At 57.8% G+C, this 69832-nt stretch overlaps 1 protein-coding gene across 1 annotated transcript; it reads left to right on the forward strand.

Annotated features, from left to right (window-relative positions):
* Window positions 1–19351: 19351 nt before the first annotated feature.
* ADAMTSL4 (ADAMTS like 4) lies at window positions 19352–60379 on the forward strand. The gene is made up of 17 exons (XM_065420423.1): window positions 19352–19539; window positions 25103–25193; window positions 29789–30594; window positions 31517–32855; window positions 34536–34638; window positions 48788–48924; window positions 50241–50445; window positions 52337–52515; window positions 52820–52925; window positions 53342–53575; window positions 54466–54595; window positions 55004–55208; window positions 55557–55730; window positions 56702–56875; window positions 58617–58796; window positions 59538–59682; window positions 60240–60379. The coding sequence occupies exons 1-17, from the start codon at window positions 19352–19354 to the stop codon at window positions 60377–60379; spliced, it is 4536 nt and encodes a 1511-aa protein (XP_065276495.1).
* Window positions 60380–69832: the final 9453 nt, after the last annotated feature.

Here is a 69832-nt window from a genome sequence, read left to right on the forward strand (position 1 = left end):
GCTGAGGGATTTTGTCCCTTCGCGAGGCCGATCCCCTTCCACATGCTCAGTCAAAAGCAGCCAAGTTTCCACTCTAGCTCAGCCCTACCTGGGGAATTCGGCTGGGCAAGAACGCACGGTCCAGCCTCTCGGGCGTGAGCTGCAGCCCTCGTAACTGCAACCCCCACAGGATGGGGCTGGGCTGGTGTTTGGAGGGGAGCCTGCCAGGTGCAGCTGGAAGTGTTTGTGTGACGCTCCCCAGGGATGAACCATCTCTCCAGTCTGGTGCTGGGTTTGGGGGCTGGCTATGGCTAGAGACATAAAACCCAATCTCATGGCAGGTTTTATGGTGCTTTCCTCCAGAGAGGATTTCTCTGTGCCACTCCAAGTTGGGGGTCTAGTTATTATCGCTCCTCTTATCCTAGCCATGTACGGCCAGGCCTGCTAGAGCCAAGGGGAAGACCGGCTTTCTGTTTAAAGAGCAACTCTTCTAAGTGCTCTAAAATCCACACGGTTGCTTGGATTTCCTTGAATTTCAGTGTGCCTCATGGGGGCACTGGCAAGGGTAGTGAGCCAAATTGGGGCTAATTTGAGCCAGGGGTTCCCGAGATACTGTTGTTGCTTTACAGCACCCAGAAGAGAGCTGGGTACTTCCCAGAACAGCATGGTCTGATGTTAGGAGTTGAGGTGATCGGTGGGAAGAGAGTGTGTGTGTGTGGGGGGGGGTGACGAAGGATGAGGGATTCTAGCAAGAGGCTCCCAGGGACACTCGGTGTCTGCCTGTGGCCATCTTGTTGCCTCCAATGGGCTTTTTAGGGGTAAGAGTTATTTGTGTGATGGTAGCTGCCCCAAAGACAGACAAGGCTAGGCCAGGCTGCCTCCCTAACTATGAAGCTAGACATGTCCTTTAGCGAGGAGCGCAGGGGCCTGCGAGTCCGGACGCCTGGGTTCCCTTCCGATCTGTGCCGCTGAGTCCCTATACCAGCTTGGGCAAAAATAGGGGGACCAGACGTCCTGATATGAGGGGCTATACACCCCCCTCCCCTGAGAAAAAAAGTGTCCTATTTTTCACACTTGCTATGTGGTCATCCTGGGCAAAAGTCCCTTCCCTTCTCCATGCCTCAGTTTCCCCCTATAACGTCAAGGGGGGGGCAGGATAATCACCCCACCTGGGGGGAGGGGATTGTGATTGCCTTTGAATTTCCAGCCCCTGGGGTGTAGGGGTCAGAGGGTGGTTAGGCGGAATGTATGAATCACAGCTGGCAATTGGGGGGGGGGGGAGCAGGGCTACAGAGCAGCAGCAGATGGGGGGAAGGGGGTCTTTTGGCTCGGCTCGGCTCGGTTTTCTCTTCGGTCCTTTTTCAGGCCGGGCGCTGGGAACCTCTCGCCGGCAGTAACTTCGTGCAAGGAGGTAGGAGGCCGGGGAGCAAGCCCCCGGGCGCGGGGGAGGGGTGCGTGGCCGCAGGCTGCGAGGGGAAGCGGGCTGGGGGGGCGGGGCGGCCGGGGATGCATGTGGAAGGAGGCGGAGAAGGGGCAGGAGGAGGCAGGGCTGGTCGGGCGGCTGCTGCTGCGATCCGCGCCCGGGGGGCTGCACCCGGGGACCGGCTGGAACTGACCAGCCCCCGGACCGGTCCGGCAGCCAGGCAGCGGCGGAGAGAGGACCACAAGGAGCCGGGGCAGCGATCGGCGGGGTGACCCGGCCCCGGTGCACCCACCCGCGGCGGCTTGGGGGCGGGGGGGCCGCCCGGCAGCAAGAAAGTTACAGCCAAGTCCGGAGCGGCCGCTGGACCCCTCTGTCCGCATTGCACGGGGAGGTGGGCGCAGAGCAGAAGCGGGGTGAGGGGCTTGCAACCTCCCCGGGATCACCAGGACTGGACTGGGGGCATCCGGAGACCTGGAAAAGCGAGTTTTCTGCCTTGGAAAAGGAACCCAGCTGTTCGATCCCAAACAAAACATCTGGCGTTACCAGCTACTCAGTGGATTTCCCTCCCAAAATATTAAATCCATCTCCTGTTTCTTTCTATCCCTCCATCCCCCCTTTTCTAGATCTATCTATCCCCATACACCTCCTCTATCTATCTATCCCCATACTCCCCCTCTATCTAATCTCTGCCCCCCCCCCCCATTTCTTCAGGAGCATATTTCTTTCTCAAAACAAACCCCAGAGCCAAAGGGTTAAACGTCCAATCTGCAGCCCCCTCGCCCCAACCCCTGGATGGGACTCGGGAGCGCTTCAGGAAGAAGGTAAGTGACGCGGCTTGATTATTCTCTGTAGATAAGTGGATTGCCCCTGCCTGTTTCTCACTGGAATTGGGTCAGTTTCACTGTAGTTTGAAACCTGTTGCCTGAGTGTGCTGCTGGCTAATTCTCACACCTGTTGGGGTTTTGAGACTATCTTTTAGCTGCTACTCCCCAGAAAATGCCAGAAACGAGTGTGTGTGTGTGTGTGTGTGTGTGTGTGTGTGTGTGTGTTAAAATGGGTCTTGTTGTACCACCCTTGGTTGCAAATGAATCTTTCATCTGCTAGTAATATTTCGCCTTGCACTGATGTCCGCCTGAAAGAACCACTGTGCGGATTGTTGTAAAAGCAATGGGGTGGGGCGGGTGTTCATAATATTTCAGACACCAGAGGCTTAACAAAAAGTCAATCCGGCTTTTTAAAGTTCCCCTTTTTTCTGCCCATCGTGGGTGTGGCATCGTTACCACGGTGTGTGTATTTGTGTGCGCTGGGGTGTGTTGAAAGCAGTGGCTGGAACGTGCAAATGGGAGCCAGGGGCTATGTTTTCGCAAGCCACACACACACAAAAAGTGCCCCATCAAGTTTGCTTTTACTTTTATTGCAGAGACAAAGCTTTGCCCCCTCCCTGCCTGGGAAATAGCTCGAAACATTTTTTATGGAATGTGCAAGTGAGAAATTCTCCCCCCCCCCCAACGGTTTTCTCCTTCCCAGTTGTGGTTCTCACACTTGAAGGCTTTAGACCTGATGCAAACCCCCCCCCCCACCACACACACTGCCCTATTGATTTGGGGCCTCTCTGTGCAGTAGGAAACAGCAAAACGCCATTCTACTGTTTCACTTTGGCATCCAAAAATACTTCAGATTCTTTCATTTCAAAGAGCTCAGGGAAGGGGGCAGGGAGGGGAATGTTTACAAACAAGGACAGGTTACAGAGGGGAAGTGAAAGGTACATGCAGAGCTCTGGCCTTTAGCCATTTCTGGGCCCAGCACAGATCTACCCTGTGGGTTCAGGTATTTACCGGGCTGTGTTTTCCAAGATACTCCAGTGAGGAATCCGAGCAGTGGAATCCACTGGCAGCTCTGCTGTTGTCACTAAAAGGGAAAAGGATTGTGTTGAGAGAAATGCAAAAGGACCCTGCGTCGCATAAAGAAACCTAAAGGGTGCTGTTGTTTTTTTTTAACCCTGATCTATAGCCACGTTTGGCTGGCACTACCCTCCCGAGATATACTCAAAGAGTAAAACCTATGACATCTCTCCCATTCAGTCCTCAATGCCAGCCTGGGTGGTCCTAGGTGCAAGCGTGGGATGTGGGTCATTTCTCTGTGATAGATAGATAGATATTATTATGGGACACATTGCTTCAATCTCAGCCCAATTTGGTGCCAGCCCGTCGCACCCAGCCCATGGCTCTGTTCCCCAAAAGACCCTAAAAACCACCTCTTGGTGCGTATCACCCATTGCAGCTGCTGCTGGGGTGACTGGAACCTCAGTCCTTCCGGGACTACGCGGGCTGGACTCCGTTGTCGTTCACACGGCACAGCTTAATCCCCGAGGGAAAATGTTAGCGGGCCGTAATCCTCTGGGAGGTGGCAGGCGGTGGTGCTACAGCAGAACCCACCTGCTGTCAACTCCCAGCAAAATTCCCTTTATAGAGCCATGTGTCGAATAAAGTCCCAGATTGTTTCACTACATTGCAATGTGCTGATTGGGAAGCTCCCGTGTGGAGTGGAGTTGCTTGGTGGAAAAAAAAAATGACTTCACTATAAATGTGTTTGTGTGCGTTCTCTCTGGCGCATATGCACTGTAATAGTGGCTAGAACAAGGCAGACTGTGGGCCAAATCTGGACCTCCAGGCACTTTTGACCACTCCAGACCCCACAATCTTTTTATTTGCTTATTATTATCATTATTGTTGTTGGCTTTTTTATTATTTTCACTGGAGTCTGGACCTTGGCTATATCTTGACCAAGAAATTTGGAATTTGACCAAAAAAAAAAAATAATTGACTACCCCTGGGATAGACTGTCAGGGATCCTGCATTCTAGAGCTCGCTTTGAAAGAGTGTTTGTATAATCATCAGATCAGGGACCGGGAGTCATGACACCTGGGTTCGTTTCCTGGTTCTTCCATTGCGTGCCCTTGTTCAAGTCATTTGCCTGCTCTTCAGTATTGCCAATGACAAGTGTTTGAAAATTATGAGTCATCTCTCCACCCCCCCTTGCTGCAAAAAAAAAAAAAAATCCATGAGATTGGTTTAGAAATGATGAGATTGCTAAAGAAAAGAATAAATGTTGTGGGATTTCTGTAAGGCCTCGGGATTCTGAGACGTTGATGTTCACAACTTGAAGCTTTTTTCATAACCATGAGGGCTAGTAATGTACTTTTTAAAAAAAAACCCAAACAACCAGGAAGCTGAGATTCTGATGTATTCACGTGACTCCAGCAGCTGGGGCTGCAAGAAAAGCGCCAAATAGCTCAAGACTCTCAGTTAAATTAGGAGAGCTGACATCACTGGTTTTGTGCCTCTATTTTCCCAAGGGGAGAATATTCCTTGCTTTTATAGAGTAGTTGTGAAGTACTACTGATTAGGGTCTCACGGGCTCCCATGGGAAGTTTGCCTGAGTGGGGAGTACAGATCCCGGCTGGCTGTGAAAGGTTTTGACCTCCTCCGATGTAAGGCAATCTATAAGAGCAAAGTATTATTTCACAAGGATATGGGGATGTATTATATGCCTCCTCTAAGTGTACATTTGAGTGGCAATGCCAGCATTAACCCCTGCCCACCCATTAACCCTAAATCCTGCCCCCGAGCCCTCAAATCCTCTGTCCAAGTCAGTTTAGAACCAGCACGGAGTCCATATCCATCCTGAATCTCCTGGAGTCTAAGGTCGGTAGCAGCCCCAGAAGCTTTGAGTGGTCCCCAAAATAATGTGCAGTGGAACTTGCTAATTGCGGACTGGAACGGAACAAACTCTGTTTATAGTGGAAGAGAATGGAAAGCCAAAGCTATTTCAGTGCCCTGCAATGTTCAGATTGCAATCCACACCCGTGACAGGGCAGGGTGTGTGTGTGTGTGTGTGATGACTTTGCTGTAGTATAAAATCCCTCCTAATTGATGGTTACATGCACCTGCATTATTCTGTGTATTCTGGAGCGCCACCCTTTGTGCTGGGTGCCGTCCCGACACATAAGAGATGGTGCCCAAGACGTTATTAGAGGAGAAGCAAATAGCATTTCCCTGCGTATTTATTCCTTTGATTGGAGTAAATGCGCTGCTAGCCTAAATATCACATTTAGAAGCTTCCTTTTCACACCTCTATCCGTGGGAATCAAAGAAAGTCGAGACGAAAGAACCATATGGGCTCATGCCCAACACCGGATTTTTCCCTATGCACCCCAGCGATGCTCTGGTAGCTTTGCATTGCAGGAGCCCCCGCCCCTGCTAACAAGCTGGCTTGTCTCTCTACAAAAGTGTATTCTGCCAGTGTAGTTAAAGCGGTACAAGCCTCCCCTAGTTATACCGGTATAAAGGTGCTTACAGGAAGGGGCAATAACCTATCCCAGCATAAGGCACAAAAACTAGGTGTGGACCAGACTGTTCAGTCAAACGCCCCCTTGAGAAGGGATCTTGCATGTATCACGTGTCTATAACACACAACTGAATGAGGGTACGTCTACACTACAGAAAAAACCCAGTCAATTGACTGGGGTTCACAGGGCTAAAAATAGCAATGTAGGTGTTCCCGCTGAGGCTGGAGTTGGGGCTGTGAAACCCAGAAAGGGGGGGAGTGGGTTGACCCAGGCTCTTAGACTCGCTGATGTGGCTTTTGTTTTGCACTGTGGATGTACCCTTAAAACAGAGCCGCTTGACTTTAAGACCAAGAGAAATCCTGCTGACATCCAGTTTGTGAGGGAAAACCTGGAACATTTGGTAGAAATTTTTTCATGTTTGTTTCATGGGGGGATAAAAATCCCCATGGCCCACTCAGCTCTGTTAGTGACGTTTCTGCCCCGGATGTTGATTTGCACCAGTTGGCATCACGTTCTTCCTGAACGGCCCTTGTCCCCCTGTGGATGGAAGCCGATTCGCTACTGCGTGCTTGGTACATGTAGTTACAGGTGCTTTCAGCAGCAGTGCGTGATCCTGGCTGTGGGCCTGCACCCAGATCTGATTGCAGGACCGGGGTTGGCTGATCTCTGCTGTAATGCAGATGGTGAGATTGTTAAGATGAAAAGGTAGATTCTACCAAGAACTCAGGGCCAGATTTCCAGGGGATCGGCACCCACGACTGGGGCTAGATTCTCCACAGCACTCAGCGCCCATGGTGAGATTTTGCAAAGATCTTGGCAACCCGCCCCCCACGCTGAGCTCATCTGAAACTCTTGGGCTTCAGGAAGACGCAATCCTTTCTTGTGTTCCAAAACGTGAGCAGCGCTTGGCCGCTGGTGCTGAGCAGCCTTGTAAAGCAGATGTCAAACCGAAGGAGGGCGGAGGGCAGGGACTTTTAATGGGACTGAACTAAGCGGAGCAGTTTGGCTTGGAGAGGGAGTGTTCTCTTGATGTTGGCTCTTCATTTCCTCTTGTCTCCGGGTCTCTGCTTTATTTCCCGGCGCCTTGTCTCCTTTTCCAGCGCATCTCCAAGAAAAGAGGACGTCATAGTATTAAGGAACATATGTGAGCGTAATGAATTGGAACAGCCCCGGGTCTCCAGGGAGGCGTTGTGGCAATCCGGAGGCTCTGGGGCCTAGTCCTAGACCTGACACTTAACGTAGGCCCTTAGACAGGTTATTCAGACGCAGCTCAATGGATGGACGGGAAATCAGTGGCCGTCAGGAGCCGAAATCCCTTTGAAGAGCTGAAGAGCTGGGCCTTAGAACCTGAGATACTTACGCTTGTCCTCAAGTCTATCCCCGTTCGGCTAAGCCTGTGTTTAAGCGCTTGGATAAATGGTACTCGGGTGCTTTGCTGAATCAGGGTCAAAGTAACTAGTGATTTGGGGGGGCCCAACTTGCGACAGCCGATGGGGTGCTGGAGGGGCCCAGTTCCCGTTGATTCTGATTGGTGTGGTGGGTGCTCAGTGCCTCTGAGGCACTAAAAATCCAAGGCCCCCTCTGGAAATTTGGCTTTGAACTTCTGTGATCTGTTAGCACCAGCTGGGGAAAATGCCTCCCTGAGTCATTGGGGAAGAGTGGAGGATGGGCTATAAAGCTCAGGCTGCAAAATTGGATTCCCTTAACCCCTCAAAGTCCGAGGGCGTTTGATCAGGCCCCATATATGTGATGGGATGGGCCAGACAAAATGAGTTGGGACTGGGTTTTGGTCCCAAGCTACACCCCCTTTTCATCACTCTCCCATCTAATTGGTCAGCTCTATGCTGCCTATACCCCACCAGGTACAGGGGGCCGATGGAGAGAGGAGGTGGAGCCATAATGCAAAGTGCTCCAGCAGTCCTTGGCTGGTGTAAAGATCCTTAGGGGGCGTGTGGCTCAGAGCAACCCTTAGGCTGCTCTAAGTTATGACATGGGCTGGCCCAGCCCTGAGTCAGGCTAAAGATCAGGGGAGGAGGGGGATGGCTTAGAGCCACTCTCTTCCCCTCTTAGGGCCCCCCCGCTCTTTGCAAAGATCACGGATCTACATTTTATTGTGATGACCTGGCTTTTGTTTAAGGACCAAACCACTGCTCTTGTCCAGCGATTAGTTACTAGGGAACATGAAACAGCTTGTCCAGTGAGAAAGGGGCAGAAGGGCCATAATGCGGTGTGGGAAATGTCTCCAGGCAAACAGTCCTGTTTTGAGCTGGCTAGTTATAATGGAGGGTTTTCCTCTCCCTTTTTCTTTATTACCGTCAGGACAATTTGCATGAAAATGGGGTGTTTGCTGCTCTCTGGGGCTCCCCTTCTCCCTCCTGACATCATGTTTCTCGTTTCTGGTGTCATCGTTGCAGCATTGCCGACTCTTGACATTTTATCGTGATAGTTGGTGTGGGTTTTTTTGTAAAGCTCCAGCTCCTGGAGTCCTGTGACAGAACAAGAATCTCACCTTCAGTTTAAAAGAAAAAGAAGGTTTCTAGCCCTCACAGTGGCAGATAAAAGCTCGTGTCCTGAGTGTGTCCTGAAGGCTCAAACTCCAGAAAGCAAATAAAAAGAACTCAAAATGCATTATTATTTTAAAATCTTATTATTTTTAAGCCAATCTGATGATTTTTGGGGGGGCCTGATGAGTGATTTTAGGATGCTTGCAGTTGGCAGTCCTGTAGTTGACTGCCACAGAGATGACTGTGATGTTATAACTTCAGGTAGGGAGTTTATAAGCATTGGAGCCAAATTCCTGAGTTCTCATGCAAAAGTTCTCGAGTCCCTTAATAATAGAGAGCAATAAAAGGAGTGAAGGCAGGATCTTTTCCATACAGAGTGTTCCTGAAAGTTTTTTCCACTAGGCATCAGCTGTCTTGGCATCCAGCATTGGTTTTATTCATTGTTTTTTGTGTGTTATTAAAATGGCTTGCTAGACAGTTAGCTCACAGCATCCAACTTTATCTGCAAATCACCTCCTGTTTTCTGTGCGAAAACATCTGTCTTAGCTTTCTGCTTTCCCCGGACACTTAATTCCTCTAGCATATTTTCCCCCCTCCCCTTCCCCACCTCCCTGCTGCAAAGGACTGGTGGCTCATATGAGGTTATCAGGAACTTTGCGCTATTGAATCTGAACAAAACCGAGCAGGGCTGTTTCTTTAACAATGGGGGTTTGGATTCAGTTCATAACTCAGATCTGGGACCCACCCAGAAAAACTCTTCCAAGCCCTGGTGTGTTTTGGAATCTGGATTTCATGGCTGGCTCTCTCACTATAACAAACCAAATGCAAAATCCCACATCTCAAATTTTGGGGCGTGTGAAATGCACGTTCAGATCGGGTTCCAATTTTTCCAGCTTTCTAGTTGAAAGAGGAAGCATCTGGTAGTTTAGATCACCAATTTAGGATCAGGTGGGATTTTCAAAGGGTCTGGAATAGGAAATATCATGATCTCAAAAATTCTGTTCTGTTTCCTATGCCACGCCCATCACCGTGGCACCTGGTCCCTTTGCAGTAGTGCAGTAAGGGATGGGACTAGCATCTGTCACACTTTTTCTTTAATTTTTCTGTGGGACCAGAGACCCAAACACAATAAACTTGCCCTGACCTATGAGAACCAGAAAGTGAAACAGACTAAAAACATGAAGTGAAATTGACCAGTCTGGTTTTACAGTCAAAAGTGAAAAAAATGTTAAGTACCTCAATAGCATCAGGGATGAAAGCCCAGTTGGACACAGAGATTGCTAAGTCCTGGTCTTTTGACTCCTGTTTATTCTTGTGGCGAGTGACGGAGCAAATACAGACGCTCCCATTGTCATTCCTATACAGCCCCTTTTTAATACCATGTCCACATTTTTAACAAGTTCTGGTGAAAGTTTCACAGCCGGCATTCCAGGACCGGCTAGCTGACAAGCGCAGCTATGGGGGTTTCTCGTAGCTTGAAGGACAGTTCAGATAGGGGGAGAGTCACTGGACGGTCTGAGAAGAGCGAGGTTCTCATCCCAGCTCTGACAAGGATTCCCTGGGTGAGTCACTGCACCGCTCCATGCCTCAGTTTCCCCTTCTGTGCGATGGGGAGGATAATGCTGTCCTTGCTCCCGGAGGCCTTGGGGAGGGTTAATTAGTTCATCTCTGAAAAGTGCTGTAAGCGCTAAGCATTGAGAGCTAAGAAGTGGCTAAACAGGGCATAGGAGGAGAGGCAGGCATGATATCTTTCCCTGCCTTACCCTTAAATCCAGGGCCAGATCAGAGGGCCTATGGGTGACCCTGTTGGATGGTATCTCAGGTGAAACATCACTTACAACCTGATCCAATTCCCAACAACCTTCACTTTTCCGACTGGCCTCGGCAGGCCTGCCAAGCACCCCTGCCCTCCGCTCCCCCCCGCCCCTTAAGGCATTAGGCAGCTGGGAACAGACATTATCATGTCTTCAAGCCCAGAGATCTGGTTCCAAAGTGATTAGCGCTAATCGCTTTCCTCACAGAGGAAAACCCGCTGCGTGAAGTCTCCCGGCTTCTTTCCGCCCTTTGCATAATTTCCTCTGAAACCTTGACGAGGGATCGTCACCCTCTTGATGGTGATGGCTGCTGGATTGACGGTGTTGGAGAGCTCTGTATCTCCAAAGGACAGGTGTAGGCCTGATCTCCAGTGTGGCTCAGTCCTACCCCAGAGAGAATCATAGAATATCAAGGTTGGAAGGGACCTCAGGAGGTCATCTAGTCCAACCCCCTGGTCAAAGCAGGGCCAATCCCCAGACAGAGTTTTGCCCCAAATGGCCCCCTCAAGGATTGAACTCACAACCCTGGGTTTAGTAGGGGATGGCGATGCACACTGTAGTGAGGGATCGATCTCACCACGCCACACCCTGATCCTATGGATATTTGCAAGGTTAGGCCGGGCTGAGAAGGAAAGACCCGGGTCGGGATTACAGGCAGGCTGGGGAGATGCTTCCTGAGGCTAAACACATCCTGCTCCTCTTCCACAGCAGCGCCTGCTCAGGTGACGTGATAGACACGGACCTTTGAAGTCCAGGGTTCTGGAATGGCTCGCGCCGGGCTTGGGAGTTCCTGGCAGAGGCTGGGCTGATCAGAGAGCTGGCAGGGTGAGTGATGAATAATTTGCAATGCCAGGGAGTTAGTCCTGCCAGCCTTGGCACAACCATCAGTCAGCGAGGCCTGATTCTCAAGCAGCGTACAGGGAGGTCGTGTGGCTTAGTGGCCAGATCAGGTCGGGTTCGGGACACTTCAGGTCTATTCCCTCTCACTAGTGATGTGGGAAGTGGATCGGCGGGATAAGAGCCTGGGCACAGTGACTGCAGAGAGAGGCAATGGATGCTGCTAGACCTTAGTGCTGAGATCTGGGGGTCCCTCGGGGTGGGGCGGTGGCGTGTTGACCTGCTTTATTCCAGGCTGCTTTATTCCAGGCTGTTTGACAGTGCTCCAGGCATTAGAAGCATTAGCTCCGTTACGGGCTCTTTGCATGGCAGAGACGCATCTTGGCTGAGCGGTTGTCCTGCTGCCTGGCCGTGGCTTGTTGAATGCTCCCACGCCCCAGAGAGATGGTGCTATTTCTAATCGCCCGCTTGGTCACGACCGATTTGGGAAGCTAAAGGGGAATGCAGCGGGCGCGGCGTATTTAGATCCCACTCGGCCATCTGAGCGAGTGCCACATAACGAGGAGCTGGAGACATCCCAACTAGATAAAAATACCAGAGCATGGATTAGGGGCTGGTTGGCCAACGGCGGACAGAGCCAAAATCTCACATCTAGCATGACTACCTTAAAGTTAACAGAGCCTAATTCTCACTAAGGCCCACTGTAGCAGTGTAAAAAGAGGCAGTGTGACCTAGTGGGTAGACATGTGGTTCGATTTCCGCCTTGGCCACCGGCCTGCTGGGTGACCATGGCTCTGTGCCTCAGTTTTCCCATCTGTAAAACGGGGATCATCGTCGCCACCTCCCTTGTAAAGCGCTTTGAAATCTACTAATGGAAAGTGCTAATTAAGAGCCAGGGGTTAAGTGTAACTGTAATTCACGCCTACTTTAAGGCCCTCTTGCTCTGCTAGAGTGTTGTAAATGAGAATCCGGCTTTGTCTTCACTACAGGAAGCTGTGGTTTATCTCAAGATAGGATCTCAGTATAAAATCCTAGTGGACAGGGCAGGAATGGTTTTACCTTGATGGAGCTAATCAGGCTCAATAATATACTCCCCATCTGGAGTTTACCTGGGCTAGCTACATGCAGGTAAAAACTCCTGTGCCTTGTCTCTGCTAACATTGTACACTGAGCCAGCCCGCCAGCCCTGTGTCATGAGTTTTTTTAAATATTCCCAGCCCAAATCGGGACGAGAAATCGAAATCTCAGCAATGTTCACAAACGGAAAACGTTTTCGGTTTGAGTCGATTGAAACGTTTCATTTCAATTTGGACCCTTTTTAACCTTTCTTTAGTATAAATTAAGTTCAATTTCGAACCGCCCAACCGCAAATTTTTGTTCCGAGAGCAGCAAAATGGGAGATTTTGAAACTTTTCCCCAAGGTTTTTTCATGTCGGGAAATTGGTGGAAACGGGCCCCTTCCCGACAGGTTCGGTTTTGGTGAATCAACGTTTTTTAGCAAAAAATCGTTTTGTGGTGAAATTCCCGGCCGGCTCAATATAAAAATGCACCTTGTTTTTGTAGTGAGACGGCCAGAGGCCCAGGGGAGCTGGTCTGATTTTACCCAAGAGTAACTGACCGCAGCATCTGAGCCGGCAATGTGTAGTGTCAACCCCACGATTGGGGCGTTGATTTACATGGATGACTTTTTAAATAGGGAGTTGAATGTAAATAGAAATGTGACCATGGGGTTTATTTTAAATAGCAACAAAAACATTTGTGGTTGTAATGGAAACAGTTGCACTCCCCCCCACCCCCCGCCCCTAGTCATTTTGGGAACCTAAACATAACAGCACAAGACCCAGGAAGAGAAATTGTCTAATGGGGCTGGATTCTGAATTCCCTTGCACCCTTGGGTGCCAGAGATGGGAAGCCAAAGGACCATTGTCTTCCTACTTCTGAGAACCTGAACTCAGCAGGGGCACAATGGAGGAGGGGAGCAGGTCCCCCACAGCCAGGTGGCCCCCCAGCAAAACCTCTTCGCTTGGCCACATAGGGGTGGCTGGGCCAAATTTATGTGGCATTGTGACCTCATGCACCAGGTCGCAACGCCATTCACTCAGATTTGGCCTGGCCCTGCCTCCACCATAACAAAGGGGCGGCCGAAGCAAACTTGTCCCCCCCTCCCCACTTTTTCAGTCCTTCCAGCACTGACCCCCCCCCCCCAAAAAACAGAAAAAGAACCACACGCAGGACAAAAAGCCAGTCTCTGCCCCACCCGGGCTAAGGAGTGTTTTGAAGGGGTTTAGAAGGAGGTCATTTTGTGGTTGTTGACAGGGAGCTTCCCCCATCGGGGTGAGGAGCAGCGGGGGGGAAGCACAAAGGTGCTCATTTGCCCACGCATCACATGGGCGACAGAAGCTGGGATCATGGGTCGACATCTCGATGGCGCAGGAGAGATGCTAGGGAGGGAGGAGCCGGGCCGGGCCCTGAAAGTGAAGGCAAGTAGCCGACGTTTGATGCGATGGAGAAGAGGGAGCCAGTGGAGGGATGCAGAGAGGGGCCAAGCGACGGGCCAGGAAAACCATCTTTGCAACAGCCTCGTGAATGTCTCTGAGCGAGGCCAGACGGCATCTGTCCGGGCCAGAGAGGAGAAGGTGGCAGCAATTGAGATGCAAGCTAAGAGCCTGCCTGGTCTGGTCCTTGTCGGGGCAGGCACTGTCTCTTGCTCTGTTCACGCAGTGCTCAGCGCGATGGGTGTCTAGGTGCCACCATCCGACCACAACCGGCGGATGTCTGCAGTGCCAGTCCCAGGATCTGAGCGAGACGAGGTGGGTGAGGTGATCTCTTCGTTTGGATCCAGCTTCTGCTGGTGAAAGAGACAAAACTTTCGTCTTCTTCAACCTGAACGCCTCTCTCTCTCACCAGCAGATGTTGGTTCAAGAAAGCCTAGGTTCTCAACTTTTTTCTCTCTGAGGCCCCCCCAAGATACTATTAAAAACTCCACTGCCCATCTCTGCCACAACAACTGTGCTTAAATGCCAGGGCCAGCGTTAGGAGGTAGGAAGCAGGGCAACTGCCCAGTGCCCCACGCCACAGGGGCCCCCACAAAGCTAAGTTGCTCAGGCTTCAGTTTCAGGCCTGGGTCGCAGGGCTCAGGGCCCCGGGCTTCAGCCCCAGACAGTGGGCCTTCAGCTTTCTGCCCTGGGCCCCAGCGAGTCGAATGCTGGCCCTGCTTGGCAGCCCCCTTGAAACCTACTCCCGGCCCCCCAGGGGGCCCCGCACCCCTGGTTGAGAACCACTGCAATAAAGGATATTACCTTCCCCACCTTGTCTCTCTCAACACTCACTAGAGGGAGGAGTACGTTCACCTGCAGTCCAGGGCCTGACCCCACCCTCCTGCGCCCAAGTCCCGTGGATGACAGCGGCGTTACACCAGCGCCGCTGAGATCAGGATCGGGCCCCAAGTCTGCATCCAGTGCTGATGAATGCACAACCGCTCAGCCAGAGGACAGGCGCAGAGGGACAGCGCCCTGGATGCAATACACCCGAGACCTAGGGGGTTGGTAGCGAATGCATTGTGGGGACCGATTCTGATTTCCCCGACCCAGGACGAAATCCATAGGGACCCTATTGGCTTCAGTGATGCTACCGTGTGAACAGAGCAGAGCTTATCGGGAAGTGCTCCAGGGACTGCCTCGGAGACGGATGGGTGCAGAGAGGGGTCACATGTAAGGGCGGGGTAGTCCCAGTGCCAGCCCATCTGGAGCACCTCAGCCCAAGGTGCGGGAAGACGATTTCAAGACTGGGCGGTGAAACGTAACAGGAGGGATGGAAGGGGTTAAACTCCTAGTCCTGAGAGCGCTGGAGTCTCAGGGGAAGTGATCAAAGCTTATAAATACCTCCAAGGGAGCCATTTCAAGGAAGGATGGAATTAGCCTGGGTAAGGAGCAATGGCCCCAAGCGGAGGAAGGAACAGTTTGGTCTTTGCAGAGGGAATTCTTTATCGGGATAGTTGAACAGCGTGCAGCCGTCCTCCCCCACAGCCTGGGGACGGGACCTCGGCCCTGCAGGGGCAGGGAACTCCGGGGGCGTGCCAGCTGCCGTTCCGCCTGGGGAGTGTCACAGCCCCCCACTCTGCACTGGGGGAAATGGTGACACGGGGCACAGGGCGTACAAGGCGGTGTGTCTCTGGATTGGGTCCGCGTCGCTGTGCACGGGAGCAGAAGTGGGTCTGTGTGTGTGTGTGTGTCTGTGCCTGTGTACATCTCGGCTTGCTCTGGGCTGCTGGCTCCCGCTGTGCGGTGACCGACTTTGTCCCACTGGCTGCAGCGCGTTGCCAGCCACCCAGATTCCTTCCACAAAACGCAGAGGCAAGCGCCAAGAAAGAAGCCCCCAGCCCGGGCTGACAGCATCCTGCCTGGAGGGGCCAGGCTTTCCCCCAGGATCCTGGCGCAGGGCGGGTGGATCCTCCTGGCGATTGCTCTGGGTAGAACCAGGGGGCAAAGTCTCAGGGTTGTGCTGAATTTCGATCTAATAGAAAGTCCTTATTTCAAAGGCTGGGGGGGGAGGGCTGGTGGGAGAGCCGAGCTTGTGTGTTGCCCTCCCTGGACGGGACCATCTGGGAGAGCAGCAGCCCCGACTTTGGTTCTTGGTTGCCTTGGACCTCCCCTTTGTATAACACGGTCCCTGACGGGCCCCGGCTCTGGGGCAGGGGGCTGGATGGCTCAGTGGGTTGAGAAGGGGCTGCAGCGCCCACCCCCCTAGGTTACCCATTGGACACCAGCCCGGAGCAGCAGTAGCCAGCAGGAGCGACAGTCTCATTCTCAGACTGGTCGGGTGGGAGCCGAGCGCTGGTGAGGGTGGCTGTAGTTGGCGCTAATTGCCCCCCCCCTCGAGGGTTGAACTGGCCCGTGGAGACTGCACACGAGATCTTAGCCCCTGGCCCCCGTTTCTGACGACCTTGTGGGACGTCGACAAGAGGCAACCGATCCACGAGCAGCTGCTCTTGAGCCGGAGTATGTCAGAAGCCGGTCCCATCCCCAGGAGACCCGTCCTCCCCAGCCCGGGCTTGGATCCTCTGGAGGTGTCTCAATAAAGCCCACTTTTGAGATGGGATGAGCCCGTCCCATCCAGTCTGCCGGGGGGCCCCGCACTGGAGCGATGCTTGTGCTCGATATTTCCCAGCTGCTGTTCAGGGCTCCTCAGGAGAGCCGCTCTGCCGTCTCAGAGATCTCACGGTCTGGGATCTAGCCTGGTGATGCCCGTTCGCACCCTCTCCTTCCCCGGGGCATGGGTCACTGAACTCACCGATGGCATTTTAGGTGTGGAATTCCAAAGGAGATTAAGGGAGTCCGGTGCCTAACTCTCACTTCAGTGGGATTTGGGCGGCCAATTCCCATAGGTTCCTGTGAAAATCCCACGCTTTGTAAGCACCCGTCCCATTGAAACCCTCCCTCACTGAGCGACACCCGCTGTGCTAAGAGGCGTGACAATGGATAGACGCGTTCCCTCTGATAATCGCAGCCGCCACTGGCAAGGCACCAGTTCTTGGGATTTTATTGGGAGTCTCGCGAGATTTGTCGTTTTCCTTAAAGCCCCAGCTCCTGGAGTCAGGTGATGATGAGCTCTCAGCTTTTATTTCAATAAGAAAAGACCTTTCCTAACCCTCACGGTTGGAGAGAAAAGCTGGAACATGTCACCCCCCCAAAAGGCTCTAAACCCAGAAAGGAAATAACAAGATCCCGGACTTCATTATTTTTTTTCAATCTCATGATTTTTTGAAGGCCTGTCTCCTGGCGTTTGAATGCTTGGGGGCTGGCAATGCTGCCCCTGAGATGACTGGGAACCTCACAGTAGCCTCAGGGTTATCAATCCCATCCTCCTTCTCTGAAAGCATAGGCCTCTGCCACTTGAGCTAATGAAGAATCCTCACTGCAGTGTGGCATCTAAGACACACAGCGAGCAGTTCCCAGTTCTTTCCAGCAGAGAGCCGTGGTGTACCCACATTTGCAACGATGCTTCCCCCATGCAGCTGGTTCTTTGATTATAAAATGTCCCTAAGGGGTTCAGTGTTAGGTTTAAGAACAGAGCCACCCTTAAAACCAGAATTGCCTGGAAGCGTGGGCAATATTTAAGGTGGAGGTAAAGGGCTTATACAGCAATTGACTTTTGTCTCTTACTATTTTTATGCAGGGAGGCGAGAACGCCTTAAAAAGTCCTGGGACTCTCAGGACAGCCCAGATGCTGAGAGGAAGAGGAGGTCATCTGAAGAAGTAAAGCAAGGAGCTTCCACCTCAAAGGAAGGAACTGAGGCAGGATGGGGTCTGTGCATGGAGGCTGGATCAGCCGGTAAGGAGGGACAGTCCCTGGGCTTCTTTGTAGGTTTAGATATGGTGGGGTAGGGAAGAGAAAGACCTGGAATCCGAAGCACGGGGACTTCAGTCAATCTGTGGAACTCACTGCTGCAGGAAGTAGCGCCAACCCCTGCTCAGTTTATTTATGTGGCTTGCTGTGTCCATAGGGCTCCAGCCATTTCATCCCTCACTTTACAGCTAGAGGGCCAGCGCTTTGCTCAAGCACACCCAGTGAGTCAAGGGCAGCGCCAGGAATAACCTATCTGAGCAACTCACAGTCTGCAATGCGTGTATCTCACAATCCCCCGGGAGGCAGGGCGGTGCTGTTATCCCCATTGCACAGATGGGGAAACTGCGGCACAGAGCAGCTAAGGGACTCACCCAAAGGTCACAGAGAGAGGCTGTGTCAGAGAAGGGAGTTGAGCCCAGCCGACCCAAATCCCATGCTAGTGTCCTAATCACTGGACCATCCTTCCTCCTGTGCTCTCTGCCTCCCAGCCCGTGTCCTGTTCACTGGCCCATGCATGGAAGCCATGCGAGCTCAGGTAACATGGTTAAGCAGATCTCAGGTTTCAGGGCAGCGAGTGACCACCTGCTGGGGTCAGGAGGGAATTCCCTCCTTCCTCACCTCCTCATGTTCCACGCCGCACAGTCAGCCAGGTGCAGTGTGGAATGTTTTTTATTTCCTTTGTCTGGAGCATCAGTTCTCGGCCATTGCCGGAGGCAGGGATGCCAGACGTGACGAGCCGACAGTCTGATCTGCCGGGGCAACTCCTCTCTTCTCCCTCGCCCAGCTCCTGCTTACTGGGTGTTACCAGGCGGCCGGGGTCAGAAAAGTGACAACTGATGGCCCCTTCTTATCCAGACATCGGCGTGCGAGTGTGTGCACACGTGGGGATGTGTGTGTGTGGGTGTGTACACGCGTGTGTGTGTGCACGTGTAGAATCAGAGCTCCTTTAGTGACACGGATGAGTACTTACCCTGCTAGCCCCCCGGAGCCATCTCAGCGGGCGTCTGTCTATTCCCATTAGCCCAGCCCAGCTTCAGGATCAGGTGGATTCAGTTCTGGCTCAGCCCCTCAGTTACGTGCGGGATGACGCGTAAACCACACAGAGCGTGGCGTGGTTTTTACGAGCCTGGGGGAAGGTGTGGGGCTGATGGGTAGAAAGCCCGTCCTTTTACTTGTCAGCTGAGCCAGCCAGACCGAGGGTGTGAGACATGACAAACGTGGGTCCGCCCACTGTTGAGGTTGTTCCCCCACCCCAAGGGCAGAAGGATGCTCGCAGCCGGCTGGGTTTGCAAGGCAGGGGTCCCAGCTGTTCACAGGGAATTTTAGAACATTGATTGGACACACAAGCCGGCCGGGTGCTAAATGCCTCTGGGAAGTGAGGCTCGGTCCTGGCCCCGCGGAGCGTAACGTGAGGGCCATTAACAGACCAAAAACCAGGGTGAAGGGAAGAAGGTAAAGATCAAGGGACGATTAATAGGCTCATACGGCCACTTAGAAAGCGCCTGATCCAAAGCCCATTGAAATCACGGCAGATCAGTCGGTCCCTGGGGCTCTGGATTGGCTCTAGGGCATGGACAGACGGTGGTGGCTCCCCTTTAAATCTCACTTCTCATAAGGTTTGCAGGGGGAGTGAGTTTTATGAGGGAATTGGAAGTGAGGCCAAGGCGGTGGCTTGGCAAACAGTTTTGGGGATAGTGTCCTATTATGTAGGGGCAGCCTAAAAGACTGGGTACGTGCCCCCGTCTCGCCCTCTGGGGGCTGGTGCAGCTAAAGGATAAAAGCCCGCTACTGTTGCTAGCTAGTGGAGTTGCTGCTGTAGCGTAAGACTGTGCTGCAGCTCCTAGGTTTGATTTTGCTGGTGACCTGTGGTGGCATCAGTTCTAGAACGGGATGGGGACGTGAAAGGAGACCGGCCCGCACCAATGTATTCGCATTGTTGCCGTGACAAGGACACAAAATGCACCGAAAAGGGACCATCAGCGACCAGCGCGGGGGTGAAGCGAATTCAGCTCACTTCTGCATCAGGGATGTGGGAGCTTCCCTGCCCCGAGCCCCTGGTGCCCAGCCCAACGCACGTCCCTGCGAGATGAAATGGGTAGCCATGCCTCCGGCATTGCTCGGAGCAGAGGGGCCCATGGAGGGGCCGCGGATTAAGCTAGAGCCAAGAGACTGCGCCCACGGGGAGCTACGACGCCCAGCATCCCACGCTCCGTGTCAGGCCGAGATTGAGCACCACACTGCATGCGGGGACCTGTTCGCTGGCGAGCTCCATGCTCAGCGCCTGCTCCTGTATGGCCTGATGCTGCCCCAAGCTGGGCTGGTCGGCTCCACAATGTCTCCTGGCTCTCAGATGGCAACCCAGATAGTGTCCGCTGGCCTCCTAGCTTGGGATGTGGCCTTCCTTGCCCACATTCCTTCTCCGCTAGCTCCCTTCACGTTACTGGTAAATGTCGTGAAACTTCCCCGGACAGCCTGGAGTGCCCAGCTCTAGCCAGGATGGCTAGCAGAACTGGGGCCAGATCCTCAGTAGATCTCTGCTGAATCTGAATCTGCACGGGTGTAAAAGACAGCACAGGCTGCCGGGCAGCGGAGAATGAGACCCAGGGAGTTTCTGCGAGCCGACGTCCGTCTCTGATCACACTTAAACTGGGGTAAATCCAGAGTGACACCATTGTCAGTAGATCAGATTCTCAGCTGATATATATTGGCTGCAGCTTCATAGACATCAGTGGAGCTGCACCAGTTTACACCAGCTATGGATCTGGCCCAATATGGATTTAAACTAGTGTAATAGAGAAGAGAATCAGGCCTCCTCTTTTTCCCCTCAGCATCCAGGCTGCAGGCTTCTGCGTCCAGCGTGCATTTAATTAGACAGCTGCAGAACACAAGTTGCAACAGTGTTTCCTCTTTCTCAGAGACCAGATTCTTCTAGCTAATCGGATGAGTTCTGCTTAGACCCTGTGCTACCATCCTGAGCTGTTTAACCCAGGAGCAGCTGGATTGCAGGGTCATGTGAGCAGCAGCGGAAGGGCTGGTGCCTGAGCGCGGAGTGGAGGTACACGGGAAATGTTCTGGCATTCACTTTCTAGTAGGAGTCCTGCTATGGGACCAGGAGTCAGTGCGTCATGAAGGGAGGCAGGTCGCGATCCGACATCATCAGCCATTTGGGACAAGTGAACGGTTTGCGGTTCGGGCTCTGAGAGGCAGAGCTCTCGGCTCCACATTGAGGCTCGAACCAGGGTGGGCCCAGGGTGCTTCTCAGGCTGGGAGCAGATGAGACGCTGAAGAAGGTGCCCTCTCCAGGGGAGGTCAGGGCCAAGGGCCGTGGCTACTTAATTCCAACCCTGCCGAGGCGGTGGAGCGGCTCCTCGGAGCTCTCTCGAACAAGCCGACCTTTCAGACCACGGCTCGACACGCCTGCAGCTCCCCGTCCAAGCCGGGGGAAACAATAATAAACACAGAGCGCGAGAGAGTTCATCTGTGTCGACGGCGCTTGGAAAGACCAGCAACCTTCAGCCCTCTTGGCTTGCACCCGGCTTCCGGCTGGGATCTGGGCTTTGCCACCAATTCACTGCCAGAGACCATTGCACGAAGCTGAATGAGATCTAAGGGGGATAGAGGGGACGGTTCGGTTGGGATGAGAGCCCCAGGAAGTCAATCTGAGGCTCTGAATTTAAAACTTTAATCGGAATCAGAATTAGAATCTGAATCTACTCCGAATCCAAACTTTTAATCTGAACATGAATACATTCCCCAAGGGTGGAGGTGCATTCGCCAGCCCTGGCAATTTTAAAATTGGATGTTGTTCTAAAATCCATGCTCGAGTTCAAACCGGATTTAATTCAGGGCAATTCTCTGGCTTGTGTTGTATGGGAGGGCAGACGAAGGATCCCAGTGGTCCCGTCTGGCTTTAGAAGCTAGGATCTGGTAATCAAAAACACACATCTTCATTTGAATCTGAATGAATCGCATTTGAATCCTGCATCTTAATTGGAATACATTTAAAATGAATCGTTACTGGAATCAGAACTTGGTTCTTAGTCTTAGTTCGAATACATCTCGTGTTTGCAGGGCCAGCCCTTCATCTTCATTTGAACTTAATAATTTGAATCAGTGTTTTAATAAATTTGATCTGAATCTTAATCTGAACTGTAATTAGAATCGCAGGATATTTTAATATGAGTTTTAGAGCTAAAATGTCAAGAGTGCCTAAGTGATTTAGGAGCCTATTTTTACATTGGTATTTAAACTCCTAAATCAGTGAGGTTACATCTACACTGCAAAGAAAAACCTGTGGCACTGAATCTCAGAGCCTGGATCAACTGACTTGAGCAGGGCTAAAAATAGCAGTGTAGACACTCCCGTTTGGGCTGGAACCCGGGCTCTGAAGCCCAGTGAGAGGGGATGATCTCGGAGCCCAGGCAGGAGCGTCTACACTGGTGTTTTTAGCCATGCAGTGTGAGCCCCACGAGCCTGAGTTACTTGACTTGGGCTCTGAGGTTTTCCTTTGCAGTGTAGACGTACCCTTAGGTGCTTTTGAAAACGTTGCCCTGAATCCATTTAATTGGCATCGGAATCACTCCTTGATCAGACTGATTTTAACCCAGCACCCTGAGCTCTGGATCCCACATTTGCTGGGCTCTCGCTGCGGATGCTTCCCCGAACAACGCAACCGCCTCAGCTCCCTGGGCTGCCTTCAGGGCCACCGCGCTGCCGCCAGCTCTCGCCGGGGGAAAGACGGAGCCTTGAACTCGGCTCGGTGGGCGGATGAGCAACTCCTCCTGGAATGTCTGCGCTGGTTTCGTCCGCCATCAGAGACCTTGGATGGGGGGGTTGGATTCCCTTTGGGCAGAGTTTTTCCGGTCTCCTTTGGATGGCGACTTTTCCCCCAGTGCTGCCTGTGGCCACTGGCCATGTTCCTCCAGTCTGAAAATATCCCGTGCCCTTGGCCTGTTGGCCTGGCGGAGCAGGGCTCGGCTGGGCTGGCTTTCCCAGGCTGCTGGCTGAAGGAATGCTGTGGAAGATGTACCCTCTCCAGCTGGTTAACCCCTGGAGCCTCGGCCGGCTCCCGTGGTCGGGGTGTGCGGAGGATCAGGGGTCTCGCCCCGCATTTCCCAGGCAGAGGCAGCTCCGGGCCAGACACCATGGGCAGGGCGCTGGGGCTGTGTCCAGCCCTCCCTTGGCTGCAGCAGGAGTCACAAGCCCTCGTCAGCATTCCTCCAGACGCTGGCCGAGAGCTCGGTGACGGCCCCTGACGCGTGACCTGGCCTGGCCCAGCCCGGGTTTACTCTCCAGTCACCCGCGCAGCTGGCCGCTCTTGACATCCCCTCGACGTGTTTGTTGCCTCCCCGGTGCCATTTGTGCCACCTGGGTGTGAAACCGCACGATCCTTTGCCCGCCGCCCCTTAAACCCAGCCTGCGTGCTACGACCGCCCCGCTCGAGTCACCCCGGGCGCCGGATCCCCCCTCTGTTCCTGGCAGGGCTGGTGGATCCTCTGGCGAGTCCATAAAAGGGTCAGGAATTCCAGACCCCAAAGAGCAAATAATAGGATGGGAGGGGCCCTGGCCCTAGATCTCCCATCGCCGCCCTGGTAGGTGACTGATCGCCGCCTCCCTGACGCTGCTTCTCCCAGGATTTCGCTGGGGATGGCCTCTCCACGGACCCCGGCCTAGCCCCCGGGGCAGACACCGCTGGGTCGACGGAAGGATTCCTCCATTGACCCAGCTCCAGCCTCTCAAAGAGGTGGGAGAAAACCTCTTCCCTCGCTGGTGGGATAGTCTAGACTACGGTGCTACAGCTGCGGTGCCGGAGCCTTGCCGCTGTGGGGCGGATGTACCACTCATCCTGCTGTCCATGGGGCCGAGACACGGGCTGAGGGTGCTGTCAAGGAGCAGGGGTCTTGGAAGAACGGGCACTGATTTACCGTTCTATTGCCTGTGTTCTCGTCTAGCTTCCCCTCACCTGGTCTTTCGTCTAGTCACCGTGATGATGCCTCGCCTGTATTTTATGTCCAGAGATCTCCAAGTGCTTTGCAAAGGAGAGTGATAACCTTAGTCCCATTTTAAAGAGGGGGGAAACTGAGTCACGGAGCAGGGCTGTGACTTGCCCAAGGTCATGTGGCAGTAGAGCTGGGAATAGAAGGCAGGTCTTCTGGCGCGCTAGCCATGAGGGCACGGTGCACTCCCGCTCTCTTGGGAGGAGCGGTTGGCTTTGTAACGTCCAGCCAGCCAGAGACAGGCACTGGGGCAGCTCCCCCCTCACTGCACTGGAGCTGTGGCCCCCTCCCGCAACCCCCGGGCGAAGATGTGCTGTCCAGACTGGCCCTCGCTCTGTTATGTTAACACTGCAGCCGCCCCCGGCTGACTCAGGGTTCACGAGCAGTTCTGCTTCGCGTTTTTGTGCTGAAAGGAGCGAGGGGGCTCTTCCCGGAAGGGGGGGGGGGGGCTTTGAGCAGGGACGAGCGGGTCAGAAAGATGACGAGTTGCTATTTTGCTGTTTGGAGGAGAGAAAAAAAGCGAGAGAGAGAGAGAAGATGCTTGGCCAATTTATGTGAACTCATCGTCCAGGAGGAGAGTGGATGACTCAGGAGGAAGCAATGGAGTATAACTAGGTCACTGGTTCAAATGGGAGCACCAGTTCAGATAGTTCCGGGGTGCCTGGGCAAGGGGAGGCCTTTGCTGGTCTTGGTTTGGGCCCCCCTCCAGATTATTCGTAGGTCTGTATGCTCCAGGGTGACTTTGGACGTGGTCATTAGGAAAGCAAACTTTGCCTTCCCCCCGCTTTGAATTATTCAGCAGTGATGCCCCCGGGAATTGGGATTACGGGACCTTTTCATCTCCAGGGTGCTGGTTCGTCTCTAGTGCTGGTCAAGGAGTGTGGTGGGATTGGGGTAGGGAGCTGCTTGCTACGCAGATGCCGGTTCGAACCCCGCCTCCCCCCCAGGCGGCTTGGGAATGGGAGGTGGCTCGAGGCTCCGGGTTCAAATCCAGCCCAGGCTGTCAGCGACACAAAATTGTCCCCAAACTGTTACTGAGTTGGAGGTGCTTTTCCGAGTGCCGCTTCGAACGCTGGAGCCCTCGATGGGTTTGTTATCGTAGGGTTGCTTGTGGGCATACCGGTTTGTTGTTTTCCGGTTGCTCCTGGGCGTTGGGGCTGCCTATACAGGCTTGTTGTTGGAGGGTAGCGGGTGAGTACTGGGGCAGCATGCGCAGGTTTATTATGGTAGGGTTGCTGGGGCAGGATGCTTTGCTTTTATAGTTTCCCAAACTCCAAGGCCAATAGGGACCGTTGTGATCCTCTAGTCTGCTTTGTTATTGTAGGGTTGCGGTTGAGTGCTGCAGCTGTGGGGGTTGCTTGGGAATGCTGGTGGAGCAGCCACTGCTTTGTTATTGTAGGGTTGCTGTTGAGCGCTGCAGCTGTGGGGGTTGCTTGGGAATGCTGGCGGAGCAGCCACGGCTTTGTTATTGTAGGGTTGCTGTTGAGCGCTGGGGCGTTGGCGCTGGTGGAGGAACAGGGGCTCCTAGCCACAAGGCAAGAAAGCATCGCTGCGATTGGTTTGGGTAAAATCTGTACAACAGATTACCCGGGCCAATAGCAGAGATGCATGGAGGAGGCTGGCCAGCCCGGGGGGGGGGCTGGGAGGGAGCAGGTAGACACCCCTGTGTTACCGTGAAGAGCAGATCTGGGCACCTCTCCTCCTCCTGGATTTGTGTGTGGAACAGCCACTGAACATTAGCAGCTGGGAGGTGTTGGGATAAAGGGGGGCTGCCCAGGAGAGCGAGGGGTTAACGGAGACCGAAGGGAGCAGGGCATTGGAGCAGCAGGGTGGGCACCTCCTCTTGCTAATGGCAGCGTCTCTGGTTTTCTCTCCAGGCTTTGCGTGCCTGGACTGGCCCTGGCTGTGGCCCTGCTGACGGCCCAGATCTGCCAAGGCAACAGGAAGGTGAGTCACCAGACCAAGGACCTTACAGCTGGGCAGGGGGGCGGGATGGGGGGGGGCGGCTTGGGACGCACAGAGCCCCTCCACGAGTGATCTCGCCAGCCCCAGTGTGCATCGCCACCTCCTGGAGTCACAGGCCTCATCACCAGATAAAGAGCATCAGGGAATCTGGCTGGGGCCTCCCTCTTGGGGTCTGCTGCTGGGCTAATGGGGGTAGACCCCGGCCCCCTCCCCCAGAGCCGGGCTGGCCCCGCAGGGCTAACGGGGATAGACCCTGGCCCCCTCCCCCAGAGCCGGGCTGGCCCCGCAGGGCTAACGGGGATAGACCCCGGCCCCCTCCCCCAGAGCCGGGCTGGCCCCGCAGGGCTAACGGGGATAGACCCCTGCCCCCTCCCCCGGAGCCGGGCTGGCCCCGCAGGGCTAACGGGGATAGACCCCGGCTCCCTCCCCCGGGGCCGGGCTGGCCCCGCAGGGCTAACGGGGATAGACCCCGGCCCCCTCCCCCGGAGCCGGGCTGGTACGCTAGGCAGGGTTGGTGACCTCGAGACCTTTCTCCTGGAAAGCACTGGGGAGGTGCCCCCTAGGGGGCGCTCTCCCTTCTGTGGGGGTGACGCCAAGCGTGCTGGCTGCACCTGGTCACTCACAATCTCCTGGTGCTTTCTGGGGTGTTGTACTGGCCAGTCCCAACTGGAGGTAGATGGTGTTCTCCCTCCATAAACCTCCCTTGGGGCTGGGTATGTTGTACTCCAGCACTACGTTGCCTGGGGTGTTGCTGTGGGCTGTTAAACAGCTGCCATGTTCTGCCCCAGAGGTGGCTAAAAATCAGGCAAAGCAGGAGCAAGTTGGATTGGTGGGGCAGGGATAACCTCCTGGGGCCTGGTTTTCAATGACGCTGAGGCTTCTTTATCCTATTCAGGCAGGAAACATTCCCCTGAGAAAGCTCTCATCCCGGGGCCTCCCCTGGCGTAAGCATCCGGCGCTCGCCCTGCTCCCAGCCCCCCGCATAGGGGGTGGATCTGGGACGTTGCTCGAGCACATTGTGCTCTGGCTAGTCTCTGCTTCCCCTGGCCCATATGAGGCTGTGAGAAGCAGAGCATGAGTTAGCGCAACCTCAGGGCTGCTCTAAATTACACCGAGGGCCAGGCAAGGCCCTGTGTGCAGGGATCACAAGTGTAGTGGAAAGTCACAGTGTTGCCAGAGCAGCTGGGGGGTGGGGGGGGCCTCCGGGGTCAGGACTCCTGGGTTCTATTCTCAGCTGGGAGTTGGGGGAGATGGGGTCTAGTGGTCAGAGTAGGAGGGGTGTTGGGAGTCCGGACACCTGGGTTCCATTCCTGATGCTGGAAGGGGAGTATAGTCTAAGGGTCTGAGTCCCTCCCCCTCCCCCCTCCCCTCCCCCCAATCCCATCCCTGGAGGAACAAGTAAAGATCAGGCCCTGGGTTAACCAGTAGCAGAGGAAGGTACAGAAACAAGTGGGAGAAAGAGGCTTAAACTTCGCGCCAGATTCTGCCCTGGGATTTGCATACGCCATGGGCACCGAACAGGGACAGGAGCGCACCAAGTGAGCGAGATGGGCAGGTTCTCCGGGCAAAAGGCCTCTTCCTTTCACCAGATTCTCCCCCTGGGGGGCTCTGCGGGCAGCCTGCATGTCAGGGCTGCCTGTGGGCTGGGGGAGAGGCCGGGGCAGGGGCGACGTGTGTGAAAACACAGCGTCACATCACGGGCAAAGTCCATGAAAAGCGGGATGCTGGGGGGGAGGGGAGCTTCCGAACCACCGTCATCGAGGAAATTCCCAAAGAGCCGAGCCAGCGCGGAGTGTCCTCCCCGCGGCCTTGGTATGTTGCAGCAAGCGCTGGCGGGGGCAGGAGCAGCATCTTGTCCGCGTTAGGAGTTTACAGCCCGTGGAAATCAGCAGCAGTCTGGGCTGAGGGGGAAGCCGAGCGCTCTGCGGGGTGGGGTGGTTCTGTGTGTGTTTATCCGGGGCAGCGTTGGTAATCCGGCCGTGTGTTGCAAAACGGAGCTTTCCCTGGCTCCGCCGAGCAGTCCCCGTCCCCCCCAGCCCTTCCTGTGCCAGCGTCCTTAGGAACCAGAGGCCCCCAAGCAAAAGCCAAGTCGTGAGCTGACGTTCGCCCTTTGCCCTGCGCGTTGTGCAGTCAGTAAGCGCCACACACGGCCGCACGAGGCGCCAGCAGTCGGAGGATCAGGCCCTCGGCTGGGGGAGTTTGGGATTTGGAGCGGCGGGCCCTGCTGCTAGGGGTGTGCGGCCGAGGCTTGGGGACAGTGGAGCAGGGGCTCTGGGCATCACTCAACAGCTGGCTGTCATCCTGCCTGTAAGCACCCCGATGCAGCCATCTCCTTCACACAAGATAGGGTGAGCGCCCTGGAGGCGAAAGGCTCCCTATCTTGTTCCCAAGCCCCGAAGTCAGCCAAGTCCTCGCATGCAGAAGCAACCCAGAGAAGAGCTGATTAATAATCCGATAAAACGAGCCCTAGCTCGTCTCACCAGCAGATCTCAAAGCGCTTTGCAAAAGGGGCCGGGATGATTCCCCACTTTTTACAGCGGGGGAAACCGAGGCACGGCCCGGGGCCGTGACTTGCCCCAGGTCACCCCGCAAGCAGTGCTTGGCCTAGAACCTCTGCCTACTAGGCCACAGGATTACGGTAGCACCGAAAGGCCCCGACTGGGCACTGCAGAGTGCGAGACAGGGCCCTGCCCTCTTGCTCACAGCCAAAGGGGAAACTAAGGCACGACAGCCAGCCACAGTCACCCAGCAGGTCAGTGACAGAGCTGGGACTGGAGCGCTGTAAGCAGCTGCCCAGTGTCCTTGTGTGAAGGGGCAGCGGGGCTGTATTGGCAGCTACGCTTCCGAGTGCTGGAAAGGCTCTGAGGCAACGTGGGCCAGAGCCCCAGCGGGCGTAAACCGGCTTCGCTCCAGATCGACGCCAGCAGCAGACTTGGCCCTCAGCTCTCAGCCTGGCTGTGTCATTCCTTGAGGTGCCGTTGTTCTTGGGGAGGAAGGAGAGGGGGCCCCAAACCTTTTGAAATCTCTTTCCCTCCGCCCACCTCCACTGCTTCTCCGGCCCGGGAGGGGGCAGATGAAAGTGCCGGGCGCAGGGCGGCCGGGTCCCCGGTGTGGAACTCCCGGCCTGGGTGCTGGCGCTTTCCAGCGTCCCTGGAAATGAAAAGAAAAACGTGGGAAATTTCTGATGCGGACACGGGGGCCTGGAAGGGCTCGTGGGAGGAGGTTGTGTGGCGGGGGCTCTAGGTTACTGGTTTGAATGCAGCCTGGGGCATTACAGGGGGACAGTCATTACGCCCATCTGGAGCTGTTTGCTGTTGGCCTGCATGGAATGAGTTGCTAGTTCTCAGCCTAGGACCAGTGTTGCCGAGTAGTAGAGTAGGACTCAGGAGACCCAGGTTCTACCCCTGACCTCCCCTTCCTCTGCCTCAGTTTCCCCATCTGTCAAACGGTGATAAGATCCTGACCTGCTTTGCACTGTGCTTTGAGATCTCCTGACGAAAAGCGCTCTACCCAGCGCCAGGGGTCACTGATGCTTCCCCTGGAGATGCTGAGCCTTAGAGGAATCTCCTTCCATCCTTTCGATGAATGAGCTATAAAAAAAATATATAGCCCCCCAGTGAAGCTAGGGGGCTGCAGCCAGCCTGGCTGGCTTGATCCAAGCCACTAGAGCAGAGGTCCCCAAACTGTGGGGTGCGGGAGGAACGTTTGAGGGGGGCAGCGGCAGTGCTCTGCTTTGCACCGAGTGGGTTTAACAGCCCGCCCCACGGTACCTGTGCCCTCGTTAAAATCCAGCCAAGCACTATCTGTCTCCAAGGCACTCCTGAACCAGGCCAAATATTTTGGCAATCGGTGAGCACGTTCGTTTTCTTAATTTCCTTTTTTGGCTAACGATGAGCCCTCCAGGCCAGGGGCCTTTGGGATGTTGTAGCGAGGAGGAGAGAACACCTGGGCAGCGATAAACTCCCCAGCCTGCTCCCCACAGCTGGGCCCACCCCGCCTGGCGTGGGATCGTCCCTCTGTCTGAGGCACCCGGGAGAGGCCAGGCCAGACAGAGCCAGCTGAGGTGGGGGGTACGGGGAAGGGCCCTGCGTTAAGCAGCAGGGACACAAAAGGAAATGCTGCCTGGGCAGGTCTGTGCCCCTCAACCCAGCCCGCTTCCCTTCAGCCCCGTCTTTCGGCTTCTCTTCCCCCTGCTCCGGTCTCTTCCCAGGTACCAACCCTCCTGCTGCCGGATCCAGGAGGCTCTACCTGCCCAGATCTTTCCGTCTGTCCCAGCCCCAGAGACCTGGGCCAAAGCTGCCCCTTGGGCACCCAATGCCACCCCTGAGCCCTGGCTGCTGGGTCAGGCGTTAAGCTGTGTCGAGGGGGTGAGGCCCCTGGTCAGATGCTCACGGGGTGGAGGTGGGGGGCTGAGCCCACGCCAGTGGAGTGGATGTCCCCTGCTGTTAAGGGCCATGGCCAACTGGAGGATGTGAGACCCAAGCTGGTGCGGCAGCATCACCTCGGCCTGGAGCTGGGGACAGGCCCCTCCTGAGGGAGCCCCCCAGTGACCAGGCCGTCTCCTTGTGCCCTTGCAGGTCCCTCAGCGGACGTCCCGGCAGGTGCCCGAGGAGGACGGAGCTGGAAACCAAGTGGCGGGTGCCTGGAGCAGCTGGGGCCCGTGGTCATCCTGCTCCCAGCCCTGTGGGGTGGGGGTCTTGGAAAGGGTCCGCACCTGCCTGCCCCCCTATCAGCGAGCCCCCTGGGGGGGCCCTCATGGCCCACACACATACGCCCAGCCCCTGTACCCACAGGAACGGGCCAATCCTTACCCGCCCCGGTCATCCTACCCCCTTCATACTGACGGGGAATCGGGGGCGCCTCTCTCCCCACCGGGGCCTGCCTTCCCCCTCCACAGCGACTCTGCCCTCCCCCTCCACAGCGGCCCCAGCCACACCCGGGCAGCCCCCCCTCCTGCCCGCTACGGGCCCCCGAACAGGTACATCCGCCACGAGTCCTTCCCCTCCGACCAGCTGCCTTTGTCCCCGCTGCGGGATGCCTCCTCCACGCACTCCAGCCGCGGGAGGGACCCAGTCCTCGCCCCCAGAGCCCCAAGGCGGGAAGAGGACCCGTCCGGCAAAGCAGGCGCCTCCAGCCGCGGCCTGGCCCACTCTTCGCGTCGGCTGCGCCACCCGGACGCTCCCGCCACCTCCAGCCCGGAAAGGCCCTTCAGACGCCGCAGCTCGGCCCCGGCGCGGCTGCCCGCCCAGGACTCACTCCCGCTCTTCAAACCCGAGCGGCGGGGCAGCCACGAGGCGGGCGGCGCAGCCGGCAGCTCCCGACACACTGCCCTCGGGTCCAAGTGGGCGGCGTCCCCGACGCAGGAGTCCCGCGCCGCCAGGAGGTGAGAGCCAGGGTCCCCGGCAGCACAGCCTGGGCTCGCGACCTGGGCGGGGGAGAGGGAACCGGCTGGCTCGGGGCGTTGGGTAGGTGCCATTTGTCCTCCAGTCAGTGACTGGTGTGCGGGGATCCCGGCACTGTTCCTACTGCCCTGGTCTCTGCTCTGAAGCCCCCCTCCCAGCTGGCAAGCTCGGATCTTAACTTCCATAGGCGCCAAAATACCTTGGATCTGAGCATGGAGACCAAACCACCCGTGTCTGCACGGTGGGGTGCGGGCCCCGTCACTGTCCTTGTCCACTCAGGGCCGCCCATCCGGCAACGGCCCCCAGGGCTAAATCCACTCAGAAACTGAAAAGGAGTCAGCTGATCCTCACGCGCTGCCTGGGCCTCATCACCAGGCTGTTGGGGCACCTCGAATGCACTTCGCCTCCCAGCCCCTCCACGAGGCAGGGCTGTTAGCTCCATTGGGCAGATGGGGAAACTGAGGCACAGATGGACTAAGGGACTGGCCCAAGGTCACATAGGGAGTTAGAGGCAGAAGTAGGAACTGAACCTGGATCGGCTTAGTCCCAGGCCTTAGCTCTAACCACTGCACCCTCCTTCCTCCCGGGGGCTCTGTGCAGGGCCAAGCCTGCTCTCTCGGCGCATACTAGCTAGGAAGCAGTGTTGTGCGTCACCTGGAATACCCCACGGCACCTGGAATGCCCCATGGCAACAGCAGGGAGAGAGCGCAGATCCTCCCAGTCCAGAAGCCTAGCCCCACCCCGCTAAACTATGGGAGAATCCCCTTGAGCTGTGTGCAGTACAGGGCTCATGACACAAGGCGTGCCATTCTGAAGCCACCCAGTAGGCGCACTCAGGTCCCTGGCTCCCCCTTTCCTCTGTTTACGCAGGGCCTGTAACAACACGTCCCCCCCTCGTTGCAGGTCTCGAATTCGAGAGTCGATCAAACCGGGGAAATATGGCTACGGGAAGGTGCCCTTCGCGCTGCCGCTGCACAAGGAGGTGGCGGAGGGGGGCACGCCACGGTTCAAGAGACACCCAGGGCCCCCGAGCGACCAGCCACCACCGCCCACCAAGACTCCCAAGCGCAAGGCCAAGGAAGCCCCCAGCCGGGAGAAGGAGCCGCCGGCCAAGGGCGAGCACCATCCGCACCACAAGCAGAGGAAGGCCGTGCCGGCGGAGGACTCCGCGCAGCCCCAGCTCCAGGCTGGAGCGCTGGCAGAGAACAGCTCAGAGCTGGCAGGGCATAGGGCGAGGCCCAGAAGTGAGGGAGATGGGCCCGCTCCACACCGCCAGCCCCACACGGCCGAGCAGGGCAGCGCTGGGCCACTGAAGGCCGAGGCCACAGCCAAGTCCCACACAGGCCCCTCGGAGGACGAGGCGAGTCCTGGAGAGAATCGGGAGCCAGCAGCAGCGCCCCCAGAGCTGCAAGGGGCCCGGCATCGCACCGCAGAGGGCACTCCCCAGCTGGGCCCCTCTCCCACGGAGCAGCCGTCCCTGTTTGTTGGCTGGGCTCCGGCAGCCACCGTAGGGCCCGGCGGGGGAGAGCCAACGGCTGTGGAGGAGACGGGTTCGCAGGAGTCGCGCCCGAGGGCGGGTGCGCAGGCGCCCGCCAAGCGAGGAGGAGGAGACGGGCCCGGGGACGGCACAAGGGGCATCCAGCAGCCTTCCCGCCCTGGGACGCCCACGGGAGAGAGGGCCCCGAGCAGCGGCCGCGCCCCTCGGCCACGGGGGGAGCTGCGCCTCACGCACGAGGTGCTGAAGAACCACAGCTCCACCGTGGAGGCGCAGCTGGCGCCCAAGGGACACGGGGCAGGGGTTGGCCACAAGGAGGCGCCAGAACTCGGCCACCCCCAATCCCACTCCCACCATCGGGCCACAGGAGCACCAAAGCCCGGGCCTGAGGCCACCCACCTGGCCCAGCCAGAGGGAGCAGGCCCTGCCGACCCCCCCCCACGCTCCCATCCCCACCAGTTGGCCCGGCCCCGTGCTCAGAGACAGAACGAGTACCGCCCGGGCAGCTACGGCACCCGGGCCTCCCAGAGCCTCTTCGTGGAACAGCCCTCGCCTCACCGGCTGGCAGAACCGGACATCTGGCTGCTCCACCGCGGCAACCCCGTCCAGTTCCAGGCCAGGGGGCAAAGGCCCAGGCTGGGCCTGCACCCAGGCCCCGAGGTGCCTCAGTGGAATCTCTACCACCCCGGCACAGAGACCTTCCACTGCGAGGGGGAGAGCAAGCAGTTCAAAGCCTGCAGGCAGGAGGTAAGGGCCTCTGCTTTCCCTACAGGAGCGCAGGATGCCTCCCCCTGGTGGGACTAGAACTTAGAGCCCCATACTTCAAACCCCCAACAGGAGACTCTCCATTCTCCACTAGCAGTATAGGGCATAAGACACACAGGCGATCAGCTCTGCTTTCCTCCAGGAGAGGGCAGTGCTGGGTACAGCCCCCCACCCACTTTATTACAGTATTAGCCACCCCATCTTACAGGCGAGAGGGGAAGTGACTTGCCCAAGATCACCCAGCCCATCGGGAAAAGAACCCAGGAGTCCTGATTCCGTCCTCCTCCACTTTAGCCAGCAGGACCAAACTATCTTGTGGGGCCTGCGTCCATTTAGCAGTAAAAGGATTCGAGTCCATCTAGGGAAGTGGCCGCTGGCGGGGCTGAGAGCGTCTGAGCTGGAAAGGCAGACGACAAGCGATTTGGTTGCTAATGGGGTTTTTCCTGCCAATTTGTCCTTTTTTCTTTGGTTTAATAAACAGTGAAAAAATACACAAATGTCAGGCCCAGCCGGTTCCAGGCGAGCCCCGCCGCCGTGCTCCGAGAGTGCAGGGCTTATAAATCACCCGTCCCGCTCGTTTATACAATGCCGGCCAAACCTCCCCCATTGGCTGGCGGGAACTCGCTCCTGTAAATAGCCATGCAGGGCTGGAGGGGCCCAGAGCATGCTGGGAGAGTTACAGGGGCTGTTGGGAAGAAGTTATTTAGGGGCCCCATTGTCTGGTGACTTGAGGTCATGCAGTTAAGGGGAGGGAGCCAGGACGTCTGGGTTTGCTCTGTGAGGGGAGCGCGTTCCAGTGGTTAGAGCAGGGAAGGGGGCTGAGCAGGGAGTGTGGTTGGATGGTTAGAGCAGGTGACTGGGCGGCAGGAGTCCGGGGTTCTGTTTCACTGGTTCTCTCTGTGGCCCCGGGCTAGTCGTGTCCCTTCTCTTTGCCTCAGTTTCCCCCCGTATAACGGGACAGCCCTCTCCTGCCTCACCAAGTGCAATTCCAGGAACATTTTCCAAACACCTGGAGATCTTCACAGGGAAGGTGCCCGAGGAAGGCAAGCTCCCAGTGAGATGGCTCCCCCTTTCTGAAAAGAAAGTGCATTCACAGCCCATAGCATCTTTCCCCCCAGCTGGGGCCTCGAGGGCTTTGCTGACTCAAGGGATTGATCCCTTCCATTGAAAGATTGTGGGGTGGGGGGTGGCTAAGCAGTAAGGGGGAAAGGGGATGGGCAGAGAGTGGAAGGAATGGGGTAGGAGAAGAGGGGAGGACGGATGCCGGGGAGGAGAAAGAAAGGATGATGAGCATCGCATGAGCAATTCCTGATGAACAGCTGCCATGGCCCACCCCAGAGGTGGCTGCATTTTGGCACTGGGTAAGCAACCTCTGTTACAGCGTTGCTACATGGCTCTTAACCAGGTGCTGCCCTCCCACCCCCACCGCATTTCAGCAGTGCACAAGTGATCTCTGTGCAGCATTGCTGTGTGGCAGGTAAAGACCTGCCATGCCCCACCCCAGAGGCAGCTGCATTTCAGATCCCAGGGTATTTGTATCTCACGCTGGTGATGGGCACTGATATAGCAACACATGCCCCCACGATGGGAAGCAGTGTGGAGACCTGCTTGGCATCTCCTAGCGCCATATTCAGCTGCATCTCAGCCTCCTTTCCCTTCCAGCCGTGCCCAGCCGACCAGCCCGACGCCCGAGCCGTGCAGTGCGCTGCCTTCAACACCCAGGAGTTCATGGGCCGCCTCTACCAGTGGGAGCCCTTCACAGACGGTAAGGGACTGGGAGCCGGTACTGGGATTCGGTGTTCCTATGGTTACAGGGGAGGGGGGAGCCCAGTGGACTCTCATTGCTCTGCCATGGCTTGGCATTCCCAGGAGGTGCCTGCGTCTTTGGTGGGCTGGCCCACACCCTCCGTGTGTTGATTGCTCGGGCTGCAGATTTGCAGGGTGAAAGGTCCTTGCTCGCCGCCTGAGACCGTAGCCTGCAGCTGGGGCATCTCAGCTCCCTCCCTCAGGGCTGACAGTGGCACTGCAGAAGGACCCTGTGCTCAGGGTTTTATCTCAGGGGCTGTTGGCTGCGGCCCCTCTCGCTCTCTGGGTCCTTTCCCCTTCCCTTCCTCCTGTGCGGGCGCAGGCACTGCTCCCACCCCCCCTCGTTCCTGGCGGCCGGGTTTGGTCTCTGCACCTGGAGGACACGTTCCCTGCAGCCAAGGGGCTGTCGGGCCTGTGTACTCACACGGTGATGGATGGGCCCCAGCTGGGCCAGGGCGTGTCTGTCCTGTCGGCTCCAGGGTGACCCACGCCGACAGCGTGTCCGCGTCTCCCAGCCAAGGGAGTGGGTCAGGGAGCTGTCTGGTGGCGCTCGGCTGAGCCCAGCAAACTCGTTTCACTGGTGATGGAAGCACACTGCCCCACTCCCCTGGCCGAGCAGGGTGTGTGCGGGGTCTCCTTGTGGAGCCTTTCCCACCGTCTGGGTTGCTCTCTGATGAGCCGGTTAGTTCTCAGCAGGGCCGGCTCTAGGTTTTTTGCTGCCCCAAGCAAAAAAAAATTTGGCTGCCCCCCCCCCCCCCCGCCCCCTCCCAACCCTGGTCTTTCTCTCTCTCTCTCTCTCCGCCCCCCACCCCCCAACTGCACCCTCCTGCCGTCCCAGCCCTGGGTCACTGGCAACTCGGTCCCAGGGCGGGTCATTCAGCAGGAATTTTGCATGTGCACAGAACACAGACAGGATTGGTTCCCATATGGTTACAGAACTGCAGTAAAGTGGAACAATTTTCAGCTTGTGTGATTGAAGGATATCTGGATGCATATTATAAGACTGTCCTACATAAATAAGGAAAAGTTGAGGTGCCTTTATTATTCTTTTGTTCCACTCTTTCTTTCTATGGGGAATTTGCCAATGCAATCACTGTCTTCCTTTTAAACAAATAAAACTAAAACTAAAAAAAAACAAAAAAAACAATGGCTGTTGAAAATAGCAATTCCAGTCCTAATAACCACTGGGAAGCATTTCTTGCTCAATTTATTCTACTTTTTCTACAGCAAGTTACAGTGGATCAGTATATTTGATTTGGGAGAAATGAAGTAACAGCTGCCCAAATTGAGCTTGAGCACTCCTGAATTTTGAGGGTGTTCAAATCTGGAAGGCAGGTGCTAGATTCCCTTTCTGAATATTAGCTAAATCTGGAAAGGAAAAGTCAATTTCTGCTTCCATGGCTCAGAAGTGGAAATCCTCCTACATGCCTGGTACTGTATCGAAAGCTGCCCAGGTCCAGAGCCTCCCCTCCCTTACTTTTCATTTTAAATTCTAGTGGGATCCACGTACCTCCCTTGCTAGGCTTCAGATAGAGAGGGGCACTGTCCATTTAGTCCACCCAATTCTTTCTTTGGGGGAGAGCCCAGGGCTAGGGCGGCAGGAGGTGCAGGTGGGGGCCAGGGCTGGGGCGGCAGGAGGTGCGGGGAGAGCCCAGGGCTGGGGCAGCAGGGGAGTGCAGGTGGGGGCCAGAGCTGGGGCAGCAGGGGGTGTGGGCAGGGGAGAGTCCAGGGCTGGGGCAACACGGGGGTTCAGGGGGAGCCCAGGACTGGGGCGGCAGGAGATGCGGATGGGGGCCAGAGCTGGGGCGGCAGGAGGTGCGGGGAGAGCCCAGGGCTGGGGCAGCAGGGGAGTGCAGGTGGGGGCCAGAGCTGGGGCGGCAGGGGAGAGTCCAGGGCTGGGGGGAGCCCAGGGCTGGGGCGGCAGGAGATGCGGATGGGGGCCAGAGCTGGGGCGGCAGGAGGTGCGGGGAGAGCCCAGGGCTGGGGCAGCAGGGGAGTGCAGGTGGGGGCCAGAGCTGGGGCGGCAGGGGAGATTCCAGGGCTGGGGCAACACGGGGGTTCAGGGGGAGCCCAGGGCTGGGGCGGCAGGAGGTGCACGTGGGGGCCAGGGCTGGGGCAGCAGAAGGTGCGGGTGCGGGGGGGAAGAGCCCAGGGCTGGGGCAGCAGGAGATGCGGATGGGGGCCAGAGCTGGGGTGGCAGGAGGTGCGGGGAGAGCCCAGGGCTGGGGCAGCAGGGGAGTGCAGGTGGGGGCCAGAGCTGGGGCGGCAGGGGAGAATCCAGGGCTGGGGCAACACGGGGGTGCGGGGGGAGCCCAGGGCTGGGGTGGGGGGCGGCAAAACACCTAGAGCTGGCTCTGTCCCTACCGTTCACAGCAAGCTGCAGCATGAGGTTTCAGTTCCACACTCCTTCCCCCTCCCTTTCCTGTTAATTGCGGCCGAGGGAATGCTGGGAAATGTAGTTCTTTCCCTGCTCCAGGGCTGGCTCTATAGGCAGGGAGCTAACCGAGGAACTACAGCTCCCAGGGCCCCCTGTTGGTTCTCAGCTCCCAGGCTGGATTCTTGCGCCCCTGCAAATTTGCCGCCCCAAGCAACTGCTTGCTTTGCTGGTGCCTAGAGCCGGCCCTGGTTCTCAGAGCTCATTTCGAAGCTGCTCTGGAGTCTAACCCAGGCCTGGGGTTTGGGCTGGGGGCGGGCTCGTGCGTGTCCTGTTGAGCACGGCAGCAGTTCGGGGGCTGGCGTGTGCGGAAACGATTGCACGTGTCTGTGTGCGGCCTGTGAACATGTGGGCGAGGATGGTGCCTGGACGGATCTACACATACGCTTTGTGTGTGTGTCCCTGGCTGTGTCCACGGGCTCCTCCCTGCATGTACCGCGTGGATCTGCGTGTGTGTTTCATGCGAGCACGGACTGCGTGTGCCTTGCTGGCTGTGAACATGTCTGTAGGGAAAGGGCTTTTTGTCTCTTAAATCACCGCGTCCAGGGCACTTTGGAAGCCAATTAGCTGGAAAACGTCTCTCCAGGGAGGCCGTTGTGCTGAGGAAGGGGGTGGAGGGTTCCCCATGCCGGGGGCTGGGGTCCCAGCAGGGCGCTGGGACATTCTAATTTCCTGCCTCAGCCCCTGACTCTCTTGCTCTGAGTTTGTTCACTTCCTTTCGCTTGTGTCCTCAGCAGGAATGTGGGAGAGGGGGCACGGGCGGGGGGGGGGAGGGGGGCAGGACCTTGACACTTCCCAGGTCTCGGGGGCAGCTCCAGCAGGGCTGGATGGGAATTAAGCACAGTGTCAAACTTTGGGAAACAATTTGCTTTGAGTTGGAGACGATTCTGATCCAGAGAGGGTCTGGGGGTGGTTCTAATCTGGGGGGACCAGGCACCAGTTCTGATCTGGGGGAAGCCAAGGGCTGGTCCCAATCCAGGGTGTGTGTGTCAGGAAGCAGTTCCGATCCAGAGGGGACCAGGGGCTGAATCTGATCCGGGCGGGCAGGGCTAGTTCCGATCTGGGGAGGCGACGGGTTTGGGTCCCATTCCGATCTGAGGAATCTGATCTCTCGGTTCTGAGCCGGGGCCCTGGTGTCACTTCTGATCTCATTCAAAGTGGTTCGTCCGGTCACTGCTGGAAACCCTGGGGGATCGTCTGTTAAATCAGTGACCACCTCTGGGTGGCAGGCAGCAGCTGTAACCCCAGCCACTGGCTCTCTTTCTGAAACGCCGACCCCTAGGCCCCACGCCCCTCCCAGACCCAGAGATGGAACTCAGGAGTCCTGACCCCCAGCTTCCCCCTCCCCCCACTCAAAGCACTAGCAGCAGCTGATTTGGGGGGTGAGGAGTGCCCAGGAAACCCCCTGAGAGGAGCCCCTCTGTGCCCCACAGTCCCCAGAGGCCGAGCCCCAGGCTGAGACATTTCAGCACCAAGCGAATTGGATGGAGAAAGGTAGAAGCTGGCTGGGTGGGGGGGGCAAGCAGAGGTTGGAGTCAGCCCCCCATCTCTGTGCTGCGGTGCCCACTCCACCCACCTTTCCCTCCCCGCCGCCTGTGTCCAGCCCCCGCCCCCCCCCCCATCCATGGCACGAGGGCTGACAGGTGTTTTTTGCCGAGTTCAACAGATCCAGCCTTTTCGGCCGTAATCCCCTTTCTCATGGCCGATGGCCTGTGCAGTAATCGTCGAATGGCGTCAGCCCCGCGCCCGGTCTGTTATTCTTTGCCCCGCCGGCGCTCTCTGCCCAGCTCGGTCATCAGGCAGGGCAGGGGCGGCAGGAATCCAGAACCCACGCCAGGTGCCAGCAGGCACCCCACGCCTTGGGCCCGCTGGCTGGCTGCCTTCCCCGACTTTCTTCTTCGTTCTTTTCTTTCACCTTCTCTTTTCTGTCTCTGTCATTCTTTCTCTCTTTCCTTTCCCTCATTGTCTCTTCTTCCTCTCTCGTCTCTCTCCTCCATTCATCTTTCTTTCTTTCTTTCTTTCTTTCTTTCTTTCTTTCTTTCTTTCTTTCCCCCCAGCTGGCACCCTCCATCCCTGCAGGACCCCTTTGCAAACAATCCCCTGCCAGAGCCCCCTTTCCCTCCCCTCCCCCAGCCACGTCCCCGGAACCGCCCTGGTCTAATGATGTGCATAGCAAATTGATTAAGCGCTGGAAGATTTATAACCAGCTGACGCTACACTGTTTGTTGTGCGCTAGGCGCAGCAGAACCGAGGGCCGCCAGCCCCTCTGCCTTCCCTGGCATGGGGAGAGCCCATCTCACTTCTCCATCCCGCAGCAGGGGGGTTGCCCCCCTCCCCAGGCCTTGCCCACTGTGGGTCTGGCACTGGGGTGGGGGTCCTTAGCCATCAGGCTGCTGCCAAGAGGGTGTTTATCAGATTCCTTTCTAAACCCAGCCGAGCAGGTGGTAGCAGTGTCTCTGTTAATAACCCTTCGTCCTTCTCTGGCCCCGTCTCACCGAGAATTTCAAAGCGCTTTACGCAATGAATCGAACTCACTGGGAGGCAGGGACCGACCATTTTACAGGTAGGGAAACTGAGGCCCAGAGCGGGGGATGCGACTGGCCCAGTATCACACAGCAGGTAAGTGAAAGAGATGGGCATGGAACCCAGGAGTCCTGGTGCCCAGTCCCCTGCTCTAACCACGGGGGCCACACTCCCCTCCAAAAAGCCAGAAATAGAACCCAGGAGTCCGGGCACCCAGCCCTCCCCATCCGTATCCCCAGGGCTCTGGCATGGGGCGTGCCACTCCCGAGTGGGGCAGCCAGTTCCAGGGCAAACGGATCTCTGAGCTCGCCCCGGAGCCGGGTAGCAGAGCCCCCTCCCGCTGAGCTGGGTGGGGGAGTGCAGGGTAGCTAACGAAGCCCTGAGCGTTCATTAAACAGTGTTATCAGCGGGCGCCGGCCCTTTCCCTGCGCTCGGTGCCGCAGGCCGCCTAAGCAGCTTTACCCAGTTAATACAAGGACGTGGCATATGAACGGCTCTGCGTGGCCAGGGCTGGACCAGCCGGGAGTCCGTGATTAGCTCAGCGCAGCTGGGGCCTTTCGGAGGACGGGCCGTTGCTAATCCGGTTCCACAGCAGGATCAAAGGCAGCCGCCCCCTCCCGGCGCCTCTGGGGGATAATTTCAAAAGTGGATTTGCTGGTGCCACCACAGTTCGGATCTGGCGCTGCCGTATCCCCAACTCCCAGTGATGGGCCCGTGGGCGAGAGGCTCATCCCTGTGGGTCGGGGCCCAGATCTCCCACTGAGTCAGGGGCCCAGATCTTCTGGTGCATCCCCATGGGTCAGGGGTCAGGATCTCACAGGGTGTCCCAGTGGGGCAGGGGCCTGTTCTCCCAGTGGGGCAGGGGCCCGGATCTCCCGGCATGTCCCAGTGGGGCAGGGGCCCGGATCTCCCGGCGTGTCCCAGTGGGGTAGGGGCCCGGATCTCCCGGCGTGTCCCAATGGGGCAGGGGCCCGGCTCTCCCGGTGTGGCCCAGTGGGGCAGGGGCCCGGATCTCCCAATGAGTCAGGGGCCCAGATCTGCTGGTGCATCCCCATGGGTCAGGGGTCAGGATCTCACAGGGTGTCCCAGTGGGGCAGGGGCTCGGATCTCCCGGCATGTCCCAGTGGGGCAGGTGCCCGGATCTCCCGGCGTGTCCCAGTGGGGCAGGGGCCCGGATCTCCTGGCGTGGGGCAGGGGCCCGGATCTCCTGGCGTGGCCCAGTGGGGCAGGGGCCCGGATCTCCCTCAGCTGACCAACCGCTCCAACCCCCTGTGCTCTGCCTTATGTGCCCCAGCCCATCTTGCATTGTAAAGCTGGCCCTGTAGGTTCAGAGCCCGCACTTTGATTTGGGGGAGTTGTTCTGTCTCGCAGCTCCTTCCAGGGGCTAAAGCTAGCCAGAGCCCATCCAGATGTGCAGGATCTGCCCCCCGTCCCATCCCGATGTGCAGGATCCACACACCCTCCCCTCTTCCCATCCAGATGTGCGAGATCCTTCCCCTTCCCATCCAGATGTGCAGGGGCATGCCCCGCACACGCACTCCCCACGCATCTACCTTTCTACCGTCCATGCCCAGCCAGCCCTCGGCGGCCGAGCCCCGCCGGGGGGCGAGGACATGAGGAATGAATAATGTTTCTGTTCAAACACTGTGTTCTTTCCAGTTGGCCGGGGGTAGAGCCGTGGCCTCCAGCCGCTGAGACAGCACGTTGGGAAAATAAATCCTGGCTGGGTTATTATTATGAAAGGGTCCTGCTCCGGCTGTGCCCCTCCCCCCCCCCCGAACTGGCACCAGAGGGCACCAGCATCTCTGATTGCTCGCTCTGCCGGAGGAGGGGTGGCGCCCAGGTCGTGTGGCGTGATCCGGGGCAGAATCGAGGCCTCCCACCTGCGCCTCAGGTTGATGCCGTGTGTCCAGCTGCTGGCACGTGCTCTGGCCTCTGGCCAGCGTTAAACCGGCCCCGATGCCCACAGCACGCCAGGGAGAGGGGAGGTGCCAGGCTGGAGGGCAAAGCAGGGTCACCCAATGGGGATGGGGACAGAGCAGATCTGGGCTCAACCTCGCCTCCACAGCACCCCTCCCTTCCCCCGAACTCTGGGGGAGGTCAGAACTCAGTGGGTTCAGGTCCATCTGGATCGGGGTCAGAACTTGGTGGAGTCGGTCCTTCGGCATCAGAACTTGGTGGGTTCAGGTCCATCTGGGTCAGTACTTGGTGGGTTTGGGTCCCTCTGGGTCAGTACTTGGTGGGTTTGGGTCCATCTGGGTCAGAACTCGGTGGGTTCAAGTCCATCTGGGTCAGTACTTGGTGGGTTCAGGTCCATCTGGGTCAGTACTTGGTGGGTTTGGGTCCATCTGGGTCAGAACTCGGTGGGTTCAGGTCCATCTGGGTCAGTACTTGGTGGGTTTGGGTCCATCTGGGTCAGAACTCGGTGGGTTCGGGTCCATCTGGATCAGGGTCACAACTCGGTGATTTTAATTCATCCCATCTAGTTCCAAATGTCCCACCTGATGAGGTTTCCACCCCCGCCTGGCGACGTTTCTGCTGTCTCATTAGTAGGGGCGGCTCTATGTTTTTTGCCGCCCCAAGCACGGCAGTCAGGCAGCCTTCGGCGGCATGCCTGCGGGAGGTCCGCTGGTCCCGCGCCTTCGGTGTACCCGCCGCCGAATTGCCGCCGAAACCGCAGGACCGGCGGACCTCCCGCAGGCATGCCGCTGAAGGTCAGCCTGACTGCTGCCCTCACGGCGACCGGCAGCCCCCCGCGGCTTCCCGCCCCAGGCACGCGCTTGGTGCGCTGGTGCCTGGAGCTGCCCCTGCTCATTAGACCCCTGCTGACCCTCCGAAGGCTGCCTCCCACCCCAGCCCCTCTCCCTCTCCCCCTTGGACCAGCCTCAAGAATCAATCTTCCCTTAACCCGGTGGCAACCACCCTTTGCCCCTGCCAGCGCGGTTTGAGCCCTGGACCTCTGCACCTTGAGCTAAAGGAGTAACGGTCAGTTAGCAGCAGTAGTAGGGTGTTATCCTTGGTGAGGGCTCCCCTGTCCCCCTCAGCTCCCTATGCTGCGCTGAGACCACACCCTTCTTGAGTGTTATTCACCCCCATGCTTCAAGGCGCTGACTGCTCAGCAGTTTGGGGGGAGGGAGGGTCAGGCAGATAGCTCAGGAGGAGACAGATTGAAAAAGAGGCTGTAAATCTCTTTGTTTGACTGCAGGGCTGGGGGGAGTCGCGAAGCGTGCAGTGTATAAGAATAGGGCAGCGTCCCTTTAAACAGTTTGTGAACCCTCTCGCAGTGCTCACCATGCTCTGCTGCACTGTAGGAGATGCCACACGCCTGCTGCTCCGGCTGGGCTCCGGCAGTGTCTAAAACGAAACACGGTGAGCACCAGTAGGGGGTCTGCCCAGAATTAAAGGGGATACCATCCTATTCCTCTGCACCACAAAAGGCTTTCAGGGGCGGGACTTTGCAGCTGGAGGGGAGGCTGGCTACAGAAAAGGCTGCGACCCACTAGCTTAATGCAAAACCCTGACTGGAAACAAGCATTTGCTCTTGGCGCGTTGCACGGTCGTTTGTCCCCGTCCGTACGTGTCCATCTCCCACCTGCGCTGTCCCACGCGCCCCCCTGTCGGCGCCCGCCCTCGATTTACAACCAGAGCGGCCTGGACTCTCCCCGCGGCTCCACAGCCGGATTCAATCACCCAGGCTGGCGCGGGGCGGGAGTGAGGCCGGGGGTGGGGGATCTCAGGGGGCCCTGCAGACGTTTGCTTCGAAGTATGTGGTGATCTGTCAGGCTGGGGAGCTCTGCCAGGAACTTCCTAGCGTAACAACCAGCCATGTCCCGCAGGGGGACGGGGGCTGGGAGATCAGGTGCCGATGACCTTTGCTAGGGGCCGGGATGGGGCTGCAAGAAACGAGCGGGGCTGTGGGCGGGAGCCCAGGCGCTCATCCTGGAACCGCCTCGATACTGATCCTGGGGGGGCAGAGAACGTGACACTCAGTGATTCTCAACCTTTCCAGATGACTGTCCCCCTTTCAGGAGTCTGATTTGTCTTGCGTACCCCAGGTTTCACCTCACTTAAAAACTCCTTGTTTACAAAATCAGACCGAAAAATACGAAAGTGTCACAGCCACACGATTACCGACAAATTGCTTTCTCATTTCCCCATATAATTATAAAATAAATCAATTGGAATATAAATATTGTACTTCCATTTCAGTGTGAGGCTCAAGCCTGCCTTTCGCTTGTGAGATTTGTCTGAAGCCAGAGCCCCAGGACTGAAGCATGCGACTCAGCTTTACGGGGTCCCCTGTGGCTTGCCACCCCTGCACTTGCGAGCCCCCAGGTTGAGCAACACTGATTGAGATATATCCATCTCATAGAACTGGAACGGACCCCAAAAGGTCATTAAGTCCAGCCCCCTGCCTTCACTAGCAGGACCAAGTACTGATTTTTTTGCCCCAGATCCCTAAGTGGCCCCCTTAAGGATTGAACTCACAACCCTGGGTTTAGGAGGCCAATGCTCAAACCACTGAACTATCCCTCCCAACTCCATGAGTTGATATACCCCCTGGAAGTCCTCTGCGTACCCCCAGGGGTATGCGTGCCCCTGATTGAGACCCACTGATCTCAAGAGCCGAGGGCCAAGTCTCTTGACTGCCCTGTTTGCCCAGGGTTGTGAAGATCACGGGCCGTAGTGGATGGCGGGGGCTGCGCCGTGAGACTGATTTGGGGGCGGGGAGCCTGACGCCTGCTTTTGGGGTCACTTCAGGCCTGGGGTGAAATTCAGAGGAGCCGACGTGATTGAGGAGCCACAGGGTCATTTTCCCAAGCGACAGGCGTGTCGGGCCAGCTTTTTAAAAAGCCTTTAGGAGCCTGGCTCCTGCAGTGGGAGGAGACAATGCAAGGAGTTAGTTACACTGCAGCTGGGGGGGGGGGGGGGTGACTGAGCACCTGCGGAGAGGCCCGGGGCCACGTGCTGCAGCCAGGCACCCCAGCTGCCGGGGAGATGTACCCCAAGTGTCACTGCAAGCCAGCGGCTGGGGGCTCTGACTTCAGACACCTCCGTGCAAATGAACATCCCCGCAAAGGTGCAGCCGCTGCCAGGTAAACCGCCCGTTTGGCTCCCAATGTGAAGGGCGGCGCTTTGATTATGGGGGGGGGGGGGGTTGGTGACTCAGTGAGCTCGGTTACCCAGAAACCACCCAGTCGTTCTGCCCTGCGATCTACGGGGTGGGGAGGGAAGCAGCGGGGCTGAGAATCCGGCCAAGACTCAGAGGCCTGGGGAAGAAAAGAGCCCGGATGGCTGGGACGTTTGCATTGGAAACGGGAGAGCAGAAAGTCATCCCAAGTGATTAATGACCTGCGAAGAATGATAGTGGTGGAAAAAGAGGGGCGGTCAGCCAGGCTGGTCTGGAGTCTTCTCCTGCATTCATTCCCCGTCCCTCCCTCTTCCATTTTCACCCTCTCTTCCCATGCTTTGTTCACCCCTGTTTTCTCCCTCTCTCTCTGGTCCGTCTCCCCCCTCCCCATTTTTCCTCTCAGATGCCCAGAAAGCCCCAGAATCTGCCCCTTCCCCACTCCCTGCAGAATGGGCCCAGAAGATGCTGGGGAGACCGGCTGCTGGGGTCAGACCCCGAGGCCGGCAAGTGGGGTGTGTGTGTGTGTGTGTGTGTGTGTGTGTGGTGGTGGGGGGGGGTATTCAGGTGAACCTAGAAACTCCCAGTTTCCAGCTGCTTCCCCTATGGACAGATGCAGTTCTGGTATAAGCATCTCTATACCAGTATAACACCACCATAGCGGGGAGTGGGGCACTGCTTTAACGGTGCAGCGATACAATAGTATAGCCGTCGTGAAACCAGTGCCCTGTGGTGTGCGGATGCTCTTACGTGGATTTAAACCTGGCCCAGCTCCTGCTGGGGAAATGTACAGGTGCAAGTTAAACCGGGAGAAACAGTTTGACATAGAGACGAGCGTCCGCACCCAAAAGCTGAGCCGGTGTTAACGAAAAGCCATTTAACTGGTGCAGCTTAAATTGACGGGATGAATCTCATGGGCCTAACCCACCTTTATACAGCTGTAACTGCAGCCGCAACGCAGGGCCTGCCCCGCTTTATCCCCGCTGGTTTCAGAGGGCTGTAGGTAGGGGTCAGTCCCGTGGCTTAATGCAGAGCTGGACTGTCCAAAGAACCTGCCTAGACCAGAGGACAAAAACTCTGCCTAGATAAGCCCTTCGTTTCCTTCATAGCCTTCTTTGAAGGGCTTTAGCAAAGGCATTTGGAAAGTCGAAAGGGCCCCTCTGCCCTTTCTCTTATCTACTGTGGTGCGGACGTGTTCAAAGGACGCGGGTCTTTGCCAGCCTGCCCACGTCAGGGCGAGACGCGGCTCATCTGAGCAAGCAGCAGTTTGCGTCCCGCTTGGCCCTGATGTAACTGATTTCCCAAGGCGTCTGGCCAGCAGAGAAGCAGCCCCAAACCTCTCCAGGAGATTGGAGCCGGGTGATTTTCCTTTCCAGGAGCTGGGCTCGCTATTTACTTAAGGGCCTGGTCCGGCTGCTACCGCTGTAGTACCGGAGCATCTCCCAATCTGTATCCTCACCTCCCAGCTTGTGGGGCAGGGCCACGCTGTTATCCCCCTTGTAGAGATGGGCCACTAAGGCCTGGAAAGGCTAATTAATGGGAGCGAGGCAGCCGATGACCTTGGAGGAGCTGGGCCTACATAACATGCCCAATGCGATACAGGACACCGGTAAAAGAGCAGGGAATCAACCCCAGCTCTTCTAAGTCTGAGGCTACTGCACTAACCACTGGGCCATCCTTCCTCCTCGCCCCACGCCCCAGTGACAAAGCCAGGCTGGGCGCTGGCTGCCATCCGGCCCCCAGGCAGAGCTGTCAACGTCCAGGAGATGCACGGTGCGGCTTTTAGCCAGTAGCCCAGCCACCACGTTCTCGTGTTCCTGGGGGAATGCCCTCCGATCCTGGCTGCGCTTCATCCCACCGGGCTGGCGATGCTGCAGGGAAAAGCTTGGCAAGAACCGAAGGCTGGACGTTGAAGCCAGACCCACCCAAGCGAGGGTGATTAAAACCCGAACGAACTGCCCGGGGAAGCGGGGACTTCTCCAGCTCTTGACGTCTTCCGGGCTTTAGACGAATGCAAGTTTGGGGGGCCAACGAAAGGGCTTTCTCTGGCCTGGGTTATACAGGAGGGCGGCCGGGAGGATCCAACGGTCCTTCCGTGAATCCTGCACTGGGCCGGGCAGATGGGGCTGGCTCAGGCTGCTCCCTCGCCAGCTTTTCTGCCACAAGGGAGGGGGATTTCAATCCAGCCGCGGAGCGTAGGGGCGTGATTAGCCTGAGACTCGGGGGGAAATCAGGAGCAGGCACGGGCGCTCCACCGGGGTAAAGCCGGAGTAAGCAGGAGGAGACGGGGTGAAAGCAGCTTCCCCCTCCCCCTCTGTATTATTTCTGCTCCCGGCCAATATTTGGATTTCTGCTAGACGCGGTGGGAATGGGGCCGCGAGGGGAGGGGCTCGCACAAAAAGCCCTTTGTTCCCTGCCCCGCTATCAGCCCCAAGACTTTGCCAGCCGGGGCTGCCGGGCGAGATGGGGCAGCGAAAGGCCAATCGCTGCACGTCTGGGGGGCAAGGGAGGGAGCCATGTGGATGGGGGGGAGGGAGGGAGGGCTTTGGTGATAAATCACCCCCGGAGCCGGCAGCTCTTAGTAAAATAAACTCTGGAAAATGTTAAAAAGTCTTGGCTGCTCCCCCACCCCACCCCGGCCTGGAGCGGTGTGGGGCCGGCAGAGGGGGGTTAACCCTTCTCGGGGCAGCATGCAGCCTGGGGGGGCAGGAAGGGCTTGGGACGGACTAGACAAGGTGAGCATTCGATTGCCCCCCCACAACCCGGTTTCATTACCGAGCCCAGGGAGGGGGTTGGGAGGGTTCGGACATTCAGCAGCGACGCCAAAACACCCCGGGCCCGGCCCCCTGCGCCCCAATACTCAGAGCCGGGCTGGGCTAGCAGGTGGCTGGGAGAACTTGGAAACAAACTGGGGGTGGGGGTGGGGTGGGCAGGAGCCCAATAGCGGGCGCTCTCCCCTCTGAGTCAGTGCCCTGCTAGGAGGCGCTGTGCTGCGGGGCGGGGGGGGGGGGGGGGGGGGCTCAGTAGGGGGCGCTCTCCCCTCTGAGTCAGTGCCCTGCTAGGGGGCGCTGTGCTGCGGGGCAGGGGGGGCTCAGTAGGGGGCACTCCCCCCTGTGAGTCAGTGCCCTGCTAGGGGGCGCTGTGCTGCGGGGTGGAGGGGGCTCAGTAGGGGGCGCTCTCCCCTCTGAGTCAGTGCAAGGGGGGCAGACGAGCCCCAAACCCTGCTCCATCGTTAAAGATCCCCCAGCAATCTCCCCAAGGTTGTGGCCAATTCCCTTCTGCCGCCCGAATTCACCAGCCGTCCCCCGGACGCGATATTTTCTTTCCTGTCCTGTCCCAAAGAGCAAGTGCCCTGTTTGCCACGTCTGTGCCCACTGGGCACAGGGACGCGCCCGCAGCCCTCCTTGGGCTCCTCCAAGATCCAGGCGGTGCATGCTGCCAACAACAACGTTTTTCTGTGAGCCCCCGAGCGGCCCCTGGATACCCAGAGCGACCCCCCGCCCCCGGGTCCCCAGCCTGGGGTCTCTCTGGCCTCTTACCTGGTCCGTTCCCTGGGGTCAGGCCCAGCTGAGCGGCTGCTTTTCACGAGGGCAGATAGCCCATGCCCAGAGCTGGGCATGGGGTGCGTGGGCCACCCCACGGGGGGACTAGTCTGAACCTACCATCCCCACCAGCCTCATGTTGCTCCACCAGCTTGGGGGGCGGGCAATGCCCTGATCTGACCCATCCCCCCTGAGAAGCTCCGCTAATCCCCCTCCAGGATATAATAAGCCCCCCTAATGCTTGTCAGTCTCCCCACCCCACCCTGTATCTGTGCCCCGGGAAAGCCCCATTTTAGGGATGAGTGGGCGCTGGGTTGGTGCCAGGACTCCACGGGACAATGGCAGGGAAAGGGAGCGATGATCCGGTCTGGGAGCTCTCCGGTGCCCCCTGCTCTCAGTCGGGGCTCGAGGTGCTGCCGTTGCCCGCCTGGGGGTTCTCCCTGGCAGGGCCGCCCTGAGCCCCGGCTCCGTGTGGTTGCAGTGCGGGGCTCCCAGCGCTGCGAGCTGAACTGCCGCCCGGTGGGGTACCGGTTCTACGTGCGGCACACGGAGAAGGTGCAGGACGGCACGCCGTGCGAGACCGCCTCCCTCGACATCTGCGTGGCCGGAGAGTGCTTGGTAAGTGAGGCGGGGGTGGGGGCGTGTACATGCAGGGGGGGAGCTCTGTGCCCCGGGACCCCCCCACCCAGGACCCACTGCTCTAGGCCGCGTCTGTGGCTGGAGTTCAAGGGAGAGGGGAACAGGGCAGATCTGGCCTGGAGTGGGGCATGGGGACGTCTCTGGGTCTGAGCAGCAGGCCGGGAGCCCGGACCCCTGGGTTCTCTTCCCGGCTCAGCCACTGACAGACTCAGTGACGTTAAGAGAGTGGTGCCCGTGCTCCGTGCCTCAGTTTCCCCCTTGGTGCAAAAGGAGGGAGCCGGGGGCAGCCCCCAGGGGAAGGACGCTGGGGGGGGAAGCCCGGAGTCCGGCCCCACCCAGCAGCTCTCGCCCACCGACTCAGCTCCATCTGCCCTTCCCCCCACCCCCTGCCCCTCGCTGGTGGCCTGTCCGTTCTCCCAGCCCCCCAGCCCCTCTCCACCATGTACTCCTCCCTCGTTAACCCCTTCCTCCCTGACCTTGAGCACTGACGGCATGGGTGTGTGGGGGGGTAATTTATACCCTGCGTTTAACCCCCTAGTTTAACATCTGGCCCAGCTCAGGTCCCCCTCCCTGCCTGGCTCAGGTGGACACCCCCATACCCCCCAAAACTGGACCAGCTGTTAGGCTGCCCCCAGGAGCAGCGGCACCTCTTGGCAGAGCAGGGGTGCTCCCCTGGCTGCAGTCGGGGAGCCACCCATGCTCTGGGGTCCCTCTAGGGAACAGGAAGGAAACGGGGGGAATGCTGCAGAGGGGCCTGTGTTGGGGAGGGGTCATGGGGCCAGCCGAGGCATCAGCGTGTGAAGGACGGGCCGATGTGGTCACATATCTCTGGGCTTATGGAGTCTGGCTGGGGCCTGGGCGAGAGTGGGGGCGACCCCCTGATATAAGGCAGGCCCTGGTTAGTTTCTCAGGGGCTCACCTGGGAACCCGCGTTTGCGCTGTCACCCCCTCCCCCCATGACAGGCTGCTCCAGGGCCTATTCGGAGAGGTGGAGGGGTCCCCGCAGGCCAGGGGGTCGGGCGGTGAGTGTGTCGGGTCTCAGCCTAGCTCCTAGTGCGATATGGGTTTGCTGCCCCCTCTCCAGGCTGCCCTCCAGCCAAGCTTCGGCCAGGGAGGGGAGGCCAGTCAGAACATGGCCAGGGCAGTGGGGTGCCCGTTCTGCACAGGGATCATGGGCACGGCAGGGGAGCTGGGGGGCTGGCAGGGGTGGATCTAGGTGGCGGGGGGGGGCCCTCGCTGTGGCCCCGTCCCATCCGAGTCCACATGCCTGTTTCTCCCTGGCCTTCGCCCCGCAGAGCCCCGGCTGCGACGGGGTCCTGGGGTCCAACCGGACACTGGACAGCTGCGGGGTGTGCGGGGGCGACCACTCCACCTGCAAGCTGGTGGTGGGCAACTTCAGCGACTCCAACGTGCCCATCGGCTACCACAAAATCCTCGAGATCCCCCAGGGCGCCACCAGGATCAACGTGACCGAGATGACCCGGAGCCCCAACTACCTGGGTAAGGGCTGGGGCAGGCTGGGATGGGATGGGATGGGATGGGGAGGATGGGGCTCGTCACACCAAGGGTCTCTTGCATTGGGACTTGTGCAAGCTCGCATGCACACACGTGCGCTATACACACACACTGGACTCACACATCTTGCATACCCACACCTTGCACGCTACACACACAAACACGTGTGTGCCTTATATGTGTGCACAGCTGTTGCTCACACATTTTGCACAAGCATGTGGCTTCCATATTGCCTGCACACTTCACGCACAGGCATCACAAGCACATGCCTTGCACCTGGCTTGCCTACCTTGCACACTCGCATGGGTCTCATCTATGCACACCTGGCACGCACGTTTTGCATGCTCGCTCCTTGCACATGCCCAGCTCACATGCACTGCCTACACACCTTGCACGAGCACACTGTGCACAGATGCATTGCACGCATGTGCCTAATACACGTACACCTGGCATGTACCTCTCCTGCATAACCTGTGCACTTTGCACACACCTTGGGCACGTGCTGCACATGCAAACCTTGTGTACACACGCCATATCTTCATGCAGGCACACCTCCTATAGACATCACACACCCAGACACCTCACACTCAGTTTGCACGCACACCTAGCTGAGATAAGGGCAGGCAGCTCTCCTGCTCCAGGGTCTCGGCTGATTGCCTGCATGGTCAGGAAGGTGTTTGGTAAATTCCCTCCTGTGCAGCTCTGTGCTCTAGGCAGGTGTGTATCCTCTGACGCACCAGGTGTTGGCACCGACGAGGGGCATGAGCCACGGGGCAAGGAGCTGATGTGATGGGATAGCCCAGCGCTCCCAGGGGAGTTTGGGTCCAGATTGGCACTTTGCAGCTCAGGCCATTTTCTAATGGGATCTGGGACAGCCAGTGTCATGCACTTACACTGTGCACACTTATACACAGGTACACAGATATGTGCACATATGTGCACCTACATATGCATGCTTTCATAGATACACCCACATGCAGGCCATGCGCACACACACATGGACACACGGGTAACCTGAAACGCACACGGACACAGACACTTCCATGTGGGCACATAGACACACATTTTCATAGACCCACACACGTGTCCTGTACAGTGACACACAGAGATGTGTACACAGACATACACATGTGTATTCTGACACACAGAGACATATACACACACCTGTACACTGACACACACAGACATACATACACTCCCCTGTATACTGACACACACAGACATGCACACAGACACACATCCCTGTACACTGACACACACAGACATATACACACACCTGTACACTGACACACACACACACCTGTACACTGACACACACAGATACACACACACACACACATACACTGACACACACACACACCCCTGTACACTGACACCCACACCTGCACACTGACACACACAGACATGTACACTGACACACACCTGTACACTGACACACACAGACATGTCCACTGACACACCTATACACTGACACACACACACACACACACACCCCTTTACACTGACACACACAGACATGCACGCAGATCTATACAGGCACACGTGTACACCGACACAGAGACATGCATGCAAAATCTACTCGGACATGTGCACACATAGACACAACATGGACACACATGCACACACACACACCGAGTGCACCTTTCACTAGCTGCCCTTATACCACGCAAGCCGCCCGGGCTCCCCCTTCTTGCCAGGCTGTGCTGTGACCACAGCCCCCCAAGGTGGCAGCTCTCCCTGTGCCCCGGGGCATGGGCTCCAGGGCCGCAGTCCATGCAGAGCACGCCGGGGTCCCAAGTGAGCACGGGGGAAGTCCCGGAGCCCCGCCCCCCAGGCTCAGGACGCTCACGCCGCCCCCCCCCTCTGTACGCTGCAGCCTTGAGGAGCCGCTCCGGGAAGTCGATCATCAATGGGAACTGGGCAGTGGATCCCCCCGGGCGCTACGAGGCGGGCGGCACCGTCTTCGTCTACACCCGGCCGGGCCACGAGGAGCCCCGCGCGGGGGGAGAGTCGCTGACAGCTGAGGGGCCCACCACAGAACCCATTGATGTGTATGTGAGTACAGAGGGGGTCTGGCTCATGGGGGGACGGGGGGCTGGAGAATGGGGGAGCAGGGAGGGATTCTGGACCCGGGGCCAGTGGGGAGCAGTCTAGGGGTGGGGGGGGTTCCTAGGCCCTGGGGGGTGGTGGATCCCAGGGAAGGGGGCTGGCAGAGGAGCAGCCGGTTGGCTCCACGCGTGGCAGGCTGTGGCGGGCGAGACTTGGAGGCCGGCTGGGTGGCCTGTTGAATGGCGGGTGCCCCCCGCCCCCCACCCTCCCCAGGCGCCCTGCTCGAGCCGCTCTCTGTCGTCTCCCCCAGATGATCTTCCAGCAGGACAACCCCGGCATCGCCTACCGCTTCTTCCTGGCGGAGGCCAGACCAGACAGCCCCGCCCACGACCCTCCCGGCCGCCGGCAGGACGTCAGTAAGGAACCTCCTATCACCCTCCGGGGGGCCCTTCCCTCCCACCCCAGGGGCCCTTCCCCCCCATCACCTGCGGGGGGCCCTTCCCCCATCATTCCCTGGGGGCCCTTCACCTCCCATCACCCTACAGGGGGGCCCATTACTCCCACCCCGGGGGCCCTTCCCCCCATCACCCGCCGGGGACCCTTCCCCCCCATCACCCCCTGGGGGCCCTTCCCCCCCCATCACCCTGCGGGGGGCCCTTCCCCCATCATTCCCTGGGGGCCCTTCCCCCCCATCACCTCCTGGAGGCCTCCCCCCATCACTTTCCAGGTGGCCTTCACATCCCTAACACCCCCTGAGGGGCCCATCCCCCCCCCCAGGAGGCCCTTCCCCCCATATCACCCATCGAAGGCGCCCTTCTGCTCTCCCCTCCAGGTGCCCTGACCATGTTGTCACCAAGCGACCAGCTGGTGCCGCCCACCTCTTACAATCACCCCATGGGGACCCGGCACCGGGCGCCGGCACCGGCCAGCCAGTCAGGCAGGACCCCCGGGACACTGCAGCGCAACGTCCGCGTCCCACCACTGTCGCCCCCACCCCGGCACCAGCCACACGACGTCTATTGGAAACGGGTGGGGAGCACCGACTGCTCCGCCTCCTGCGGGAAAGGTGAGCGACCCCCGCAGCCTGTCCCCTCCTCCACCCTGTCCCCCCGTGACCCAGCCCCCGATCCCCATCCTTCACCTCCTTCGCCTCGTCCCCCTGATTCCTGTCCCCTCCTACGCCCGTCCCCCCACGACCTACCCTCCTACCGCCATCCTCCCCACTACTTGTCCCCTCCTTCATCCCCCTGATTCCTGTCCCCTTATATGCCCATCCCCCCATGACCCACCCCCTACCCCCATCCTCCCCATTACCTGTCCCCTCCTTCGCTTTGTCTCCCTGATTCCTGTCCCCTCCTATGCCCCGTCTCCCCATGTCCCACCCCCCTACCCCCATCCTCCCCACTACCTGTCCCCTCCTTCATCCCCCTAATTCCTGTCCCCTTCTATGCCCGTCCCCCCGTGACCCACCCCCCTACCCCCATCCTCCCCACTACCTGTCCCCTCCTTCATCCCCCTGATTCCTGTCCCCTCCTACGCCCATCCCCCCATGACCCACGCCCCTACCCCCATCCTCCTCACTACCTGTCCCCTCCTTCGCCTCATCCCCCTGATTCCTGTCCCTTCCTACGCCCATCCCCCCATGACCCACCCTCCTACCCCCATCCTCCCACTACCTGTCCCCCCGCAACCTGTCCCCTCCTCCTCCCCATCCCCTCCTATGCCCCATCCCCTCCTATGCCCCATCCCCCATAACCCATCCCCCGATCCCTATCCCCCCACCTCCCTTCCCCCCACTCCTTGTCCCCCTGCTCCCCAACCCCATTGCCCCATTCCTCCCTGATGCTCCTTCCCCCTGTGTCTACAACCCCCAGGTTATTGGGGTCCCCCCAGCCGTGTCTATGACCCCTGTGTTATATGGGACCCCCTTTCCCTCTCCCCCCCGTGTCTCTGCAGGGCTCTGGCAGCCCGTGTTCCGCTGCGCCGCCCGCCACTCCCAGGAGGAGGTTGGGGAGGAGCAATGCGCCGATGCCCCCAAACCGCCCGCGCCGGACGAAGCCTGCAACACCCAGCCCTGCCCGGCCTAGTGAGTGTCTGCGTCCCCCCGCCCCAGGCCTGGCCAGCGCCCTCCGCGGGGAGCCAAGGACACAGGGCCCTGGGGAGGGAGGGCAGGTCCAGGGCTGTAGTGAGAGTGGGACCCCCGCCCCAGTCCCCCCCCGCCGCCAGGCTGTAGTGAGTGCGGGTCCCCGCCCCCAGTTCTATAGTGAGTGCAGGTTCCCCCCCGCCCCGGGCTGTAGTGAGGGTGGGACCCCCCCCAGGCTGTAGTGAGTGCGGGTTCCCCCCCCCAGGCTGTAGTGAGTGTGGGTCCCCCCCCCAGGACTGTGGTTCATGCGGGCGCCCCCAGGTGCGGGTGTCCACGGCCGCAGGGCAGGGCCTGGAGCCCGGCAGGCCCCGGTGCCCAGCCCGGGCTGACCCTGACTCTCCCCGGCCACAGCTGGGACGTGGGCGAGTGGTCGGCCTGTAGCAAGTCCTGCGGGCCGGGCACCCAGCACCGCCAGGTCCTGTGCCGTCAGACCTACGCCAACCGCAGCACCATGGTGCACCCGCAGCACTGCGGCCAGCTGGACAAGCCCAGCCCCACGCAGCCCTGCCAGCTCCGCGTCTGCAGCCACTGGGAGGTGCGCACCAACTGGAGCGCGGTAAGGACGGGCCGGGGCTCAGGGCTAGCGCCGGGAGCTGGGCACGGGGGGAGGGGGGAGCGGCTCCCTGGGCGGGGCTCGAAGGGGGGGGGGACTGGAGGGGCCAAGGGTCTGATCTGGGGTGGGAGGGGGCACATGGGGTAGATGGGCCCATGTGTCTGATCTGCGGTTCCTGGGGGGCGGTGCTGTAAAGGGAGGGATGCCTGGGGGGGAGGGGGTGCCATGAAGGAGGAGAGCCCCTAGGGGGCAGGACTGGGGGGGGTTCCCTCCCATCCCATACAGGGAGAGGTTGTCGTAGTGACATCAGTCTCCATGGTGACACCATCTCCCGCTCCACTCTCCCCCTAGTGCTCGGTTCTGTGCGGCCTGGGCCACCGGACCCGCCACATCCGCTGCATCAGTAACCATGGCGACCTGCTGAGCGACGGCGAGTGCAACGGTAGCCACCGGCCCCCAGCCAACGAGGCCTGCGACATGGGGCCCTGCGTGCGCAGCTGGTTCCACAGCGACTGGAGCAACACGGTCGGTGATACCACCCCCGGCTCCACCGGTGCCCCTCAATCCCGACCCGCAGCCCCCTGCTAGCCCAGCCCTGCCCCCTCCCAGCTCTGCCAGTGCCCCTCAATCCTGACCCGCAGCCCCCTAGTATCCCAGCCCTGCCCCCCAGCTCCGCCGGTGCCCCACACTCTTGACCCACAGCCCCTGCTAGCCCAGCCCTGGGCTCCCGGAGCAGGGACAGCCCAGTCATGCCAGACTTTGCAGTGACTTTGCAAGGCTGAAGCCCTTCCACTAGGAACAAGGGCGAGGCCCAGCAAACTCATTTCTCATGTGACCTGAGACCAGGGCCGGCACAACCCATTAGGCGAACTAGGCGGTCGCCTAGGGCGCTACAATTTGGGGGGCGGCGACCGCGGCAGTATTTCGGCGGCGGGACCTTCCGCCGCCTAGGGTGGCAGAAAAGCTGGCGGTGCTCCTGCCTGAGACCCTTAGAACCCAGGTCTCTGCAGAAACAAGGCTGGTGCCATGGTGACCCTCCCCCCACCCCCTAGCCCGGCCCGGATAAGTTCAGGGGGTTCCCCGTAGGAGAAGCTCCCTGCCCCAGGGCTGGGGCTGCTGCACCCCTGGGGTTGGGAGCCAGGAGGGGCGAGGTGCAGACCCTGGACTGTGGCTCCCTGCCTGGAGAAGCCCGGCTGCGGCTTCCCTGCAATGCTGGGCAGTGCTGCTCTCTAGCGTCCCAAGGAGGGAGCGCAGCTGGGAGGCTCTGCAGAAGGATGGATGAGAAACACACACACCCACCCCGCCGCCCCTGCAGGTCCCAGGGAGCCATGGGGCCAGTGCGGGGTGGATCCCTGTGTAATGAGCCAGGGTGCGAGGGTCTGAGCCAGGCTAGATAGCCCCAGGCCCCAGGAGTCCTGAGCGGGGAGGTGCCCGTCTCTCAGCCCCTGGCCAGGTTCCCTGATGGCGTCTCTCTCTCTCTCTCCCGTCGGCCCCAGTGCTCGGTGGAGTGTGGGACGGGGATCCAGCGCCGCTCGGTGGTCTGTCTGTCCAGCTACGCCAACGGGCAGGTGGAGGAGACCTGCGCGGGCATCAAGCCGGCCGACATGCGGGCCTGCAACAGCGGGCCCTGCCACCGTACCGTGAAGTGGTACACGGGACCCTGGAGCCAGGTGAGGAGGGGTGCGGGCGCTGGGCCGGGCTGGGTGGGAAAGCACCCTGCTCTCGGGGCCAGGCCTGGGGACGCTTTCTCTGCAGCCTCCTGGGATGGTTTGCTCTCAGCACAGGGTATGTGTGCTGCACACGTGTGTGCCAGGCAGAGCAATCAGTGCTCTGTGTGTGCGCACACACGGGCCCATACATAATAATCAGTGCTCTGTGTGTGCATGTGTGTGCAAGGGTGTGCATATGTGTTGATGTGTGTGTGTGCCCATGCGTAACAATCAGTGGTATGTGTGTGTGTGTGTGAGACACATACCCAGCGTACAGTCCAGCCTAGAGAGTAACTATGTCACCCCTGCCCTCTAACCTGGGTGCCCTTTACACTGCTTGGCGTCTATAGCCTCCAATCTGGACTGCTCCCAAACAGCCTCCAGCATGCAAGTCACTCCCAGCTACGGCTGCAGCCAGCACACACCTTGGCCCTCAGCAGCCTGGGTTATACTGCAGGGTGACCCCAACACTCCCCTCATCCTAGATTTCCCCCCAGAAATGTACATCCTGTCCTGCCCGGCCCTCTGCTGAACAATACAAGCGAATAAAAAGTCCCTCCGTTTATTAATGAAGTGACATGCACACATCTCGTTCCCCCAAATGGAGTTTCCCAGACACTGCAATTCCGACACGCTGGATTAGATAAACCAATAAAACAAGTTTATTAACTGCCAGGAGAGAGATTTTAAGTGAGTACAAGTCATGAGGCATAACAGTCAGAAATGGCTACAAGAAAAGTAAAGAGAAAACGCTGCTGGTGCCTAACTTAACAACCTCTGTTCAATTTGAGGCAAGGTTTACTCACCATGTGCTCTCTGCCGTCTTACTGAACAAGCTTCTTAGACCAGGACCCCTTCCCCAGTTCAATGGCTGCTTCCTTTGTCCCTCTGGTGCAGAGAATCAATGGGCAGAGAGAGAGAGAGAGGAGGGGAGCCTTGGGGTGTCTATCCCCCTTTTTACAGCATCTCCCCTCCTCTTGGAAAACATTTCCAGCTGAGATTCTAGCGACAGAGAGTCTGTGTGGAAGGATGTTCCCTGCTGCTTTTCCTCACCTGTTTGGGGTTTCTGTGTCTACCCGTCCTGCTTGATGACTCTGTTTGCTGCTTAAATGCCAATTAAGCAGAGCCCACGTTCCTTTGTTTGAGACAGACCTGTTTGCCGGGCTCCCTTTGGACCATATGTTAAGATCCCCATGCAGCTGGAATCTTATCGCTTCACAGTGTGGCCACCCATATTTTATCAGGGCAGTATTGATCAGCAGACGATGTCTTTTCCTATGATACCTCCCAAGGCATAACTCGGTACCCAGATTGTTACAGTAGCGTGCAGGGTGTGGTCACGGGGGCATTCTGTCAAGGGTTTTTAGCTACCCTGGTCTGTGTTTGCACTCGCCAACCCCAGTTCTGCCCTCCTGGAGGCCGAGGTCTCTCGCAGACCCCGCAGGGACACACCGCAGTTCCGGGAAGGCACAGGGAGCAGAAGCCGCTTTGCCAGCGACCAGAGACAGAGACAGAGAGAACAGCCTCTCCCACGACCAGCCGGCCTGGTCCTGCTAGGACATGCCCTAATGACGAGGGTGGGACGTGGGTGCTGGGTGGGTAGCGTGTGGGTTTTACCTCAGTGCTGGGTGGGTGACATGCAGGAGCCCTGCTCTGAGCGCCCCCGGCGGACTGAGCCCCCTTCCCTTCCCTGCCCCCCTAGTGCTCGGCAGACTGTGGCACCGGCACCCAGCGGCGGGACGTGATCTGTGTCAGCAAGTTGGGCTCGGAGTTCAATGTGACGGAGGCATCGGAGTGCGCCCCCCTGGAGAAGCCGCCCTCCCTGCAGCCCTGCACCGGCAGTGCCTGTGACGCTCGCTGGTTCTCCACCTCCTGGAGCGCGGTGAGAACCTGCGTGCCCCCAGACTGGCCAGGCCCCTCCCCACGCAGACCTGAGCTCCTGGGTTCCCACGGAGGTGAACCCAGATCCTCCCACCCCCCAACCCAGGCCCCTGCCAGCTGAGCCTAGGGAGACTCCCCTTCAGATGGGAGCTGTATAGGGGCTATGACATGCAGCCGAACCATTCCGATCCCATCCACTAGAGGACAGTGCAGTACGCGCCCTGTGGCCATGCCAATCTGATTGCCCATTTTTCCAGGCCCTGGAGGTTTGGCTTGGTATAATGAGTGGCTATTCATTTGCCAAATACTTGAGGCAGCATCTCCTGCAGGGCAGTTGGGGAAAAGCGGGGGCTCAGCTTCACTCACTGCGTCAGCTCTAGGCTGCCCCCGGCCTCAGGAAGATAAACACAGCATGGCATAAAATATCCCAGCATAAAACCTAGTGTCCTGGCCAAGTCGGGTTGTCCCCCCCCCACCCTCTCCAACAGGACCCAGCTTCACTTCCTGTCTTAAACTGCTGTTCAACAGCTGCTGCACCCTAACCATTTCAGCACTGAGTGATCCCTGTGCAGCGTTGCTGAGTGGCTGTTGCCAGCTGACATGCTCTGCACCAGAGGTGGCTGCATCTCTGCTGGGTGGGGAGGCCGATTCCCCTACACAAAATCTGCAGAGCACCGCAGGGGTCCTTAGGGTTCTGGGGGGATGTCGGTTACTCTCCTAACCCCCTCTCTGCCCCCCACAGTGTTCCAAGTCGTGTGTGGGGGGAGTCCAGGTGCGGGAGGTGCAGTGCCTGACCCAGAACAAAACCTTCAGCAATCTTTGCCCGTCGGACCTCAAGCCCATCAAGAAACGCTCCTGCAATACCCAGCCCTGCACCCCCGATCTCGGTAAGCGATGCCAACTGCCCCATGGCCTGCTCAGCCACCCCCTTTTCCTCCCCACTTTACCAAGCAGAGAGCAGTCAAAGGGAGCCCAGGGCAGGGGGGAGAGGCTAATAGGGGAGGCGGTGCAGACCCAGGGACCAGGACCTGGTGCTCGATGGGAAGTGACGCAGACTGATATGGAGGGGATGGACTCCCGGAGCGAGGGGTGCCCCTCCTAGGCTTCATGCCAGGGGGTATGAGCACAGGACTGGCAACTAGGACTCCTGGGTTCTATTCTCAGCGCAGGGAAGGCGTGCAGCAGGCTAGTGATGAGAGCCAGGACTCGTGGGTTCTATTCTCAGCTCCGTCACTTTGCCTCTCTGTGCCTCAGTTTCCCCTTCTATACAGTGGATGATACTTCCTGCCCCGCCCCCCCATCTTGGTAAAACCCCTTTGAGAGCGACGGCTGCTCCGGGCGGTGATGGTGGATTGGAAGCCCGCCGGGGGTGTGGGACCAAACGGGCCTTCCCTGCAGTGTTATCCGCACCCCCGGCTCCTCACCGCTCCCCTCCTCTTTCCAGACGAGAACTGCAGGGACAAGTACCAAAACTGCCCTGTGGTGGTGCAGGCCCGGCTCTGCGTCTATTCGTACTACAAGCTGGTGTGCTGCGCCTCCTGCACACGGGCCGTGGAGCGGAGCAAGGACATGCAGAGCCGGTAGCGGCACCGGCCGGCCAGAGACGGGGGCTGGGCTCTCGCCCGCTCATCGTGGGGCTGGGCGTGTTTCTAGGGGAGGACTCGGATGGACCTTGGCTGTGAAACCAACGCCTGGTCCCCACGGACGCTCCTGGGACCCAGCTGCTCGTCCCCCCCGAGGTGACCCAGCAGCATGTGGGGAGGGGACAACCAGACTCCGCCTGCAGGGACGAGGAATGAGCGGCCGGGACGGCTTTGAACGAGGATCACGGCCAGGCCGCATGCGTGGCTCGTCCCAGGGCCTGTCGCTGGAGAGGCCAGTTCCTCTCGCAGATCTAGGGCCTGATCCTGGGTGGCGCTGAGTGCCAGGAGCTTGTCCCCGCTCACTCCAGCAGGGGCAGTCCTGCCCAGGATCAGGGCCCTTGTGTGTTACTGCGTGGTGACGGGAAGGGGCGATGCTGACTGCTCCCTCGGGCCGTGATGCTGTATGACCCCGCCCCCGGCCCGGCTGTCCCCTCAACACATGGCCCCACAGCTGAGCCCGGAAAGCCTGCCACCCTCCCCCCGCTACCGGAAGGAATTGGTGCTTCCCGCTGGGAAACGCGACTCCCGTCGCTTCCGCGGAGCCTGACCCTCGCACGACCTGTGTCCCACGGAGCTGCGAAGCCCAGCGCCGGCTGGCCTCCTCGTAACGGTGCGAAGAGACCCATGTGCTCCGTGTCCCACCCCAGAGCCTGGCCTGGGCCTCACGTCTGAGCCTCCGAGCCCCTTCTTTGGGCATAGAGGTGACACAACTCGGAGTTTGGGGGTGGCTTTCAGCCCAACTCCTGGCAGACAAAAGTCACCGCCCTGATTACCACCTGGCCAAGGACTGAACGGGCAGCAGGAACCTGAACTCCCCTCTGACCCCTAGGGGGCGCCCCTGCATTGGGGAGCTTGCCCTGCACGCCCAGCCCAGCAGCTTCTACCAGTGCTGACGTGACCCCCGAATGCGTGTCAAGCTTGCGTGAGTCCCCTCCAGTTGTTTCCCCATCAACTTCCTTCCCTGTCCCTGCTTTGTCTGGGGAACTTACAAAGCAAACCTCCTCCTCTGTAGAGCACACGCCCCCCAGGCCACAGGGACGTCTGCATGGGCTGGCTGGCTGTTTTGGGGATAGCGTCTCTCCGTCATGTCTTTCTGCTTCTCTTGAGACCAACGGGATCCTTGCTGTTAACTTCATGGGCTATAGATCAGCCCCTAGTTTTCCCATCACTTTTAATGTCCACACGTAATCCCCACCTGCCTGCTCGAGCTATGCACAGGATTTGAACCTGTGATCTTCAGGGGTGAAAAAGAAAAAAACACACATGCTTCTACCAGTTAAGCTAAAGCATCACCTCTTTTAGGTACTGTCTGTAGTAGACCTTTAACCTCTTGTGGACCAGCCACCAGCCAACAACATGGACACACCATGCTAGAGCGTTGAGGGCCACATTTGATGAGGCTGGGTAGCAAACCCCTGACAAATAAAGGCATTATATTAAAGACATTTTATAGAAAATTTTTACTGCAAAGCCATTCAGAGTGTCCAGATTATATAAATATATAAATATATATTATAAAGATTGTATCTGGGTTTTTTTGTGCAAATCTAATTTATTTTTTATTAAAGATGAGCTGATGTTTCCCTGTGGGCTTATATTTTCCCCCCTTTTAAGAAATAAGCTTGATACGTTTATGGAGGGGATGGTTTGATGGGATAACGTGATTTTAGTCAATAGGTCCATAACGTGCCATCGCTAGTAATTAGTAACAATGGTCAATGATGGGATATTAAAAGTTACTACAGAGAACTTTTTCTGGAGGGTCTGGCTGGAGAATCTTGCCCGCATGCTCGGGGTTCAGCTGATTGCCATATTTGGGGTCGGGAAGGAATTTTCCTCCAGGGTAGATTGGCAGAGGCCCTGGAGGTTTTTCGCCTTCCTCCGCAGTATGGGGCAGGGGTCGCTTGTTGGGCAGGGGTCGCTTGCTGGAGGATTCTCTGCAACTTGAAGTCTTTAAATCATGATTTGGGGACTTCAACAGCTGAGTCAAGGGAGAGAATTATTCCAGGAGTGGGTGGGTCAGCTTTTGTGGCCTGCATCATGCGGGAGGTCAGACTAGATGATCATAATGGTCCCTTCTGACCTTAAAGTCTATGAGTCTATAAATATGTTACTTTTGCCAATTTGAAGACCATTAAAAAAAAGTATTCAGTATTAGTTACCTGGCTGAGGGTTGGTTGGTGCAGAGACATCTTGGGGGGCGGGATTGGGGCTGGGAAAGACTGTGTAAAGAATAATAATGTTTTATTATTGTATTACAATAGGATCTAGAGTCCTCAACTGAGTTTGGGGCCCTGTTGTGCCAGGCATTGCATAGGCTGAGTGAGAGACAGTCCCCTAAACAGTTGCCATCTAAAGCCCTGATTCAGCACAGCTCTTACTCACATGCTAGAATTTAAGGGCGTATTCGTGTGTGTTGCGGAATTGGGGCCTTAGACGCTGCGCTTTGCTTGGCTGGGACAGTGGCATGAGCCTGGTGAATCTCTGTCAGGGACCAACCTGGCTACAACATCATTGCAGACAACAATGATTGAGAGACAACTGAATTTTGCGTCTGAAATGGCAACTCCCGAACACAAAGAAAAAGGAAGCAAAACTTAACAGCGACGGCGACTTCCTGAGCAATGGCAGGAAACAAAACATCCTCAGATGACTCACTCTCCACAACCCTCTAACCCTGACATACATCCCCAAATACACTGACCAGCTGTGCAAAAGGACTTCCGAAAAATTGAGGAACCTTCACCAGGAGCTCACATACTCCAGAAGGGACCCCCCCTCAAACAAGAAATCAGCATATGGTCCCACACATGGGAAGGAAAAAATCAGGAATCCTATCTGGAGACCATGCGAGAAACCCAAAACAACTATCAAAACAACCCAAAACCCAAACCCCCTCTGATGCCAGCCATCCAACACAAAACAAAAAGGTGGGACCAACTACAAGAACTCCACAACCCACAGAACACCACCTTCGGGAGAAACCAGGGCACCAGGACCCACATGGACACTACATGACACCCCAACATCATCCATCTATCAAGACCACCCGTATCCAGAGCTGAATTGTCTCTACTCTACAAGGGACTGAACTTTGCTCCACCACAAAATCTGGTATTGTACTAACGTGGAGAACTAGAAGAATTCTTTCACTGACTTTGCTTCAAAGAATTTCACAACAATAGCAACACCACCCACAACTATCACGTCCCCACTGACAGTCATAAGGGAGAATCATATGACCCCACAATCTCCGAAATCACACCATGATCATTACACTGATTGCATCAGGAAAAAAATTGAAATCCTTAGTAAAACATCACATCCACCCCAATCTCTCTACCACCCAGAGAACAGCTACACAGTCCCTGAAAGCTAACCACCAGATAGGTATCAAACCAACAGACAAAGGGGGCACCATTGTAGTACTCAACCGTGATGACTACATTAACAAGGCCAGCCGACAACCCTCCGACACCGCCTACTAGGAAGAGATCAGAGAAGACCCCCACCACAATTCACCCAGGAACTTAACGATATCATCAAATCCTTCCCCAAACAACTCTACAACCTTGTCCCCCTACAATTCTACCTTCTGCCTGCTTCCCAAGATGCACAAGGGACCCCAGGCAGACCCATCATATCTGGCCATTGTGCTCCTACTGAAGGAATCTCGAGACCCATAGAAATCATCCTCAAACCATTCACCACACAAAGGGCCAGCTTCCTCCAGGACACAATTGACTTCCTCCACAAACTCTGCAACATTAACAACCTCCCTCAGAACACCATCCTTGCCACTATGGAGATTACTTCCCTATACTCCAACGTCCCTCACAATGAAGGCAGAGCTGCCTGCCTCAAATATCCACAAGACAATGGACGACCCTCAGATATCCACGTTGCCAAACTCATCCATTTCATCCTCATCCATAACAATTTTACATTCAACAACAAACGCTTTGGCCAAACCATGGGAACAGCCATGGGTACCAGGATGGCTTCTCACTATTCCAGTTTCTTCATGGGCCATCCTGAAGAAGAATTTCTGGACAGATGCACCACAAAACCAATGATATACCTAAGATGGATCAATGATATTTTCATCCTCCGGTCAGACGGCTTAAACTCCCTCATAGATTTCCACAACTCCAGCAACCACCACCTGTCCATTAAACTCTCCCTGGAGCACTCGCACAGTACCATCCACTTCCTGGACACCACAACCAGCTTCATCACTGGAACCCTACAGAAAACCATACACAAGAAACCCAGGGATCACCACACCTACCTTCCCCCAAACATAGGCGCCAACTGCTTGACCCCCCCCCCCGCCCCAACTCCACCCCTGCCCCGCTCCCATTCCAACTCCTTCCCCAAAGTCCCCGCCCCAATTCCGCCCCCTCCCTGCCCCTATTGGACCCCTTCCCCAAATCCCCACCCCAGCCCCATCTCTTCCCCGAGCGCACCACATTCCCCCTCCTCCCCCCTTCCCCCTCCCTTCCAGCGCTTGCCGCCGCGAAATAGCTGTTTCGTGGCAGAGAAGTAGATTGCATCATAAAATAGGCCACCCAAATACCCTGAGAGAACCTGTTTCAATATGGGCCTCACCTCCAACCACACATCCCTAGTTGTCACCTACCACCTCACAGTGGATCTCATATGGGGTAGCGTTAAACAGTTACAACTGATACTTGATGGGGTATCCTGAAAGGAAGCTTTCCCAAACCCCCTCTTCTGGCCTTCAAACAATCCCGCAACCTTGCCAAACTCATCAGCAGAAGCAAGCGCCCCACAAACCCACTCAAAGTGGCACCAGACCCTGCCAGAACAACAGATGCAAAACCTGCTGACCCATCTCCACTGCTACAATGACCAACACCTCCCACAACACACCTTTCAGAATCAGTGGGTCCTACACACGTCTATCACAACATGTGGCGTACCTTATCCAGGGCACTAAATGCCCCGGTCCCAACTATGTGGGTGAAACCAGACAATCACTACACTCGCCGATGAATCCACACAGGAAAACGCTAAAAGACGCAAACCCCAGATCACCTGTGGGCAGACATGTGTCACAAAGTGATCACAAGCTGACCTCTCAGTCCTCAGCCTCGAAGGAAAACCTGCACGACACCTTCAAAAGACGAGTCTGGGAGCTTAAATTCATACCTTTGCTAGATGCTAAAAATCATCATCTTAATAAAGACAAAGGATTTATGGCTTATTACAACATTGGGTCACCCACTTGCCCCACTTTTGGTCCTATGACTGCAGGGGTGTTAATGGGACGCGTCTCTTTGAATGGTCTCTGCCAAAGTTAGCTCCTTATGCTAAACAATCTGTTCCACGCTCTGTTTAGCTGTGAGGTGCGGAGTACCTTTCCCAGCCCTGAAGAAGAAGCTCGAAAGCTTCCCTCTCACCAATAGAAGCTGGGCCAATAAAATATATTCCCTCCCCCACCTGGTCTCGCTACCATCTTTCTCATCAGTTTCACCAGTGTAACTAGCTGCCTCTGCATTTCCTCTGCGTGCGTCTATCCAGGCTGCATGGGGGAGGACAAGCCACTCTGCTCCTATGTCCCATCTCGGTGTGACTGCAGGGCCTGCAAGGGCGTCACACCGGATTTACACCGGAGTAAGTGAGAGCCGAATCAGCTGCTCTCCCCCAGTTGCCTGCAAACTTAAGGGAGGCAGAGGCCGGACAGTGCATAATCTGCATCTGGATGCAGCCACATGCTAGTCCTGACCTCACACTCATGTGGTCTCCCGTGGCAGTGCAAACAGTGCGTTGTGGCTGGTTGCATTGTAAACAAGTCACTGTCTCTAGCTGTCTGGCCGCCCACAGGCTCGATCTGTCTTCTCCCTGACACACCCATCACCCGTCCAGCTAGTCTCCTACTCCCATGGCAGGCTCTGGCAGCAGAGCCTAGCACATGCTGCCCAATCGGGACTCAGAGAGAGCCGCTACTCTGCTACGAAGAGGGATGGGTCTTCCAGAGGCCGGAGGGAACCCTTGTGTGTGTGGGTAAGGGGCAGTGGAGCATGGGCTAGCAGAGAGCGGGGCATCAAGATACCTGAGGCAGCGGTAAGAGCAGGTTCTGTTCTGGTTCTGTTTCTATTCCTGGCCTGCCATTTTCAGTGAGTCCCATCCCTGCTGTGCGCTCAACATCTCCAGCGGCAGCGCGGGGCGGATTGGGAGCCTTCAGGGCAAGGTGCTTTGCGATCCGTGGCGAGGAGGTGACGGAGGAACCATCGTTGTAGCCTGACGGGTGCCTGGCAGTTTGCCTTGCGCGGCAGGGCCTGCCGCCGGACACACGGGAGCTCTAAGGAGCACGTTTGCTTTGGTCTGGTGTGTTATTGACAACGGGCAAGGACAGCTGCAGCTCGGCTGTAGGGTCACCTGAAGCTGCTCTGAAACAACCAGCATCAGCAATCTGCCCCCCCCCCCCCGCCCCGCCGCATGTTTTATGCAGCGTAACTCTGAGAAACTGGCTGCTTTCGCTGGACAGAGCACGTTAGCAGGTCACGGACCTCTCGCTCCTCACTCTGGCTGATCCACCCAGCTGTACCCAGTCGGTACAGGGCAGGGGTCCCAGCTACTGAGCGGCATGCAAGCCCTGGAGACACCCCCCTGCCAGGAGTGGTGCCCTGGTACGTGACGCAGCCCTAAGGCAGCGGGATGCTCTGAGGTGACAGGCCACTGCACTAAAAGCTGGCAGGGGGCAGCAGTGAACTGGGGATAGTCCTATGCTGCCCAGACAGCAGCGGGCCAAGGGAGCTGCATGGAGCAAGTTCTTCCCTGGCTTGCAAGGCCAGCACCCACAGGAGATACAGCACAGAACCCCGCAAGGCACATGCCCTCAGCACACTGCTGGCGAGGGGAGTAGCCCTTCCCAGCCCGGGGAATTCACCTCCCCCTTCAAGCCGGAATTCTGCGCTGCCTCGTTGCTGGTTCCCAGCGCAGTCAGTTTATAGACACACGGGCTCTGTGAGGCACAGACCTAAACGGAGAGTGAGCCCAACCGGGCAACACCAGTGCAAAACAGAGGTGAGAGGCCAGCCCCGCCAGCCCCCGCATTTCCTGCCCCCCGGCACAAGCCAGTGGGTTATACGTGCCCTTGCCCTGGCGTAAAGATCGGCAGGGCAGGCCAACAGCTCCTAAGGCCCTGCTCAGGAACCACCCTGATACGAGGCCAAAATGGGACTTTGTGAAAACTCCCCGTGCCAGCGTGCAGGGGGTGACCAGGAGCCGGGGTGCTGAGCGCTCAGCTGCTAATTAGTCCCCAGAGGAAGCTGATGGGGTAATTATCTGATCGGGGGCTGGGTGGGATAAAGATTCAAGCAGCCCATCAGCACCAGAAGTGCATGCTTCCGAAGAAGTGGGGTTTTTTACCCACGAAAGCTTATGCCCAAATCAATCTGTTAGTCTTTAAGGTGCCACCGGACGCCTCGTTGTTTTAGTCTGATAAAGAGGCACAGGATTGGAAGGATGTGCTGGGGAGGGGGGCGAGGGACAGGACCAGAGTTAGCTGGGTCCAGTCACACAGCAGCCCCCCGAGCCCTGAGGAGGGGGCCACACGCACAGTAGCTATTGTACGACTGTTGCCCAGGGACTGTAGTGACGTGGGTGCGGGGAAATGAAGGAAAAGGCCACTGAGCTCACACCCTGGGGAGTGTGGGGAAGAATGCGGGCATGCCAGCGTGCCCCGTCACCCCAAAACACCGCCCACAGCTGGGACCAGGAAAGGAAAACTGCAGCCAGGACAAAGCCAAACTGCCCTGAAACCGACTTCTGTCACGCAGCGAGAGGCCAGGTCATTGTGAAACCCAGCCCAACCCCCGCAGGCTCGGTGAGCTGGAGAGAAACCCAAACCAAGGGAATGCGCATTCCCAAGGGGGCAGCAGCAGCCGGCTATTCCAGGGCTCGGCTCCCATCTAGGCACCAAAACAAGCGCCCAAGTCTGCAAAGCGCTCGGCACCCAGCAGGTCCTGTGGGGCCGATTTTTAGCACCCACCATGCAGCGCCCTTGTGAACATCTGGTGAGGCAAAGAGCCACAACAGCTGGTGTGTTACTTATTTCAGCCACCAGGGGTCACCAGAGATCAACATCAGCAGAACACCTCACCCAGGGCTGCGCAGTCTGTCTACACGGCGCCCTAAACCAGGACTCCGCCTCCCCCGACTTCCGTCCACACAGCTCAGCCTGACTTAGGTCAGCAAGCACTTGGGCCCTACAGGGGCAGGGCAGAGCCCCAGTCTCCCTGTGACGCGGGTCCAAGCTCACGCCGCAGCCCCGATTCGGAAGGGCGGTACGGGCGCGCTTGCACAGCTGGGAGACCCAGCTCCAGCCATGGTAAGCCCCGGTTGAGCGTGCAGTGTGGACGCTCCAGGGCGGCGGTGGAATCTAGTGTGCAGTGCAGACACGCCAGCCAGGGTGCGGGCCCCTCCAGCTGAGGACTCAATCCACGTGCTGTGATTGTACCAGAGCATGGGGCGGGGCGTCTGACCGATGGTCACGCCACAGCAGCCTGGGGGTGAGCAGCAAGTTGTACACTTAACCCCCCATCCCCACTGGCCACAGGGCTCTGACGCAGCCAAGACACTCCTAGGAAACCCACGTCACCCGGCCCAAACAGTCCTTTGCCGGTCCTACCAGTCCCCCGAGGTTTACATTAGTCACGGCTCCTAGAAAGGTTACACACACCCCGACAGTAACACGGCCACAACTGCATTGTTTGTAATGCAATGGATCTCAAAAGTAGTAAATGTCATTCAGCGCCGGGTACCCAGGATAGCGCAGGCAATTGCCCTCCGTCACAATTATCCCCATTTTACAGCTCGGGAAACTGAGGCCTGGCAGGGGAAGGGCCTTGCCCATGGTCCGCCAGCAGGCGGAGCGAGGCATAGAAGAGAACCGAGGTCTCCTGCATCCGAGTCCAATGCGCTGGTCACTAGGCTGCTTCCAAAAGGAGACTAAATGAATGGTGACCCCCACTCCCGTAGGATCTGAGCACCTAACTCCCTTAGGAGCGTTTGAAAACCGGGGCTGTAATGAACTGCTTCGTGCCCAGCAGGCACGTGGCACTGTTACACAAAACCTTCCACGTCCGTAGTGTGTGAGCAAGTTTTGACTCTTGGGACGACATGGGGTGGGGTATCTGGGAAAGAAGGGGGGTGGTGACTAGTGGTTGGAGCAGGGAGGGCTGGGAGCCAGGGCTCTGGGGCAAATGGGAGCCAGGGCTCTTGGGGTCTAGGCCCAGCACTAGGAGGGGAGTGGTGGCTAGTGGTTAGAGCAGGGCACTGGGCGCCAGGACTCCTGGGTTCTGTCCCGAGCTCTGGGCAGCAGAGTTGAGGGCCGCGTGGCGGTGCTGAGGCTGGGATGCCCAGG

This window comes from Emys orbicularis, chromosome 20 (assembly GCF_028017835.1).
Source record: "Emys orbicularis isolate rEmyOrb1 chromosome 20, rEmyOrb1.hap1, whole genome shotgun sequence".
Taxonomy (NCBI): domain Eukaryota; kingdom Metazoa; phylum Chordata; order Testudines; family Emydidae; genus Emys; species Emys orbicularis.

What these genes read in the sequence shown, in the direction of transcription:
- ADAMTSL4 (XM_065420423.1), top strand. Translation starts at nt 19,352, where the DNA reads ATGCCTCCGGCATTGCTCGGAGCAGAGGGGCCCATGGAGGGGCCGCGG. An exon ending in CGGCCGCCGGCAGGACGTCA is followed by an intron (nt 52,926 to 53,341) that starts GTAAGGAACCTC and finishes TCTCCCCTCCAG; the next exon opens with GTGCCCTGACCATGTTGTCA. An exon ending in TCTCCACCTCCTGGAGCGCG is followed by an intron (nt 58,797 to 59,537) that starts GTGAGAACCTGC and finishes TGCCCCCCACAG; the next exon opens with TGTTCCAAGTCGTGTGTGGG.